Raw genomic sequence first — 72,089 nt, 5'->3', positions numbered from 1 at the left:
TGGATTTTCACGACATTTGGCGTATCTGAATTCAGTATAGAATGATGTGTGTAAAATTGCCTGAAAATCGGTTCAGATTTACACAAAATTTTGCACAACGTACCTAAGATAGTTTAGCCAAACGTGTGTCAAGTTTTGTTGGAATCCGTGCAGATTTAGATATATCCCCCATATGGTGTCGTCCGATTTTAAGTAGGACCCAAAATATGTCTATTAGGAAGAAAAACTGCATAAATTCGTCTAACCTAAACTGTGACAAGTATCATTGAAGTCCGTTCATATTTGGATATAGCTTTCATATCTATTTTCATCCGATGTTATGTAAATGTTGCACACATTTACATATGGACGGCATGTTTATATATTGACGTATGTCTATTCACATTTAGATAAAAGTTACATATTTTACTTCACCCACTTTCATGTTAATGGCCCTTCTGTTAGGTGTATCTTTTAAATATACCCATAGTGGTGAAGGGTATCATATAGTCGGCCCCGTTCCTTACTGGTTTTGATTCTGGGTTGGTAGCAAATCTTCCTCAGTTATGCACACCTGTACTTAATCTTACTTTAGTTATGCCCACATCTGTTTTATAAATATTGGTTCTATCAAATGTTATAATAAATTTCGTTACAGTCTTGTTTTTCAAAAACATTTTTTAACGAATGAGTTCCAATTTAACACGTTATTCTGCCCTAGATAGCTTTTGTATGAACTAGGACAAATGCAATCGGTGGAGATCTTTCTGGTTTGTGGTAAAAAATAGATTTTCAAAAAAAAAAAAAATTATTCTATTTAATCTGGTTTTATTGAAAAAAACAGGATTGGCCGGTGTCATGTTTATGGTATGTTGATTTTGTTTACAATTTTATTCTTGATTATTATTTATATTAATATCAGATATTTATTTTTTTAAGGAAAATATTTCTCAGTTACCAATTGTTGATTTTGATTAAGATTCGACAATTGTTTACATCAAGATCTGCTGAAATTCTGTCGTCAGAATTAATTATAAACAGTAGGGCCACATACATACCATGAGAAAAATGCGAATTTTATTTTAGGGTGAAAATTGCAATAGAGTTTCTCCACTAGATCTAGTTAAACATATCACCATATGGTACCCACATTTAACCATATAGTACTCAAGTGGTGGAAACAATTTTCTATTTGTAATAATAATACAAATAACAATTCACTCCACCCTATTATACACCCCCACACACATACACTGCGTTAAGTTACTATGCTAAATATTTAAGCATGACCGCATTTTGGTGACATACCAATAAATCACATTTATAGTTTTGGTTATTCTTTTTCAATTCTTCTTAACCATATCTCGCTGTGTGTGTCTGTCTTTTTTTTCGTTCTAACCACAGCGTGTAGTCGCCGCTTTTATACTTCTTCTTACTAAAAGACTATGAATTTGAAATTTTCATCGATGTTTTTGCATTAGTTTGTAGCTTTTAGATGACATATCATATTGGGGGTTGGTTATAGGTTAAATAAGTTCAATTTGTTTTAATATCGATAAAACGGAAAGGCTAAATATCTCTTAGACATGGGGTGACAGCCCTCTAACACAATGTGTGTGTAGACAAACTTCGATTTTTTTCTTTTGTGGGAGATTCCTAGTGCCCCTGAGTCTCAGGAAGATGAAATAAAAAAAATAAATAAATGAATTGTAAATATTTCATCATTCACCATTTGATATCTGTATTATCATCAGCCATGTTACAATGTGTGAGTTAAACAAATTATGGATTTATAAATATTGTTTTTCGTGTTGTGTGTGCCTATAGTAGAGGGTGTTATAAGATGTTGGAAAATGGACTGAATGATGCCATACTTAAAGAATTGCATACGAACGAAAAATAATAAAAGAAAATTTTAATTGTCTCCAACTAATACAAAGTAACAGAAAAATAGTTCGGTGAATTATAATTCAAATATAATTCCGAATGCGGGTAGGTGCTAGGAAAATTGCTTAGGTTTTGTACCACTCTTCTTTGAATTTTTATACTTGAGTGAAAACTAGACTTTCAGTATAAAAATATCCATTTGTTAACAATAATCTAACTTTATTATGTCACTGTGATTAACCCTAGTTATTTCGCTACCCCTCGTTAATGAATTATGAATATATTTGATGGCATCAAATTTCGTATTTGGGTGTTTTGTGGGAGTCTGTCTAACAATATGTAGTCACACATATCTATCTGTATTGTTCATAAATAATCTGATTAGAGTAATAATTTATTTTCGCAGCAGTTGGTTTAATTTCATGGGGTCGGGGAGCAAGTCAGCCGTGACGCAGCTAAAAGCATTGTGTGAGTTTGACAACTGATAGTTATTCGGTCATGGCAAATTAGTTCACCTCCTATATGAACCGCATTTATATAAATTACATTTACGAAATTATGTATTTTAAGAAGTTTTATTCTATCTATTTAATAAAAATTTAACCTATCAGCATTTTAGTTGAGATATTAATTGACGATATATATACGAGTGACACTCATTAATGATTTTCTACTGGGTCTTAACTTAAGACTTAAATTGTAATATTTTAATTAAGGGGACTCCCCCATTCTCGGGGTCAAAATTTTTGTTGATATAATTCGAATCAACACTGATTAAAGAATGTCTCTACAAAATTTCAAGTGAAAATCTCAAGAACTCTTGAAGATATAGCCGATTTATTGTGTCAGCATCAAGTGACGGCTGAAGGGCTTCTCAAAATTTAAACGCGGTTTTCTCTAAACATTTTTTGCGAATGGCGGGCACGATAACTCAAAAACTAATAATCCAATCGGTCCCAAATTTTGCAACGTTTCTCTGGGAGTGTATAGCTCTCGTATGAACTAGGATAAAGCCAATCGGTGAAGATCTTCCTTATTTTTTAAATTGGTTTTTGGTAAAAAATCGGCGATTTTCCAAAAATATTTTGTCGAAGATCCACCATTTTGTTAATATTACAGCGTTGGAATTTTCGGATTCCGATGTTCCAGTGAGGAGTTATCATGCCCGCCATCAAAAATAAGGACTTTTCTTTAATTGCAAAAAACAACAACAAAACAATAACAAAAATTGTTATTTTTATTCTCTTTTAAATCTTCAATTATATATGTGCAAAGTTACAAACCTTAACAAGCATTGGTATTGATTTGCCAGCCCATTGAAAATCTTGAAAAATTAAAATCGAGAATGGGTGGGGTTCCCTTAAACAAATTCAATGTTGTTATATGTCATAGAATATGGGTAAACATTTAAAAATGTTACTCTTCGCCATAGTTATACTGACAGTTACTTCCAATAGAAGTTCCAATCTCAAATGGAGCTATACGACATATCATATAAAAAATAGTGGGCCATAAAAAACTTAAAATATGGAGGCTATATGTAAATTATTACCTATCTTCGGACATAGTATATTGTTTTGAGAAGGTCCCTGTCTAGAGTCGAGTTGGAATATTTTTTTATTAAATTTATGATTTTCCAAAATTGAGAGAATTTGTGGGTGAGGGACCAGTGATGATGGACCCATATAGCCATTGATTGAACTTAATATAAAATAAAGTAAAAGAAGATAGTTTATTCATGAATTTACCATATATGTAGACGTATCAAAGGAAATTGTCGTATAGACCCCATTACTGGATTTAATATAGATTTGGCAAACATATTCCGGATTGTGTGGAGGCAACAGGTGAAATTTTTACATAGATCCAATCTTCTGATTTCATGTAGGTTTGGTAAACATAATTTCACAAAAATGTGTCCATTTTGGGAGGGGGAGGTACCTGAAGGTGTGGACGGATTTTTTTTTCAACACTCAACTGATTTAAGATTGGAAGAAATATACAATGTGCACAAAACTCGGTTACCTCTTTCGAGAGTTATCGCGAATACTATCCAGCAAGACATAAATAAACTTCAAACTATCTATGTTCCAATGTGTATACATTATCATTACATTACATATAACCATTAAGGAATGTTCAAAAGTCGGACTGGGCCGAATATATGATACCCCTCACCACTTTGGATACATAGAAGAGATGCTAACATATACAATATACTGTAGATAGAACAGACATATCATTTTTAGAGGACCATTAAAATGGAATGGGGCGAAACTAAATTTGTGATTTACATAGATATTTGAACCAAGTAGAAAAAGTCAAAACACATACTGAAATCTATGAAAAAATCTATGTCAATCGGATTCTTTTGAGTACCATTTGTATGAAATCGAGCAAAATAATGTATGTGGAGCTATATGTAAATCTGGGCCTAATTGAGCAACCGTGGCATATACCGTTTGGTATGCTGCACCACAGAACGCTGTTCACAATATTATCTCGTGTATATGGAACAGACGCAGGCTCTTCGGTGCACCATTCACCAAAAATCGGAAGAAAATATATATGGGAGCCCAAGCTAAATCTCGACCGATTTTCCCAAAACGTCGTATACATTAATAAGGACCTATCTCAATACGTTGTGCAAGCTTTTGTATCAATCGGACAAAACTTGGGAATTTGGTGGACCAATTCTGAATCGATTTTCACAAAACTCCGTATACATCAATGTGGACCTATTTTAATACGTTCTGCAAAATTTTGTCTCAATCGAAAAAAAATATGGAAAATTTGGTGCACCATTTACCACGAGACTATATATGAGAGCTACACTGCGTATCATAACTATAGACGCACCCTTAATTCAATTGGTATGTTAGTTGACAAATAAAATGGACCCATTAAGTTATTGTTCACAATAAAACGATCAAAAACACATATTATTCAACAAAAATAATTAATTTATTCTTTATGGTTTCGCCGAATTCTGCACTTTCAAAATAGCTGGTGTTGCATAACTATAGACGCACTTTTACAAAATTAGAAAAATTTATTTTTTAAAACTTAAATAAAATAAAATAACTTTTATAAATAACTAGCGGGCCCGGCAAACGTTGTCTTTGATGTATAATTTTCGGCATTTTAGGTTGTTTTTATACCCTCCATCATAAGGTGATTTGTATATATTTTTGTAACATCGTGGTATTTATCAGAGCACACATAGGGTAACATTACAAAACCGAATTTGATGTTTATGAGTGAGTTTTGTTGCTCCCTCCACGATTTAAAATATAAATTTTATATTTGCACATACATTTGTATTACTCATAAGATGGCTTAGCGTTGTCCTGGTGAAACACGACACCTCCCCTGTTGGCCAATTCTGGTCAATTGCTATCTTCAAACGGTACAGTTGTTGGCAGTAGAGATCAGAATTTAGCGTTTGGCCATATGAAAGCAACTCATAATAAACAATCCCCTTCCAGTCCCACCAAATGCATAGCCGAACCTTCCTGGTCGTTAGTCCTGGTTTGGTCACCGTTTGAGGTGCTTCACCGTTCTTTGACCACAATCGTTTTTGCATAGGGTTATCGTACGTGATCCATTTCTCATTTCCAGTCACCATCCGTTTATAAAAATTAGAGTATCTCATTCCGTTTGGTCAAGGCTTCGCAGATGGAAATTCGATCCATTCCATTTTTTCTGTTAATTGGTGAGGCACCCAAACATTGAGCTTCTTTTTGAATCCAGCTTTGTGTGAATGGTTTAATTTTTAGCTCCTGGACAATGTTACGACATACCTGTAAAATTCGATCGTTCCACCGGTCTAATGGATTTCTTTTTCCCAAACCTAATATTAGGGATACTTATTGGGCAGAAATTCTCCCTAATTAGAATTTTCCATATTGACTCAAGTATTCGGATATCCCCATTTAACGGCGGGATATCCCCATTTAGGGAGTGTTTCAGCCGAAGTGCTGTAATGTTTTATTTTGGATGAAGAAAACCTGTTTACAAAAAATTATCAACATTGGTGCAAATTGGTCCGGGTAGCCCCATATATTGATATACATATAATGATATACTCTTATTGTTCGGTATTTTCTCATGTGGTATTAGTATATATCCATACCCATTGTAGTATCGTATGTCATTCATATCATATATCATTCCGTGATATTGAAAGGGTAAAACACATTTGCGGAAACATTTCTATTCAGGACCAAATTTTGTATAGCTCCTACATACGGGTCCCGCGCCAATTTCGGTTTTGTAAAGAATTTGACGGAATGGATGGATCATGGATTTGGCTTAATGTAATAAAAAGGCGCCATACATATTTCTCGTTTAATTTTCAGTATGTTGAAGTTCTTACCCCCCGTTTTCCAATCTACTACACGTACTGTGTAACATAGTCCCCATATAAATGTCCCGGCCGATTTAAAGAATCTACATATTAGAAAGTACAAAAGTTCGATCTTAACAACGATTTTTCATGGTATTAAATATATCGGTAGTTGATATATTGATGTAACATCATGAGACTCTTTGTTATAACAAATGCTTTTTATAGTTGTTCTCTTTCAATATGAACTTAATTTTCTCTGTGATACACATATGCGATTAAAGACATTGACCAACGATTAGGCATATAACCACCATATAATGGTACATTTTAGGTACTTCAATAACAACATGTTCCTATGTTCCTATTATTATTATTTTCAAGAAGAATAATCTAGGGCATGTGTCTTAGAATCGGAACTCTTTTCTGAATCTTCAGATTTTCATCCTTGCATTTGTCCCAAAATGTACGTGAATTTCATGGAGGACGTGTACATACAATGATCGCGTATACTTCTCTATTATTGTTTTGCATTCTCAGAAAAAAAGTTTCATTACAATGTCAATTGAATAAAATAAAATATTTTGAAAATTTTCAATATTTGACAAATGAATATTTGTTTTCAAAATATTTTTTTTTCATAATATTTTTTTTTTTTTTTTTGCAAATTTTTCGCGGTTTTCGAATTTTTCTCACCTTTTAAACCTTCCCTGAAGCTCCACGAACATTTCAAGACTAAGATCAGAAAAATCCGTTCAGCTTCTCGAGTTTTAGTGAGACTAACTATATATCTATCTATATATATAAAAATGAATTGCTGTTCGTTAGTCTCGCTAAAACTCGAGAACCGCTTAACGAATTTTTCTTGTCTTAGTCTTGAAATGTTCGTGGAGCTTCAGGGAAGGTTTAAAAGGTGAGAAAAATTCGAAAACCGCGAAAAATTTGCAAAAAAAAAAAAAATATTATGAAAAAAAAATATTTTGAAAACAAATATTCATTTGTCAAATATTGAAAATTTTCAAAATATTTTATTTTATTCAATTGACATTGTAATGAAACTTTTTTTCTGAGAATGCAAAACAATAATTGAGAAGAATACGCGATCATTGTATATACACGTTTACCATAAAATTCACGTACATTTTGGGACAAATGCAAGGATGAAAATCTGAAGATTCAGAAAAGAGTTCTGATTCTAAGACACATGCCCTAGATTATTCTTCTTGAAAATAATAATAATAGGAACATAGGAACATGTTGTTATTGAAGTACCTAAAATGTACCATTATATGGTGGTTATATGCCTAATCGTTGGTCAATGTCTTTAATCGCATATGTGTATCACAGAGAAAATTAAGTTCATATTGAAAGAGAACAACTATAAAAAGCATTTGTTATAACAAAGAGTCTCATGATGTTACCTCAATATGTCAACTACCGATATATTTAATACCATGAAAAATCGTTGTTAAGATCGAACTTTTGTACTTTCTAATATGTAGATTTTAAATCGTAGATTTATATGGAAAACGGTTACACAGTATGTGTAGTAGATTGGAAAACGGGGGTTTCAACATACTGAAAATTAAACGGGAAATATGTATGGCGCCTTTTTATTACATTAAGCCAAATCCATGATCCATCAATTTTGTCAAATTCTTTACAAAACCGATAATGGTGCGGGATCCGTATGTAGGAGCTATACAAAATTTGGTCCTGAATAGAAATGTTTCCGCAAATGTGTTTTACCCTTTCAATATCACGGAATGATATATGATATGAATGACATACGATACTACAATGGGTAGATATATACTAATACCACATGAGAAAATACCGAACAATAAGATATCATTATATGTATATCATTATATGGGGCTACCCGGACCAATTTGCACCAATATTGATAATTTTTTGTAAACAGGTTTTCTTCATCCAAAATAAAACATTACAGCATTTCGGCTGAAACACTCCCTAAAATACCGAATTCCTCAAAGTACCGAATACTGTGGGTGCCTCAAAGATTTAACCAATATTGACAATTTCAGTACGATTCATTCTACCAAATATACAACCAAACGTGCCCAAATCCCCACAGTATCGAAAAAGGTGGATTACTATTACATGGGGGATATTTGAAAGCTTGGGCGAACATAACATTGCAGCCAAATACCGAATATTAAGGGATGCCGTTAGATGGGGATATCCGAATACTTGAGTCAATATGGAAAATTCTAATTAGGGAGAATTTCTGCCCAATAAGTATCCCTAATATTAGGTTTGGGGAAAAGAAATCCATTAGACCGGTGGAACGATCGAATTTTACAGGCATGTCGTAACATCGTCCAGGAGCTAAAAATTAAACCATTCACACAAAGCTGGATTCAAAAAGAAGCTCAATGTTTGGGTGCCTCACCAATTAACAGAAAAAATGGAATGGATCGAATTTCCATCTGCGAAGCCTTGACCAAACGGAATGAGATACTCTATTTTTTATAAACGGATGGTGACTGGAAATGAGAAATGGATCACATACGATAACCCTATGCAAAAACGATCGTGGTCAAAGAGCGGTGAAGCAACTCAAACGGTGACCAAACCAGGACTAACGACCAGGAAGGTTCGGCTATGCATTTGGTGGGACTGGAAGGGGATTATTTATTATGAGTTGCTTTCATATGGCCAAACGCTAAATTCTGATCTCTACTACCAACAACTGTACCGTTTGAAGATAGCAATTGACCAGAATTGGCCAACAGGGGAAGTGTCGTGTTTCAACAGGACAACGCTAGGCCATCTTATGAGTAGTACAAATGTATGTGCAAATATAAAATTTATATCTTAAATCGTGGAGGGAGCAACAAAACTCACTCATAAACATCAAATTCAGTTTTGTAATGTTACCCTATGTGTGCTCTGATAAATACCAAGATATTACAAAAATATATACAAATCACCTTATTATGGAGGGTATAAAAACAACCTAAAATGCCGAAAATTATACATCAACAATATTGTTAGGCAAGACAACGTTTGCCGGGCCCGCTAGTATATATATATATTTGACCCGATTTTCACGAATCTTAACACTCATCGTTCTGTACGCTAGGCCAAATTTCGTGCAAATAGAAAAATGGATAGGGACTTTGATGCACCATTTACATAAAATCGGGCGAAAATATATATGGAGCTATATCTAAATTTGAACCGATTTTCACGAAATTTAACACACATCGTTCTAGACATAATTCAGTACGCTATACCATATTTCGTGTAAATCGAAAGATATATAGGGATTTAGGTGTCCTATTTACCTAAAAATTGGATGAAAATACATATGGGAGCTATATCTAAATCTGTACCGATTCTTCTCAATTTCAATAGGGTTCGTCCTTGGGCCAAATAAATGAGCTGTGCCAAATTTCATCCAATTCGGATCATAAATGCGACCTGTACTTTGTTTACAATTTAACATGGACAGAGGGACGGATATGCATAAATCGACTTAAAAAGTGATTCTTTACATATTCTCAAAAGGAACCATGTATCTATCGCGTTTCCTTTTGCCTTTTGCAACATATATACCCTCAGACTATGCCATATGTTGAATACAATTGTTCGGACTTTGTGTGCTATTTTGGCTTGCGAAGGTCTATGGAATTACTGTCTGGTGTCGTTGTGGAACTATTTTTTAATAAATTTCAAATTCCCATCTTTGAATCCGATTTAATTTTGATAACAATATTACGATGTACAATCAATCAATGTATCTTTAAAATTATAACCCTTTAGGGAATGGTGGACCGACGGATCCATTACCTAACTGGATCTAGGTTTTGTAAAAATATTACGATATGCAAACCATGGATCAGACCCAATATCAAGAAAATCTTAAATTTTTCGAAAATTTCACTCTTTATACCAGAAGGTGTGTGCCTCCGATTATAAAAACATTACGTGGTATGCAAGAAATCGAATTCTTTTTGATCAAAATGTTCCCCTTTTTGTGTGGGAGTTACCAAAAGGAGTGGACCGGTATAAGAAATATTACTATGTACAAAGTTTGAATAAAATCGTTCATTATATTCTTCAGTTATGAGTCGCTTCAGACAGTCATATAAATTGAAAATTATTATATACAATGGAGCGGGGCTTTCGGGACGGTGCCGACTATAACCTACACTATGGGTAAATTAAATATGTACTCCTGGATGATATGTCTAAATCTGAAACGATTTGAACTAAACTTGTCGCAATTAGTTCGCTATGCAAAAAATGGGTTTCTTCCGAACAAACGTTTTATATCGTAAACCTTACCGAACGTACCATTTTTGCATCACAATACCTTCTTTCATGCTAAATTTAAAAAAAAATACTAAGTATTAAAAAATGGGCGGTTTTCATTATATGGGGGCCCAAATGCGGGACGACATATTTCATTTTCACACCTGATTTTCTAGTTTCTTACCTCGATATGCTCCATAGGAAGGAAGATAATTACAACAGATGGCTAAATCGCCTAAATCTTCTTAGAATTCTATACTTTCCTATTTTAATACAAAATAGTATTAAACTTTGGTATATTTTACATAAGTATCCTAGCAGACTTCGCCTCTTGGAACAAACATTGGCATGAAATTGAACGAACTTAAATATGTTATCTTTATCTTTCGTTACTGTTCAAAATTTAATCTCAATTAGACCCGTTCAAAATATATAGGGAAGCTATGTCTGCATCTACACCAATTTCAAATAAGCGCAAAACGTCATTATAGTGTCAACTTGATGCGTTGTGCGAAATTTCGTGTCAATCGGACAAACATTAGTGGGGCGGAAATATATATGGGAGATATATATAAATCTGAACCCATTTTCACTTAACTTAGCACACATCATTCTAGACTTAATTCAGTACGCTATGCCAAATTTCGTGCAAATCGAAAGATATATAGGGGCTTTGATGCACTATTTACCTAAAATCGGACGAAACTATATATGGGAGCTATAAGTAAATCTGAACCGATTTTCACGAAACTAAACACACATTATTATAGACATAATTCAGTCCTCTCTATTAAATTTCGTGCAAATCGGAAGGTATATAGGAACTTCGGTACACCATTTACATTAAATCGGACGAAAATATATATCGGAGCTGTATCTAAATCTGGACCGATTTTCAGGAAACCTAACACACATCATTCTAGACATAATTCAGAAGGCTGAGCCAAATTTCGTCGAAATCGAAAGATACATAGGGACATTGGTGCACTATTTACAATAAATCGGACACAAATATATATGGGAGCTATAACAAAATCTGGACCGATATTTAGGAAAATTAAGATATATTCTCAAAAGGAACCATGTGTCTATGTTGTTTCCTTTTGCCTGGTTCAAACATATGCACAAAGGCATAAGGAGGAGGAGGTTATATGGGGATTACCCAAAAAAGGCGGCGAATATCAATAATTGTTGGGAGGGAGATATGTTAACATATACGACTACAAAAAACCAAATTATAAGGAATTTGGTTGAAAAACACGTTCAATAACCCCAAAATACCGAAAATTGGGGGGTACCCTCATATGGGGGCTAACCGAAAAAATGGGTCTATATTTATAATTTTAAGTGGGGAGATTTGCTACTCAATAATAACTCAAAGTATCAAATTTCAGCGAATTCGGTTGAAAAGCGTTCTCAAGAACCTCAAAATACCGAAAATTGGGATGTATCCTTATATGGCAGCTATGCCTAAACGTAAACCGATATATCCCATCTTCGAATTTGATCTGTCTGCAGAGAAAAGATTCTAAGCTAAATTTGGGCGATTTATCTCCATTCGTTTAGACGGTAGAGTGATTACAACAGACAGACGGGGAGTCGGGCTTAAATCGCCATAGAATTTTACGCTGGTCAAGAATATATACGTTATAGGGTCGGAAATGATTTTTTCGATTAGAAACTAAATTTATATATGTATGGTGGAGGGTATAAAAAGGGGTTTATATGGGGACTACCCTAAAAGAAGGCGAATATTAATAATTTTTGGGAGGTATACGACTACAAAATACCAAATTACAGCGAATTACTTTGAAAAACGCGCTCAATAACCTCAAAAAACCCAAAAGTTCGGGGTATCCTTATATGGGTGCTACCCGAAAAATTGAACCTATATTTAAAATTTTAAATGAAGAGCTCTGCTACCCAATAAGAACTGAAAGTACAAAATTACAGCAAGTTCGGTCTAAAAATACGCCCCCAAATTCTTAAAAATGTGAGAGTATCCTTATATCGGGGCTACCCGAAAAGATGTACCTATATGTAATAAGAACTAAATTTACTTAATTTCAGCAAATTCGGTTGAGACATGAGCTCAGGAATCCAAAATACTGAAAATGAGTGGACCTGACTGCAACTTGACTTCTTCTATATCCAATATTTACATCCCAAATAATGCTTGTTACAGTCAACATTTTTTTTCCAATTTCCTTTCTATTCTCTCCTATTCTCCAAAACTAAATGACCTCTTATCGGTAAATTAAACGAAATGAATTAGTGGCAAACACATGTAATTGATTAAATCAAAACTTTTCGAAACTTGAACAAGTTTAAATTTCCGTTTTCGAGGGAACACAACTTCCTCAAAGGAGTAGAAATAACAAACAGTTACCATGCCGAAAATCTGACCGAAACGTAACCACACTCAAAAAAAGAAAGAAACAAATAAAATCCTCGCATAGTTTGTTAACTACCTACCACACATTGACTGTGGCAGCAGGATGGCAGGAGGAAAAGAAACCAATGCCACAAAAATAAGTAACAAACCAACCAAACGATTGGGCGGCAGTCGGGCAGTCAACAATTGTAGTATTACGAAAATAAAGAAACATTTTCAATTTCCGAGATAGAAGAACATAGATTTAACTCTGCAGCAGCAGTTGCAGCGGTACTACTTCTAAATAGCAATGGCAATAACAACCAAACTCCGGAAAGCCAAGTTAAGTTACGTTAAGTAAGCAGCCAACCAATGAACGAACTAACCAGCCAGCCGGCCAAACTACCAACTAAACAACCAGCAAAGAGGAAGCTTCATAGAAAACTTGGTTAAACAAAACTCATCGAAAACAACTTAAAAGCCAAAGAAATGCTGCCGGAAATAAAATCAAGCCAAAATGAAATTTTCTTCGAATGACCACCACCAGCAGCAGCACCGACTAAAGCGAGCGAAGCCAACTTTGGAATACAAACACCATGAAAGAAAGTCTCAACCAACAGAAAAGATAAAACAACAACAGCAACAACAACATTTTTCGGATAATAAACGACGAAGAAGAAGAAATCTCAAGTCTATGATTTTGTTTGGCAAATAAACGAAAATTGAATTGCAATCTAATTGAATGTTACGATAATTAAATAAATACTATTACCTCTTCTTCATTGTTGTTGTTGGCAGTTGTTTATTGTTGTATCGTTGTCCAAATCGAATATTAGATAAGTAGATTTGACAAAAAAATATGTCAAAACAATTTTGTGGAAATGGAATAAAAATTGTATTAAAATTCAATGTGAGGTTTATTTAAGGCAGGATACCTTAGCATGGGAATCGAAAATGTCATTCCGATGGATATTCCATCAATTGCAGTGTGTCTGAATTGGCTTTGCGCAAACACAAGAGAGTCTTGTACTCTTGGTATATAGACAAGTACAGAAGGAGTTAAATTCAGCTGAGCTAAACTTTGAATATTAGACGGATACTGCAATGACGTTCCAAACACACCTGAAACTATACTACATGACTTGTATGTCCACCATTTGAGCTTCACATTTAGAGTATATTTCTGTATTATTATACCCTCCACCATAGTGTGGAGGGCATATTAGAATTTTATGACGATTTAATCATGTCCGTCTGCCTGCTGTACTCACTCTAGCGTTGATATTGATCGCCAACATTTTGTCTGCAGGCAGGTCAAGTTCGAAGATGGGCTATATTGGTCCACGTTTAGGTATAGCTATCGATCCACGTTTAGGTATAGCTCACGTAAAGCTCCCATATACCGGTTATATATGGTTAACAGGAGAATAAAAGACATCGTCTCCAGATTCACTCCAGTAGATGAGCGAATTGCTATAATCCGTATAAAAGCGAAGTTCTTCTACATCAGTCTAATTTGCGCCCATGCCCCGACCGAAGACAAAGATGAAGATGAAAGAGCGTCTAGAAACAGCACATGACAGCTGCCTTGGATATGACATTCAAATTCTGCTAGGAGATTTTAATGCAAAAATCGGAAGGAAAAATATCTGTGGCCCCACCGTCGGAAAATTCAGCCTCCATGAAGAAACATCAGACAACGGCATGAGGTTGATTGACTTCGCGGCAGCAAAAAAAAATGGTAGTTAGCAGCTCCAGATTCAAGTATCTCGATATACATAAGGCCACCTGGATTTCTCCCGATCGAATAACGAAAAATCAAATTAATCATGTTGTGATAGACGGAAAGCATTTATCCAGTGTATTAGGCGTTCGATCGATCCGAGGAGAGAATATCGATTCGAATGATCGCTTTGTAGCAGCCAAGGTTCGCACTCGTTTTAATGTTGCAGCAAAGGTGCGATCTAACACAACGCGGAAACTCGAGGAGCGAATATCGATTCTAATCATTACCTTGTAGCAGCCAAGGTTCGCACTCGTCTTAATGTTGCAGCAAAGGTGCGATCTAACACAACGCGGAAACTCGACGTCGAAAAGCTGCAAACACATCTGTTTGACGAAATCACTCCTTGTCCCGATAATAATATAGAAGCACAATGACAAATAATTACCCACTCTCTACAAATTGCAGCAAAAGCAACCACTTGGGTACCAAAGACCACCATCAAGAAACCCCTGGTACGATCAGGTGTGTCGTAATGCTACTGATGTGGAAACGCCGCGTATAGGCTAACCCTGTAGACAGTAGCAACACGTAATGTGATGGAGAATTACCGAAAAAAAAGAGAAGAGACGTAGAAAAATGAAGAAAGAACAAAAAAGCGTGAGCGGAAGAAAATCGAGATGTACATGAGTCAGAAAGAAGTCCGGAAATTTTACTAGCGGGTAAAACACCAAATCGAAGGCTTTGGTGCAGGCACATCCTCCAGAACCCAGACAGCGTGTTGAGGATCTAGAATGAACCTTGTGAAAAGCTTCTGGTATAAAAAGTAGGGGTGAAGAGTATACCCCAGAACCAATAATAGATGACGGTATAGAGTGTATACCACCTAGCCAGGATGAGATCAGAATAGCAATCAATCGGCTAAAGAATAATAAAGCAGCAGGTACCGATGGGCCGAACTATTCAAGACTGCTGGTCAGCATACACCAGCTGTTTAGTACAATTTGGCTAGAGAAATGTATGCCTAATGATTGGAACCTCAACATCCTGTGTTCCGTGCACAAAAAAGGAGACAAAATGATATGTGCCAACTATAGAGGTATAAGTCTCTTTCCCATCGCATATAAAGTACTGTATGAACGACTGAAGCCAATGACATAATTGGACCATACCAATGCGGCTTCAGACCTGTCAAATCCACCATTGACCAGATTTTCACTCTGCACCAAATCCTGAAAAACCCCACGAAAAACACATCGACACATTCCACCTATTCGTCGACTATAAAGCCGCATTCGACAGCCCTATCCGTTCAGAGGTGTTTAAAGTCATGTCCGCGTTTGGAATTTCTGCAAAATTAATTCGGCTATGCAGGATAACTTTAACTGGCACAAGATCAGCAGATAAAGTCGGAAAGGACCTATCGGAGTCCATCAATACTGAACGAGGATTCATACAAGGGGACAGTTTGTAGTGTGATCTGTTTAACATCCTGCTAGAAAGGGTCATATGAGATGCAAATGTGAACAGAAATGGCACTCTGTACTCGCCTACGCCGATGACATCGGCATAAGGAGTCGAACATTGGGAGTGGTAACATCCACCTTGAGAAGAAGTCTGCCAATGTGGGTCTGGCGCAACGTGCAGCGCGCAAGACGTCCAGTAGACTCGGACCAACTGTGAGAACTACAGCTTCGAGGTAGTTAAAGATTTTATATTGAAAACCAGTAAAGAAAATATTAAAGTCGGACGGGCCGACTATATGATACCCTTCACAACTTTGTGTATATTCAACAGATGAATCCTAACATTGGAAATTAATTTAAAGCAAATATCAATCGGACACCTGCTTATTATTTGGATAAATATATGATAAACATGCGAAGTTTGGTGCACCATTTACTTAAAATCGGACAAAAATATATATAAAAGCTATATCGAAATATAAATCGATTTAATCAAAACTTGTCACAGGTTAGGTTATACAAATTTCAGTATGTTTTGTGCATATGACAATATTTCGAGTTCATGGTGCATCATTTACTTAAAATCGGGAGAAAATATCCAAATTTGAACCGATTTCAAAAAAAAAAATTAAAACATGCTGAGTTATATTAACTTAAGTATATTGTGCAAGATGTTATGTCAATCGGCCTAACGTTGGGTCTTTGGTGCACCATTTACTTTAAATTGCTTCGCTTGGCCGAAAATGGTGAACTGCCGAATTTGGTTTTGTCCGATTAGAGAGCATTCGTTGTCCAGCCGTTTTTAAACAAACAAAATGGTCGTGGTTACTTGCCAATAAGGTCAGCAGAAAATGTGCACCTCCGGTTGGCCACCAGAACTCAAGCGCCGGCCATGGTGATGGTGTGGGTCACCATAACAGTCGGTGGTCGTTCTCTGCTCGTATTAATGGCATCAGAATAAATGCCGAATATTATCGCGAAAATATACTGGAGGGTGTATTAAAGCCTTGGGCACGCAAACATTTTGGCTGCAGACCTTGGACATTCCAACAGGACTCAGCACCATCGCACTCAGCAAGCGCCACCCAAGAATGGTTACAAATTGAGGTTCCTCGCTTCATTTCCAGCTCACAATGTCTACCAAAATCTCCGGATACCAATCCGTTGAACTATTGTGTCTGGAGTATTTTGGAAAGCAAGGTTGGCACTAAAAAATACCAAAGAGTAGATCACGTCAAGCAAGCGCTTCGTCGGGATTGGGCCAAAATACGCAGAGCAACATTCGGGCAGCGTGTGGCGTGCCATAATTCGTGCCAAAGGTTACCAATTCGAACAAATCTAAACATATTCTAAAATTTGATGCTATTTCCAACATTTTTTGCTTTCATTTAATAAAATTTAAAAAAAATTTCAGTAGTGTTGGCGGTTTATTTGGGATACCATTTGCATTTTGTTTTTGCAAAATAGTCAGGCTGAATCCCAGTTTGTTGTTTTATAAAAAAAACAACTATTTATTAGTGGGGAATGTATGGCATTGTTTGCCGAGGGGTAAGGCAGGGAAGACTATAGTTTCGGATCACGCCACTGATCCTCATCAGTTCCCTTAGTTTTTTGTTAGGATATTCTCCCCAGAAGCTATTGCTTCTATACAAAAAACCTTTCATACCCAAATGTCTCTTGTAACAAAGCGAAGTACTTAGCTGAACTCTACATAAACTAAAGATATTCCACTATACCATGCGTCGTCAATATCGGTCCACTTTTTGGGGTTTATGAAAATTTTCCATTAAAAATTGCTGAAATTTGTATTTGGTGTACATTAATCGGTTGCATAAATCGGTTTGTAAAATTGTCAGTACAGGTCCACTTTTTGATGCGATCCATATCCAAAGTTCGGCCCGGTCGAACTTAACGTTTTTTAGGCTAACGCTTTAGGCTAAAATTGTTAATGGTGTTTATGGTTCCGATACTGTAACAGCCAATTATGTGCAATTTTGGTTTCGTAAATTCCGTTAAGGAATTTATATACCCTTCACCACACTGTGGTACAGGGTATTATGTCTTTGTGCATATGTTTGTAACAGGCAAAAGGAATCGAGATAGACTTATGGTTCCTTTTGAGAATATGCATAGAATCACTTTCTGAGTCGATTTATGCATGTCCGTCCGTCTGTTGATGTTAAATTGTAAACAAAGTACAGGTCGCATTTATGATCCGATTTGGATGAAATTTAACACAGCTCACTTATTTGGCCCAAGGACGAATCCTGTTGAAGTTGGGAAAAATCGGTTCAGATTTAGATATAGCTCCCATATATATTTTCGTCCGATTTATGGTAAATGGTGTACCAAAGTCCCTATATATCTTTCGATTTGCACGAAATTTGGTATAGCCTACTGAATTAGGTCTAGAATGATGTATGCCAAGTTTCGTGAAAATCGGTTCAGATTTAGATATAGCTCCCATATATAGTTGCGGCCGATCTTAGGTAAATGGTGTAACAAAGTACATATATATCTTTAGATTTGCACGAAATTTGGTATAGCCTACTGAATTAGATCTAGAATGACGTGTGCTAAGTTTCGTGAAAATCGGTTCATATTTAGATATAGCTTCCATATATAGTTTCGGCCGATTTTAGGTAAATGGTGCACCAAAATCCCTGAAAATGATTTGATTTCCACGAATTTTGGCATAGCGTATTGAATTAAGTCTAGAATGAATTTTGCCAAGTTTCGTGAAAATCGGTTCAGATTTAGATATAGCTCCTATATATAGTACCGCCCGATTTTAGGTAAATGGTGTAACAAAGTCCATATATATCTTTCGATTTGCACGAAATTTGGTATAGCCTACTGAATTAGGCCTAGATTGATGTGTGCTAAGTTTCGTGCAAATCGGTTCTGATTTTGATATAGCGCCCATATGTAGGCTCGTCCGTTTTAAGGTAAATGGTGTACCAAAGACCCTATATATCTTTCGATTTGCACGAAATTTGGTATTGCCTACTGAATTAGATCTAGAATGACGTGTGCTAAGTTTCGTGAAATTCGGTTCATATTTAGATATAGCTTCCATATATAGTTTCGCCCGATTTTAGGTAAATGGTGCACCAACGTCCCTGCAAATCTTTTGATTAGCAAGAATATTGGCATAGCGTACTAAATTAAGTCTAGAATGATGTGATGGTTTTAAGCAAATTGTACACTAAAGATCCATACCATAGTTCGATTGACTATGGTATGGATCTCTGGCAGGTTTGCTTGAAATCGGTTCAGATATAGATATAACTTAGCTTCCATATATAATTTCGACTTATTTATGTTAATTGTACTTCAAATATTCAATGGGTGTCTGATTGAGATTACATTTTAAACAGTACAGCGACGTCTTTTCGGATACATATGTAAAATATACCCAAAGTGGTGAAGGGTATCATATAGTCGGCCCAGTCCGACTTTACTACTTTCCTTACTGGTTGATGTTAAAGATGCAGCTCGCACAGGTAGGCTGGTCGTCGAAAATTTCGGAGACTCGCCAGAAACTTTGGAGCTTGGTTGGGATGTTTTAATGCATTCGCCACACAGTCTGGACTTGTTATCAAATTTTTCTTGCATTGAAAAATTTCTTTAATGATAAGAAAATGGTACTTAGGGAGGATTGTGAAAATCGACTACTAGAGTTTTTTTGCGAATAGAGATACAGGACTTTCAAGAAAGAGACATTATGAAGTTACCTTTAAAATGACAATAAATCATAAATACGGTGCATATTTGGCTCAAATAGGGCATGTTAAATAAAGTACTATAGTTCATATAAATTTCTTTTCCCCAAACTATCTTGCGACATTTTCGGTATGTTTAAAGATCCAACTCAATTTTCCAAACTGAGTATTTGCAGTTTGGTATTTAGTTTAACATTTCATTGCCCCCATATACAAGTCACGATCAATTAAATATATTGCAAATATTTTGTTACTTATTTATAAAACAGTTTAATATTATTTAAACATTTGATTTATTTACCCAGGTTTCCACTTAATTAATGCACATCCATATGTAAGTAGATATAAACATTTTTACATAATAATATCGAATAGTAATTCAGCGCCTTTAATTTACCAAACAGAATTGTTTTTTGTTTGTGTGTGGTAATTTTTTTTCACATATTGAAGTAATTATTCTGATATTTATTTAACAAATGCATTGTTGTTGTTATTTTGTTTTTTTTTTTTTGTATATATGTTTTGTTTAATCAGCGTTTTGTTTGACATAACAATGGATCGATGTGTTACATAGACACAAACATATGTTGTTTTTTATGCCACATGCTTGTCAATGAGATGGACACATACGAACGACACATATTTTGAAACATACATACCTAAGTATATATATACATTTGCATGTATTACAACAATCAGTCAAATAACTAATCAGCTGTGTCGAATGGATGTATGTATATATAAATATACAGTGGCTCAGGGCAAACAAAATATTTCAAAATATGAATTTTATTTATATGTGTCACGCTTTGTAAGAGTCCACCCATAAATGACATTCTCGCATATTTTTTTTATAAAATGTTATGTGGTCCCATATTACGGTCCCATTTTAGGCATTTCAAAGTTCTTATCTATATTTTGTTGTTTGTGTTTAGTCTCCTTTCACAATATTTATACCCTACATCACATATATAACCAGTAAGGAAAGTAGTAAAGTCGGACTGGGCCGACTATATGATACCCTTCACCAATTTGGGTATATTTTACATATGTATCCGAAAAGACGTCGCTGTACTGTTTAAAATGTAATCTCAATCAGACACCCATTGAATATTTGGCGTACAATTGACATAAATAAGTCGAAATTATATATGGAAGCTAAGTTATATCTATATCTGAACCGATTTCAAGCAAACCTGCCAGAGATCCATACCACTGTCAATCGAACTATGGTATGGATCTTTAGTGTACAATTTGCTTAAAACTATCACATCATTCTAGACGTAATTTAGTACGCAATGCCAATATTCTTGCTAATCAAAGGATTTGGTACACCATTTACCTTAAAACGGACGAACCTACACATGGGCGCTATATCAAAATCTGAACCGATTTTCACGAAACTTAGCACACATCAATCTAGGCCTAATTCAGTAGGCTATACCAAATTTCGTGCAAATCGAAAGATATATATGGACTTTGTTACACCATTTACCTAAAATCGGGCGATACTATATATAGGAGCTATATCTAAATCTGAACCGATTTTCACGAAACTTGGCACAATTCATTCTAGACTTAATTCAATACGCTATGCCAAAATTCGTGCAAATCAAATCATTTTCATGGACTTTGGTGCACCATTTACCTAAAATCGGCCGAAACTATATATGGAAGCTATATCTAAATATGAACCGATTTTCACGAAACTTAGCACATGTCATTCTAGATCTAATTCAGTAGGCTATACCAAATTTCGTGCAAATCGAAAGATATATATGGACTTTGTTACACCATTTACCTAAAATCGGCCGCAACTATATATGGGAGCTATATCTAAATCTGAACCGATTTTCACGAAACTTAACACACATCATTCTAGACCTAATTCAGTAGGCTATACCAAATTTCGTGCAAATCGAAAGATATATATGGACTTTGTTACACCATTTACATAAAATCGGGCGATACTATATATGGGAGCTATATCTAAATCTGAACCGATTTTCCCAATTTCAATAGGGTTCTTCCTTGGGCCAAATAAGTGAGCTGTGCCAAATTTCATCCAAATCGGATCATAAATGCGACCCGTACTTTGTTTACAATTTAACATCAACAGACGGAATGGCAGACAAACGGACGGACATGCATAAATCGACTCAGAAAGTGATTCTATGCATATTCTCAAAAGGAACCATGGGTCTATCTCGATTCCTTTTGCCTGTTACAAACATATGCACAAAGACATAATACCCTGTACCTCAGTGTGGTGAAGGGTATAAAAATACATGATAGACCGGTAGTCATTTAATTTGTTCGAAAGAGGGACTTTCTTAAAATTAGTGCAAATCGATTTAAATATAGTTCTCATATATATTTTTTGTCCGATTTCACGATGGTGCATCAGGTGTTTAACACTAGAAAGCCGAAGGCAGTCATTTTGACCGCTTTCCAATTTCAAGTAAAAAAGCAACTGTGCATTTAATGACACTTTTTTTTAAAATTTGGTGACTTTTTGTATCTCATAGAATTACGTTTATTATAAACAAATCACCAAATTTAAAATAAAAGTGTCATTAAATGTACAGTTGCTTTTGTACTTGAAATTGGAAAGCGGTCAAAATGACCGCCTTCGGCTTTCTAGTGTTAAAGCAATGTCTGCGTTCGGCATTCCTGCAAAATTAATACGGCTATGCAGTAAAACCGTAACTGACACAAGATCAGCAGTTAAAGTCGGAAAGGACCTCTCGGATCCCTTTAAAACCGAACGAGGATTCATGTATGTCGTGTGATCTTTTTAACATCTTGCTGGAGAGGGTCATAGGAGAGGCAAAGGTGAATAGAAGTGACACTCTGTACACCAAACAGCATATGTTACTCGCCTACGCAGATGACATCGAGATAATGGGTCGAACATTGTGAGCGGTAAGAGCTACCTTTGAAAAATTTGAGAAGGAGTCTGCCAAAGTGGCCCTGCAGTAAATGGCGAGAAGACCAAGCTGATGGTATCAACGCGGAAGACGTCCCGTAGACCAATTGTGGAGCTTGAGTACTACAGCTTCGAGGTAGTGAACGATTTTATATACCTCGGTACCGAAATAAATAAAACTAATAACAACAGCGTTGAACTCCGGAGGAGAATAGTGTTGGCCAACAAATGCTACTATAGTCTGAGTATGTAATTTAAGAACAAGGTCACATCTCGCAAGACCAAACTCATACTCTGCAAGACGCTGATATTACCCGTACTCTTATATGGATCTGAAACATGGGTAATTACGCAAGCAGATGAGGCAGCTCTTAGAGTGTTTGAGAGAAAAATTCTCCGAAAGATTTATGGACCGATCTGCGACGACGGTGAATATCACCGTCGAATGAACCATGCGTTGTATCATTATCTATTCTCAGACACCCACATAGTACGACTTATCGAGTTGCAGCGACTACGTTGGGTAGGTCATGTTATGAGAATGGATGAGGATGCCCCATCTCAAAAGGTACATAAAAGGGAACCAACTGATGGTTCACGTAGAAGCGGAAGGCCACGAATTTGGAAAGATCAAGTGGAAGACAACATTGCCGAAAATAGTCTTTCAAATTGGAAGATTTAGTGGGTCTTTTCCTGAAATCGAATTTTTATGGTCCAATAATGTCATTGAACATTGAATTCAGTCAGACAGCGACCGGGAGGAGACTTATTTCTCTATAGTAGGAAAATATCTTCCTATTCTCTCCTTTTTTGTGCAGGGGACACAGGATGCTGAGGTTCCAATCATCGCACATGCATTCCTCTAGCCAAATTTTACTAATCAGCTGATGAATGCTCCTGATCACCAAAGCCTTCGGTTTGGTGTTTTACTCGTTGGCAGATTTTGCAGACCTCGTTCTGACTCCTGTACATCTCGATTTGCTCCCGCTCACGTTTTTCTTGTTCTTTATTCTTTTTTCTGAAAATACGTTTCCCCACTCACATTTTCTCCCGATAATTCTCCATCACATCACGTGTTGCTACTGTCTGAAGTTTGCCGTATATGCTGCTTTTTTCACATCAGTAGCATTACAACACTGCTGATCGTACCATGGGTTTCTTGATGGTGGTCTACGGTACCCAAGTGTTGCATTTGCTGCAGTTGTTAGGGACTAGGCACTTCTCTGCCATTATGCTTCTATATTATTATCGGGACAAGGAGTGCTGTCGTCAAGTAGGTGGATATGTTGGGCGTAGACGGCTTCTACTACCTGTTGTGTTTGCAGCTTTTCGACGTGGAGTTTCCTTGTTGTGTTAGATCGCACCTTTGATGTTACATTAAGACGAGTGCGAACCTTGGCTGCTACAAGATAGTGGTCCGAATCGCTACTGGGATCGATCGAACGTCTAAAACACTGGACATCGATCGAACCTCTAAAACACTGGATGAATGCCTTCTGTCTATCACAAAATGAACGATTTCGTTTCTCGTTGTTTAATGGGGAGAAATCAAGATGGCCTTGTGTATATCGAGGTGCTTGAATCTGGAATCAGCTAACTACCATGATTTTGCCGTCGCGAAGTCAATCAACCTCATCCCGTTGTCTGATGTTTCTTCAAGGAGGCTGAATTTTCCAACGGTGGGCCAATAATATTTTCCCTTCGATTTTCGTATCAAAATCTCCTGGCAGGATTTTAATGTCATAGCCAGGGCAGTGGTCATATGATATATATTCTAGGCGCTTGTAAAATATATCTTTGATCTTTTCATCTTTGTCTTCTGTTGGCCCATGGGCGCATATGAGGCAGATGTGGAAGAACTTCCACTTTGTAGGGATAATAACAATTTGCTAATCTACTGGAGTGAATCTGGAGACGAGGTCTTTTATTCTGCTATTAACCCTAAATCCGCAGACAAATGCATGTCTCGTTTCATGGAAGCTATAATACAGGACGTAATCGCCTGATTTACTTACGCCTGCCGCTTTTCCATCGCAGTTCCTGTAAGGCAATAATATTGGCTTTGTACTTCTTGAGTACATTCGCCCAAGTGAAAACTGCGCCTGTTCTGTACAACGTGCGCACAATCCAAATGCAGATTCACAGATCGTGGCCCTGTATACGTATGAGGAGATCATCAACAATAGGGGGTTTGGATTTATTTTTTATTACTTTTTCATAGTAACGCCTCAACCCATTTTTTATAGTTCTCATGGGTGAATTTGCGGCACATATCCGCTCACGTTTTCAACGGGTGATGAAAGTAGCTACCCCAGATGACAACGTGGGGATGTCAGTGCCGACAATTGAGGTGAAATATAGACCAAGATAAGCCTGGGCTTTGTCTACAGGCCACTTCAGGAATTTTTAAAGTTTTTTGTCTTTTGCATTTTTGTGCTTTGGACCACTGTAAACGCCCTTGACGTGCTATGGTATATTGCATACATGTTTTTTGTCCTTGAAATAATTAATTGACAACACGAGCCGCAGCAAATATATATCGTGATATGCATCTTTTATGGCGATAATAACCTAAATAGCAGCTTGGCCACAAGCGAACTATTTTCATTATAACCGTCGCATGTCATTACACTAATAGTTTACAAATTCTTTACATACCATAATAATAATATGAACACAATATACACACAAGTGTATGTATACACACATATTTATGTACATATGTATATATAACATACTTGTGTCATACAATATAACATGAGCGTGCCATAAATATACGTCATTGTTTATTTCAAAGTTCAAAATTACCCTTGGTCCAATAATTTTTAACTCAAGGTCAGAAGAGGTATCAAAGTAGGCATAATACCGACCGACAATATTTTCATAATCTTGTATTTGCAAATTAAAAAAAATTAGTAACATGTGTCTACAATTAATAACGTAATTTCAGGTTCTACGATTTTGATCTCAAAAAATTGTCACGTTAGGACCATATCTCCATTATTATTAGGACCATATCCACATTATTATTACCCGATTTTTTCAACCGAAGTGATTATAATTTGACTTATGGGTGTAAGGAGAACGAAAAAAAATGGGAGTGTTATTCGGAGATCTTGGGCGGTGGCAAACGTGTTTGTCCCCAATCCAAGGTCTCGATAAATTTTCGGTTTTTACATACATACATACTTATGAAAAATAACCTTTCAAACTACTGACCAAAAATACATTCTATGGAATCTCCATATATATTTACTATAATCTGTTTGATTCCATTCTACATTTATGTTATCCTATTCGATTTGGAATCATCGATTCGACAGGCTATTTCCTCTACACTCGCCACCCCTCTACCACAACCAATTTGATTTCATTTTCTTGCAAATTCAATTCATGGAATGTTATTTGATTTTTACCTGCTGTGAAACTTTGATTATTTATTATGAAATATGAAAATCTGTTTATTTGTTGGCTGTGAGTTTGTGTGTGTGTCTGTCTGTCAAGAAAACGTGAGAAGAATGCATCCCGCTTCGAACTGAACTGAGTTAATTACTTGAAGCAAGAATGCCTGGTACAGCATAATTCGTTATCTTGAACAACATGTGGTAGAGAAAATAAAATATAAACCAGCAATGAGCTTTAAGGATTAACACCAACAAAAAATTAAAATGATATTTTCCTTAAAAATGGATTTTTTTTCAAGGACTAGCACAGCCTTAGGCGTGGATTTTTTTAAACAATATTTTTTCAAGTTCTAGCACAGCCTAGAGCCTGTTCCCTAGGCGTTGATTTATAAAAGAATATTTTCAAGGACTATCACAGGCACTTGGCGTGGATTTTTTAAAGAAGATTTTCAAGGACTATCAAAGGCTCTAGGCGTGGATTTTTTAAAGAATATTTTCATGGACTATCAAAGACTCTAGGCGTGGATTTTTTTGGATTCAAAGGCTCTAGGCGTGGATTTTTTAAAGAATATTTTCAAGGACTATCAAAGGCTCTAGGCTTGGATTTTTTAAAGAATATTTTCAAGGACTATCAAAGGCTCTAGGCTTAGATTTTTTAAAGAATATTTTCAAGGACTATCAAAGGCTCTAGGCGTGGATTTTTTAAAGAATATTTTCAAGGACTATCAAAGGCTCTAGGCGTGGATTTTTTAAAGAATATTTTCAAGGACTATCAAAGGCTCTAGGCGTGGATTTTTTAAAGAATATTTTCAAGGACTATCAAAGGCTCTAGGCGTGGATTTTTTAAAGAATATTTTCAAGGACTATCAAAGGCTCTAGGAGTGGATTTTTTAAAGAATATTTTCAAGGACTATCAAAGGCTCTAGGCGTGGATTTTTTAAAGAATATTTTCAAGGACTATCAAAGGCTCTAGGCGTGGATTTTTTAAAGAATATTTTCAAAGACTATCAAAGGCTCTAGGCGTGGATTTTTTAAAGAATATTTTCAAGGACTATCAAAGGCTCTAGGTGTGGATTTTTTAAAGAATATTTTCAAAGAATATCAAAGGCTCTAGGCTTGGAGTTTTTAAAGAATATTTTCAAGGACTATCAAAGGCTCTAGGCGTGGATTTTTTAAAGAATATTTTCAAGAACTATCAAAGGCTCTAGGCGTGGATTTTTAAAAGAATATTTTCAAGGACTATCAAAGGCTCTAGGCGCGCATTTTTTAAAGAATATTTTCAAGGACTATCACAGGCACTAGGCGTGGATTTTTTAAAGAATATTTTCAAGGACTATCAAAGGCTCTAGGCGTGGATTTTTTAAAGAATATTTTCAAGGACTATCAAAGGCTCTAGGCGTGGATTTTTTAAAGAATATTTTCAAGGACTATCAAAGGCTCTAGGCGTGGATTTTTTAAAGAATATTTTAAAGGACTATCAAAGGCTCTAGGCGTGGATTTTTTAAAGAATATTTTAAAGGACTATCAAAGGCTCTAGGCGTGCATTTTTTAAAGAATATTTTCAAGGACTATCAAGGACTATCACAGACACTAGGCGTGGATTTTTTAAAGAATATTTTCAATGACTATCAAAGGCTCTAGGTGTGGATTCTTTAAGGAATATTTTCAATGACTATCAAAGGCTCTAGGCGTGGATTTTTTAAAGAATATTTTCAAGGACTATCAAAGGCTCTAGGCGTGGATTTTTTAAAGAATATTTTCAAGGACTATCAAAGGCTCTAGGCGTGGATTTTTTAAAGAATATTTTCAAGGACTATCAAAGGCTCTAGGCGTGGATTTTTTAAAGAATATTTTAAAGGACTATCAAAGGCTCTAGGCGTGGATTTTTTAACGAATATTTTAAAGGACTATCAAAGGCTCTAGGCGTGGATTTTTTAACGAATATTTTAAAGGACTATCAAAGGCTCTAGGCGTGGAGTTTTTAAAGAATATTTTCAAGGACTATCAAAGGCTCTAGGCGTGGATTTTTTAAAGAATATTTTCAAGGACTATCAAAGGCTCTAAGCGTGGATTTTTTAAAGAATATTTTCAAGGGTCCTCAGAGGCACAAGCGTGGGTTTTTTAAAGAATATTTTCAAGGGTCCTCAGAGGCACAAGCGTGGGTTTTTTAAAGAATATTTTCAAGGACTATCAAGGCTCTAATTTTCATAAAAAATTGTCAAGGACTATCAAAGGCGTGGATTTTTTAAAGAATATTTTCAAGGACTATCAAAGGCTCTAGGCGTGGATTTTTTAAAGAATATTTTCAAGGACTATCAAAGGCTCTAGGCGTGCATTTTTTAAAGAATATTTTCAAGGACTATCAATGGCTCTAGGCGTGGATTTTTTAAAGAATATTTTCAAGGACTATCAAAGGCTCTATGCGTGGATTTTTTAAAGAATATTTTCAAGGACTATCAAAGGCTCTAGGCGTGGATTTTTTAAAGAATATTTTCAAGGACTATCAAAGGCTCTAGGCGTGGATTTTTTAAAGAATATTTTCAAGGCCAAAACAAGGCGTTGATTTTTTAAAGAATATTTTCAAGGCCTAAAACAAGGCGTGGATTTTTTAAAGAATATTTTCAAGGACTATTTACCAACTAGGCGTGGATTTTTTAAAGAATATTTTTCAAGGACCATATCACAACGAGGCGTGGATTTTTTAAAGAATATTTTCAAGGACTATCAAAGGCTCTAGGCGTGGATTTTTTAAAGAATAATTTTCAAGGACTATCAAAGGCTCTAGGCGTGGATTTTTTAAAGAATATTTCAAGGACTATCAAAGGCTCTAGGCGTGGATTTTTTAAATAATATTTTCAAGGACTTTTTACCACGGCTCTAGGCGTGGATTTTTTAAAGAATATTTTCAAGGACTATCAAAGGCTCTAGGCGTGGATTTTTTAAAGAATATTTTCAAGGACTATCAAAGGCTCTAGGCGTGGATTTTTTAAAGAATATTTTCAAGGACTATCAAAGGCTCTAGGCGTGCATTTTTTAAAGAATATTTTCAAGGACTATCACAGACACTAGGCGTGGATTTTTTAAAGAATATTTTCAATGACTATCAAAGGCTCTAGGCGTGGATTTTTTAAAGAATATTTTCAAGGACTATCAATGGCTCTAGGCGTGGATTTTTTAAAGAATATTTTCAAGGACTATCAAAGGCTCTAGGCGTGCATTTTTTAAAGAATATTTTCAAGGACTATCACAGACACTAGGCGTGGATTTTTTAAAGAATATTTTCAAGGACTATCAAAGGCTCTAGGCGTGGATTTTTTAAAGAATATTTTCAAGGACTATCAAAGGCTCTAGGCGTGGATTTTTTAAAGAATATTTTCAAGGACTATCAAAGGCTCTAGGCGTGGATTTTTTAACGAATATTTTCAAGGACTATCAAAGGCTCTAGGCGTGGATTTTTTAAAGAATATTTTCAAGGACTATCAACGGCTCTAGGCGTGGATTTTTTAAAGAATATTTTCAAGGACTATCAAAGGCTCTAGGCGTGGATTTTTTAAAGAATATTTTCAAGGACTATCAAAGGCTCTAGGCGTGCATTTTTTAAAGAATATTTTCAAGGACTATCACAGACACTAGGCGTGGATTTTTTAAAGAATATTTTCAATGACTATCAAAGGCTCTAGGCGTGGAGTTTTTAAAGAATATTTTCAAGGACTATCAAAGGCTCTAGGCGTGGATTTTTTAAAGAATGTTTTCAAGGACTATCAACGGCTCTAGGCGTGGATTTTTTAAAGAATATTTTCAAGAACTATCAAAGGCTCTAGGCGTGGATTTTTAAAAGAATATTTTCAAGGACTATCAAAGGCTCTAGGCGTGCATTTTTTAAAGAATATTTTCAAGGACTATCACAGACACTAGGCGTGGATTTTTTAAAGAATATTTTCAATGACTATCAAAGGCTCTAGGTGTGGATTCTTTAAGGAAAATTTTCAAGGACTATCAAAGGCTCTAGGCGTGGATTTTTTTAAGAATATTTTCAAGGACTATCAAAGGCTCTAGGCGTGGATTTTTTAAAGAATATTTTCAAGGACTATCAAAGGCTCTAGGCGTGGATTTTTTAAAGAATATTTTCAAGGACTATCAAAGGCTCTAGGCGTGGATTTTTTAAAGAATATTTTAAAGGACTATGGATTTTTTAAAGAATATTTTAAAGGACTATCAAAGGCTCTAGGCGTGCATTTTTTAAAGAATATTTTCAAGGACTATCACAGACACTAGGCGTGGATTTTTTAAAGAATATTTTCAAGGACTATCACAGACACTAGGCGTGGATTTTTTAAAGAATATTTTCAATGACTATCAAAGGCTCTAGATGTGGATTCTTTAAGGAATATTTTCAAGGACTATCAAAGGCTCTAGGCGTGGATTTTTTAAAGAATATTTTCAAGGACTATCAAAGGCTCTAGGCGTGGATTTTTTAAAGAATATTTTCAAGGACTATCAAAGGCTCTAGGCGTGGATTTTTTAAAGAATATTTTCAAGGACTATCAAAGGCTCTAGGCGTGGATTTTTTAAGAATATTTTCAAGGACTATCAAAGGCTCTAGGCGTGGATTTTTTAAAGAATATTTTCAAGGACTATCAAAGGCTCTAGGCGTGGATTTTTTAAAGAATATTTTCAAGGACTATCAAAGGCTCTAGGCGTGCATTTTTTAAAGAATATTTTCAAGGACTATCACAGACACTAGGCGTGGATTTTTTAAAGAATATTTTCAATGACTATCAAAGGCTCTAGGCGTGGATTTTTTAAAGAATATTTTCAAGGACTATCAAAGGCTCTAGGCGTGGATTTTTTAAAGAATATTTTCAAGGACTATCGCAGGATCTAGGTCTGGATTCTTTAAGGAATATTTTCAAGGACTATCAAAGGCTCTAGGCGTGGATTTTTTAAAGAATATTTTCAAGGACTATCAAAGGCTCTAGGCGTGGATTTTTTAAAGAATATTTTCAAGGACTATCAAAGGCTCTAGGCGTGGATTTTTTAAAGAATATTATCAAGGACTATCGCAGGATCTAGGTGTGGATTTTTTAAAGAATATTTTCAAGGACTATCAAAGGCTCTAGGCGTGGATTTTTTAAAGAATATTTTCAAGGACTATCGCAGGATCTAGGTGTGGATTCTTTAAGGAATATTTTCAAGGACTATCAAAGGCTCTAGGCGTGGATTTTTTAAAGAATATTTTCAAGGACTATCAAAGGCTCTAGGCGTGGATTTTTTAAAGAATATTTTAAAGGACTATCAAAGGCTCTAGGCGTGGATTTTTTAAAAAATATTTTAAAGGACTATCAAAGGCTCTAGGCGTGGATTTTTTAAAGAATATTTTAAAGAACTATCAAAGGCTCTAGGCGTGGATTTTTTAAAGAATATTTTAAAGAACTATCAAAGGCTCTAGGCCTTTGATCTGAATTACAAAAAGGTATTCTTATTTAGATTCTCTTTATTATTTCGATTTTTTGGCACTTAATTAAGACTTTATGGAAAATGTTGTTGGCACATTTTCGTCCTAACAAAAAACTGCGACAGACAAAATTCATTCATTCGAATTATTTAATTTGTTCCGAATGTTGGGTATTTAATTGAACCCAAAAAAAATCTGCCAAATAAATCAGTTAGGATAGTCAGAGAAGAATGTTGTATTTTGTATTGTAGTTGTTGTTGTATTTTTTTAGGATTTCAAGTTTGCTGAATTGATTTTGTTGACTGATGACACTTTTCAGTCTACCAAAGTGTTGATGTGTTGGAATACATATTTTTTGTAGCTATAATATTAAGTCGGTTAAGACGACTTATATAGCACCTAATTGGTTAGTTTTACAAAGGAGGAATTGGTGGGGTATTTATATGGCACACTTTAAAAAATTTCAGAGGGATATATATGAGAACTATGTCTAAGTCTCAACAGACCTCAATAAAACATTACTAATGTAATTTTAGACTCACTTCGATCCGTAATATATGTATAATATTTTTTAAGTTCCAAGAGGATAGAACCTGCTACAATATTTTCAATATAGGTTCGACATTGAAACCATATAACGGTTCCGTGCATTTTGAGATTTTTGAAAGGACCTAGGGACCCAATGGATTATTCTTTAAATTATATGTTAGGTTCATCAAAATTCGTTATGACATCGACTGACATCTACATCATCAACATTGAATTATTTGATTTTCTTTAATTTATTGGCCAGGTTTTCAATTTGCTTTTGTAAATTGAAATGTTAACAATGCAATGCCATGTCTGTGGGGCGATCCATAGGAGTCGTAATCTATCAAAAGGAGCTTCAAAATGAATTGAATGCGAAATACAAAAATAAAAAAAAAAAAAACAAAAACCGCCAATTTGTAGTGCGCGGTTTACTGAGTAACACACATACACACACAAATAAACATACAAATATATGTATATGTATTTGTTTACATAAAAGAAAATATACACATGTGTAGGAAATACATGTTTGGTGTGAAGTGGCCGGGTCAAAATTGTAATGAATATATCAGATAGACATATAACAGGATAAGTAATCAATTAAAGGATCGTTTTGGAAAACCACAATAATCGGACGAAAATCAATGTTGGAGCTATATCGAAATCTGAACCGATTTTCACGAAACTTGTCAGATATTAAATTAAATAAATTTACTTTAAATCGGAAGAAAATATGTATGGGAGCTATATCGAAATCTGCACTGATTTTCCACAAACTTATCACACATCATTCCTAGTCTTAATTTCGTACGCTATGCCAAATTTCGGCCAAATTTAAAGATATATAGGGTCTTTGGTGCACCATTTAAATTAAATCGGACGTAAACATATATGGGAGCTATATCTAAATCTGAACTGATTTTCACGAAACTTAACACACATCATTCTAGTCTTAATTCAGTACGCTATGCCGAACTTCGGGCAAATCGAAAGATATATAGGGACTTTGATGCACCATACTTACTTAAATCGGACGAATATATGGTAGCTATATCTAAATCTGAACCGATTTTTCCCAATTTCAATAGGGTTCGTCCTTGGTCCAAATAAATGAGCTGTGCCAAATTTCATCTCATTCGAATCATAAATGCGACCTGTACTTTGTTTAAAATGGACAGACAGACAGATGGGCATGCATAAATCGGCTTAAAAAGCAATACTATGCATATTCTCTTAGGGACCTATCTGGGTCTATCTCGATTCCTTTTTCCTGTTACAAACATATGCACAAAAACATAATACCCTGTACAACCGGGTATTATGTGAACATATAGGCAGGCGTCAAAATCTGAACCAACAATGAACGATTTTTGGCATAGATGTATGTCAGCCTTCGTGATCAAAAATGCCAAGTGAAATCTACTTCAGGTTGGAAATGCTGTTAAAAATCTTCAATATAGTTGTTATGTCAAAGCATGCCCTATTTCGAAATTTTTATGTTTTCAATCCTCCAAGAGCTCAAAATTTCCCACTTGAAGCCTTGATCTTCTAAATATCGTGTAAATGTAACAAATTCTTTATGTGTAGGCTGTACAATAACGCGGTCCTATATAGAAGAATTTCCTATCCACAATCCGAAATTCAAAACCAGTGAGCGGAGCAGTATAGACGGACGGGGCCGACCATACAATACCCTACAGTACTACCAAGGAACTCAAATTTTCTGCGGATGTTTATTCCGAGCCTGGGCAATATTTCGTGATATTTGCACCCTCTTGCCCGATTAGAGGTAAACAGCACCTCTTCCTAACACTGACATATTTTCCGAATATTACGAGTATTCAGTACAGCTATTGTCCAGATTCCCTTCACCGTGGGTTGTGGTATGATCGGCTTTCAATTGTGGCCTATAGATCGACTCAGAAAAAAAATTAGATTTTCGGTCCAATTCATTCCAAAATTGTTATCTGATCATCACCGAAAATTATATGCGTTGTTCTTGTCCTTCCTCATGGAAAATTACAAAGCGATCAGCGCTATATTTTCGCCATCTAATGTGGTAATGGCTTACAAAATTTTATATGAATTAGTAAGCACCTATAAATATTTAGGTGTTACTCCTTGTTACTCCTTGTTGTTATGTCAAAGCATGCCCTATTTCGAAATTTTTATGTTTTCAATCCTCCAAGAGCTCAAAATTTCCCACTTGAAGCCTTGATCTTCTAAATATCGTGTAAATGTAACAAATTCTTTATGTGTAGGCTGTACAATAACGCGGTCCTATATAGAAGAATTTCCTATCCACAATCCGAAATTCAAAACCAGTGAGCGGAGCAGTATAGACGGACGGGGCCGACCATACAATACCCTACAGTACTACCAAGGAACTCAAATTTTCTGCGGATGTTTATTCCGAGCCTGGGCAATATTTCGTGATATTTGCACCCTCTTGCCCGATTAGAGGTAAACAGCACCTCTTCCTAACACTGACATATTTTCCGAATATTACGAGTATTCAGTACAGCTATTGTCCAGATTCCCTTCACCGTGGGTTGTGGTATGATCGGCTTTCAATTGTGGCCTATAGATCGACTCAGAAAAAAAATTAGATTTTCGGTCCAATTCATTCCAAAATTGTTATCTGATCATCACCGAAAATTATATGCGTTGTTCTTGTCCTTCCTCATGGAAAATTACAAAGCGATCAGCGCTATATTTTCGCCATCTAATGTGGTAATGGCTTACAAAATTTTATATGAATTAGTAAGCACCTATAAATATTTAGGTGTTACTCCTACATCCGAGTACATACGACAATATAATTGGTATCAATTTAAAGGTCAAACAATCTTCTTGGATATATCATCAACTTCTCGGATCTATGTCCTTCAGGGGTAAATATATACGCATTTGAATACTAATTTGGTAATTTTTCACACAAAAGTCATGGTCCATTTGACCCGCTAAATATTGACTGATCTTTATCAATACAGGCATGCTTATTCTTTGGCCTGATCCCCTTCTCCATGCGCCCAGAAAATCAGACAAAAATTAAGTTTTTTGTCCATTTCATCCCCTAAATATTAACCGATTTTTACCAAAAACAATAGGGGTCTTCATTGGGCCGAACCCATCCTACATGCAAAATTTCATGAAGATTGGTCCATAACTGTGGCCTGTATCGTGTTTACAAATTATAATAGACAGACGGATGGACGGACGGACACACATGTCTAGATCGACTCAGCTAGTCGAGATATTTGTGTAGGGTATAATTATACCGAACTAAGTTATCTAAGGTAGGTCTTAATAGAAATGTCTCTATAAAATTCCAAAGTTCGGCATTCAATATTGTGATCTCTATGGTGGTTATGGGGTCTCCGACGAATATTTCCAGTCTACAGAAACGATTTTTCTTTATAATATTTTTAAAAATATATTTCTGTTATATTCCCTGATCCTTTGACGAGTCTCATCTTTGAGAAAAGAATCCCCTGATTCCGAACTTTCGATTTGGACACTTCACAATAATGGTCCGTTCCACTAATATGTATAGGCTGTTCCTATGCAATACCAAAAAACATATGTATTACAGAGTTGTGTTTTTGTTAGTTGTTCGCATGTGTGTGTGTTTGTATAATAGTAGTAGTGGAAATGGGATTTGTTGCAGTAGATTAAACTGACAAACCTAAAAATCGGTCGCTGTTACGGTTTGTTGACATACATAATTGATGATTGCTCGGACATCAAAACGACACAAAACAACAACAAAATCGAAAAATAAAGAAATACGGGTGCAGTTTGTATTAAACGATGTCAATAGAGTACAATTTAACATATGTTTGTGTGTATGTAATTCCTGTGATGATTTGCAATGCATTCAAAAAATATGCATCGTTGAATAGATTTAATTTCAGGATTAGGTTGATGGTGTATCGTTAAAGTTATCGGTGATTAGTACGGGATGAAGGATTTGCAAAATATTACAAAATCGATAGATTAGATTTAATTGGGAAAAAATCCACGCCCATATATGTGGTCCTTTCAAAATATTTGTTAAAAAATCCACGCCTATATATGTGGTCCTTTCAAAATATTTGTTAAAAAATCCACGCCTATATATGTGGTCCTTTCAAAATATTTGTTAAAAAATCCACGCCTATATATGTGGTCCTTTCAAAATATTTGTTAAAAAATCCACGCCTATATATGTGGTCCTTTCAAAATATGTTTTAAAAAATCCACGCCTATATATGTGGTCCTTTAAAAATATGTTTTAAAAAATCCACGCCTATATATGTGGTCCTTTAAAAATATGTTTTAAAAAATCCACGCCTATATATGTGGTCCTTTAAAAATATTTTTTAAAAAATCCACGCCTATATATGTGGTCCTTTAAAAAATGTCATTTATTGATCGGAAAGTCTCTGAATAGTATTTAAAAAAAAATCTACTCGTATTGTTCTGAAAAATATTCTTAGAAAATACCTATTTATTTTTTATGAAAAATACCTGAAAATTTGGTTACAGATAATATGGGCTACCCTAAATTTTCAAAATCAATTATAAATGTTAATAAAAAATTTTCAACAAGTCCCTCCCAAAATGTCTAACAAAAATCGTAATGTTAGCATTGCATCGAAATTCTTACGATTCGATGAGGATAATCTGCGTGTAACAAATCATCCGATGGCAAAGGATTATGGTCTGATGAGTATTCCCGAATCGAAGACACCATTTCCACGGCATGCAGACCCCGTTGAGGCAGAAGAATTACAACGACGCCTACAAGAAATTTTAGAACGGGCAAATAATGAACTTTTACGGGACAATCGTGAACGTCCATCAATGGACGAGATGGAAGAAGAAGAACTACGTCAAAAACATCGTATTGAATTTCTACGTAAACGTAAACAATTTTATCAATCAGAATATTTGATAGCCAAACAAAAACTTATGAGCGGGGAGATACATCCTCCAGGTCCTTCGGTGGGCAATAATTGGCGAATTGATAATCATCATGAACGTGAGTATGTTCCTTCGAGGCATACAACGTGCACCATGAGTGATGGCAGTGGTCATTTTGCTTCCGATTCACATTTAAATCAAGATACTATACGTGAACTTGGCACAAATATAAATCGATGTAGTCAACGTGGAAATGAAATAAATGAAGGTGGTTGGCGGGAGAATGGTACCAGAACGCATGAATAGTTTTAATAATTCATTGTAATCTTTGCTATTTTTGTATTCCTAGCACGTTTTATCTACTGTGAAATTATTTTCATTTACGATGCCGTATATGTCGACTTCTCGTTATTCTTATTAATTAAATTCTTTAATCCTATCTGCTACTTAATAGACAGAACTTTGTTGGCGATGTTATTAATTATGTTTTGTTTGAATTTAAGTAAGAGAAGATTTTGGAACTATAATATTCTAGAAGTTTATAAATATTCGGAATAAAATTCTTTTCTTGATCTAATTAAAAATCCACACCTATGGATGGTTTCTTTAGAAAATCCACGCCTATGGATGGTCCGTTTAAAAAAAATATTCTTTAAAAAATCCACGCCTATGGATGGTCCGTTTAAAAAAAAATATTCTTTAAAAAATCCACGCCTATGGATGGTCCGTTTAAAAAAAATATTCTTTAAAAAATCCACGCCTATGGATGGTCCGTTAAAAAAATATTCTTAAAAAAATCCACGCCTAAGGATGGTCCGTTAAAAAAAATATTCTTTAAAAAATCCACGCCTATGGATGGTCCGTTTAAAAAATATTCTTTAAAAAATCCACGCCTATGGATGGTCCGTTTAAAAAAATATACTTTAAAAAATCCACGCCTATGGATGGTCCGTTTAAAAAATATTCTTTAAAAAATCCACGCCTATGGATGGTCCGTTTAAAAAAATATACTTTAAAAAATCCACGCCTATGGATGGTCCGTTTAAAAAAAATATTCTTTAAAAAATCCACGCCTATGGATGGTCCGTTTAAAAAAAATATTCTTTAAAAAATCCACGCCTATGGATGGTCCGTTTAAAAAAAATATTCTTTAAAAAATCCACGCCTATGGATGGTCCGTTTAAAAAAAATATTCTTTAAAAAATCCACGCCTATGGATGGTCCGTTTAAAAAAAATATTCTTTAAAAAATCCACGCCTATGGATGGTCCGTTAAAAAAAATATTCTTAAAAAAATCCACGCCTAAGGATGGTCCGTTAAAAAAAATATTCTTTAAAAAATCCACGCCTATGGATGGTCCGTTTAAAAAATATTCTTTAAAAAATCCACGCCTATGGATGGTCCGTTTAAAAAAATATTCTTTAAAAAATCCACGCCTATGGATGGTCCGTTTAAAAAAATATTCTTTAAAAAATCCACGCCTATGGATGGTCCGTTTAAAAAATATTCTTTAAAAAATCCACGCCTATGGATGGTCCGTTTAAAAAAATATTCTTTAAAAAATCCACGCCTATGGATGGTCCGTTTAAAAAAAATAATCTTTAAAAAATCCACGCCTATGGATGGTCCGTTTAAAAAAAAAATAATCTTTAAAAAATCCACGCCTATGGATGGTCCGTTTAAAAAATATTCTTTAAAAAATCCACGCCTATGGATGGTCCGTTTAAAAAAATATTCTTTAAAAAATCCACGCCTATGGATGGTCCGTTTAAAAAAATCCACGCCTATGGATGGTCCGTTTAAAAAATATTCTTTAAAAAATCCACGCCTATGGATGGTCCGTTTAAAAAATATTCTTTAAAAAATCCACGCCTATGGATGGTCCGTTTAAAATATATTCTTTAAAAAATCCACGCCTATGGATGGTCCGTTTAAAAAATATTCTTTAAAAAATCCACGCCTATGGATGGTCCGTTTAAAAAATATATTGTTTAAAAAATCCACGCCTATGGATAGTCCGTTTAAAAAATATATTGTTTAAAAAATCCACGCCTATGGATAGTCCGTTTAAAAAATATATTGTTTAAAAAATCCACGCCTATGGATAGTCCGTTTAAAAAATCCACGCCTATGGATAGTCCGTTTAAAAAATATATTGTTTAAAAAATCCACGCCTATGGATAGTCCGTTTAAAAAATATATTGTTTAAAAAAAATGGATAGTCCGTTTACGCCTATGGATAGTCCGTTTAAAAAATCCACGCCTATGGATAGTCCGTTTAAAAAATCCACGCCTATGGATAGTCCGTTTAAAAAATCCACGCCTATGGATAGTCCGTTTAAAAAATATATTGTTTAAAAAATCCACGCCTATGGATAGTCCGTTTAAAAAATATATTGTTTAAAAAATCCACGCCTATGGATAGTCCGTTTAAATATGTTTAAATAAAAAATACACGCCTATGGATAGTCCGTTTAAAAAATATATTGTTTAAAAAATCCACGCCTATGGATAGTCCGTTTAAAAAATATATTGTTTAAAAAATCCACGCCTATGGATAGTCCGTTTAAAAAATATATTGTTTAAAAAATCCACGCCTATGGATAGTCCGTTTAAAAAATATATTGTTTAAAAAATCCACGCCTATGGATAGTCCGTTTAAAAAATATTCCAATCGCCTATGGATAGTCCGTTTAAAAAAATATTCTTTAGAAAATCCACGCCTATGGATGGTCCGTTTAAAACATATATTGTTTAAAAAATCCACGCCTATGGATAGTCCGTTTAAAAAATATATTGTTTAAAAAATCTACGCCTATGGTCCGTTTAAAAAAATATTCTTTAAAAAATCCACGCCTATGGATGGTCCGTTTAAAAAAATATTCTTTAAAAAATCCACGCCTATGGATGGATTTATATATTATATATATATTATATATATTCTTTAAAAAAATCCACGCCTATGGATGGTCCGTTTAAAAAAATATTCTTTAAAAAATCCACGCCTATGGATGGTCCGTTTAAAAAAATATTCTTTAATCCCTGTGTTCCTTTATCATACCCAATCGTTGTTTATTTTTATACCCTTCACCACACTCTGGTACAGGGTATTATGTCTTTGTGCATATGTTTGTAACAGGCAAAAGGAAACGAGATAGACACATGGTTCCTTTTGAGAATATGCATAGAATCACTTTCTAAGTCGATTTATGCATGTCCGTCCGTCTGTCCGTTTAAAAAAAATGTCTGTCTGTGCATGTTTAAAAATATTCTTTAAAAAATCCACGCCTAAATTGTAAACAAAGTACAGGTCGCATTTATGATCCGAATTGGATGAAATTTGGCATAGGTCACTTATTCGGCCCAAGGACGAACCCTATTGAAATTGGGAAAAATCGGTTCAGATTTAGATATAGCTCCCATATATATATTTTACCGATTTAATGTAAACGGTCCCTATATATCTTTCGATTTGCACGAAATTTGGTACAGCCTAATCATTTAGGTCTATAATGATGTATGCCAAGTTTCGAGAAAATCGGTCCAGATTTAGATATAGCTCCCATATATATCTTCGTCCGATTTAAGGTAAATTGTGTAAACAAAGTCCCTATATATCTTTCGATTTGTACGAAATTTGGCATAACGTACTGAATTGAGCCTAGAGTGATGTCTGCCAAGTTTCGAGAAAATCGGTCCAGATTTAGATATAGCTCCCATATATAGATATAGCTCCCATATAAACGGTCCCTATATATCTTTCGATTTGCACGAAATTTGGTACAGCCTAATCATTTAGGTCTATAATGATGTATGCCAAGTTTCGAGAAAATCGGTTCAGATTTAGATATAGCTCCCATATATAGTTTCGTCCGATTTAAGGTAAATGGTGCACCAAAGTCCCTATATATCTTTCGATTTGTACGAAATTTGGCATAACGTACTGAATTGAGCCTAGAGTGATGTCTGCCAAGTTTCGAGAAAATCGGTCCAGATTTAGATATAGCTCCCATATATAGTTTCGTCCGATTTCATGTAAATGGTGCCCCAAAGTCCCTATATATCTTTCGATTTGCACGAAATTTGGCATAACGTACTGTATTGAGCCTAGAATGATGTCTGCCAAGTTTCGTGAAAATCGGTCCTGATTTAGATATAGTTCCCATATATAGTTTCGCCCGATTTCATATAAATGGTGCACCAAAGTCCCTATATATCCTTCGATTTGGACGAAATTTGGCATAACGTACTGAATTAAGCCTAGAGTGATGTCTGTCAAGTTTCGAGAAAATCGGTCCAGATTTAGATATAGCTCCTATATATAGTTTCGTCCGATTTCATGTAAATGGTGCCCCAAAGTCCCTATATATCTTTCGATTTGCACGAAATTTGGCGTAACGTACTGAATTGAGCCTAGAATGATGTCTGCCAAGTTTCGTGAAAATCGGTTCTGATTTAGATATAGCTCCCATATATAGTTTCGTCCGATTTCATATAATTGGTGCACTAAAGTCCCTATATATCCTTCGATTTGCACGAAATTTGGCATAACGTACTGAATTGAGCCTAGAGTGATGTCTGCCAAGTTTCGAGAAAATCGGTCCAGATTTCTATATAGCTCCCATATATAGTTTCGTCCGATTTCATGTAAATGGTACACCAAAGTCGCTATATATCTTTCGATTTGCACGAAATTTGGCATAACGTACTGAATTGAGCCTAGAGTTATGTCTGCCTTGTTTCGTGAAAATCGGTCCAGATTTAGATATAGCTCCCTTTTAATATAGATTTACTTTAAGTAATTGACGCACCAAGGAACCAATAGGCTGATAGGAACAAAACGTTCTGAAATTAGTATAACCTAACCTGTGACAAGTTTTTTTGAAATCGCTTAATATTTGGATAGAGCTTCCATATATATTTTCGCCCGATTTCAAGTAAATTGTTAGTCAGTTTGACATCAATTTTTGCACAACTTACAAAATTGAGCATAGAATTACGCAGTTGCGTTTTCTAGAATTACAGACATAGCCCAACGGATGACCTATTTATATTTGTTTGAACTCGATTTACATACTTTATGGATAGACCTAGGTAGATGCACATTTACATAAATATCACATATTTTATTTCATTCAATTTCATGTTAATAATCCTGTTTAATATACCCAAAGTGGTGAAGGGTATCATATAGTCGGCACCGTCCGACTTTACTACTCTCCTTACTGGTTTTTTTTAAATATCAACCTTGACGTCCAGAAAAATAATTGTAAGTCAATACATTAGAAATCGTCAATATGCCAGATAAATATGAATCGATTTTTATTTCAGCAAATATACGTTGACGACAGCTGTTCATTTCAATGACAACTGTCGTCTGGCTTAGATTAACATATCCAATTTGGTCCTTAAAGAAATCCAATTTATATGCTAACATCATGCCAATACACTAACACACACACGGAAATGCCAATTGTGGCAATGAATTTCATTAAAAGTATAACCTGTATGAAGTGTGGATTATTTGTTTCTTAGTATCATTTCAAATCTCAGGAATTTTAATCGATAAATACAAATTTCTATGATTTGATTCAATGAAATTTAGAGTTTAAACTCGGACCAATACCGATTGTAAATTCTCCAAGAAAAAAATATCAATATATATATATATATATATATATTTTAATTATTACTTTCGATTTCAATGTCCGCCGGTAATTATTTTAATTTTCAAAGGCATTCAAATATTTGTCCTTTGAATTTAAATCTGACAACAATCCACTTTAACTTGTCAGTTTTCCTCTTTAACCTGTCCATATTGGAACAGAATAATCTTATAATTGACAATGACACTATAATGTCAATCAAAAACTCTCTCTCTCTCTCTCTTCACCCCGCTTCGAACACAATTCCTTGGACATTTTTTGTGGGATATTGAGCATATGATTGAACTCAATAAAATCTTAATAAGTTTTTGACAATAATAATAACAGTCACACATGTATTGTATGTACAATAATGTGCGTAAATCACCAAACATACACACACACCCACATTTACATCCAATCATTCGAATACCACAAACTTCATAGTGAGTGAGGACGACGATGATGATGATAATGGTAATGACTGTGTCTCATCAGAAAAATAATAACAAATGACAATATTTTTTCGAAATACAGGACATGCATATTAAACCAAGAACAGGGCATCCTCCCCCCACCGCTTCAGAAATCTGACTGGCCAAACGCAGACTCTCTGCCACACAACAGCTGACATTGATGACTTAATATTACCACCACAATATGTCCACAAACATTGCAACAATATTCTGCTTTGAAGGCTATCACTGGAAAAATAGCTTTGTATACCCTCGCCACCCGGCTAATATGACATCAAATTCAAATCATGGCTTGTCAATGAAATATTAAGTACAGCGTGTCAATGAAAGTGTTTGTAGATATAGTTTAGAAACGAAGGACGGTTTAGTAGGACATCTTGAGGTTGATTTTTTAAAAACTAATTCTTCAAGGACCATCAGATGCGTAGATTTTTACGAATATTTTTTAAACGGACCATCCATAGGCGTGGATTTTTTAAACATATTTTTTAAACGGACCATTAACAGGCTAAAATTATTTAAAGAATATTTTTAAACGGACCATCCATAGACGTGGATTTTTTAAAGAATATTTTTTAAACGGACCATCCATAGGCGTGGATTTTTTAAACATATTTTTTAAACGGACCATCCATAGGCGTGGATTTTTTAAAGAATATTTTTTAAACGGGCCATCCATAGGCGTGGATTTTTTAAAGAATATTTTTTAAACGGACCATCCATAGGCGTGGATTTTTTAAAGAATATTTTTTAAACGGACCATCCATAGGCGTGGATTTTTTAAACATATTTTTTAAACGGACCATCCATGGGCGTGGATTTTTTAAAGAATATTTTTTAAACGGACCATCCATAGGCGTGAATTTTTAAAGAATATTTTTTAAACGGACCATCCATAGGTGTGGATTTTTTAAAGAATATTTTTAAACGGACCATCCATAGGCGTGGATTTTTTAAAGAAAATTTTTTAAACGGACCATCCATAGGCGTGGATTTTTTAAAGAATATTTTTTAAACGAACCATCCATAGGCGTGGATTTTTTAAAGAATATTTTTTAAACGGACCATCCATAGGCGTGGATTTTTTAAAGAATATTTTTTAAACGGACCATCCATAGGCGTGGATTTTTTAAACATATTTTTTAAACGGACCATCCATGGGCGTGGATTTTTTAAAGAATATTTTTTAAACGGACCATCCATAGGCGTGAATTTTTAAAGAATATTTTTTAAACGGACCATCCATAGGCGTGGATTTTTTAAAGAATATTTTTTAAACGGACCATCCATAGGCGTGGATTTTTTAAAGAATATTTTTTAAACGGACTATCCAAAGGCGTGGATTTTTTAAAGAATATTTTTTAAACGGACCATCCATAGGCGTGGATTTTTTAAAGAATATTTTTTAAACGGACCATCCATAGGCGTGGATTTTTTAAAGAATATTTTTTAAACGGACCATCCATAGGCGTGGATTTTTTAAAGAATATTTTTTAAACGGACCATCCATAGGCGTGGATTTTTTAAAGAATATTTTTTAAACGGACCATCCATAGGTGTGGATTTTTTAAAGATCATTTTTTAAATGGACCATCCATAGGCGTGGATTTTTTAAAGATCATTTTTTAAACGGACCATCCATAGGCGTGGATTTTTTAAAGATTATTTTTTAAACGGACCATCCATAGGTGTGGATTTTTTAAAGATTATTTTTTAAACGGACCATCCATAGGCGTGGATTTTTTAAAGAAAATTTTTTAAACGGACCATTCATAGGCATGGATTTTTTAAAGAATATTTTTTAAACGGACCATCCATAGGCGTGGATTTTTTAAAGAAAATTTTTTAAACGGACCATCCATAGGCGTGGATTTTTTAAAGAATATTTTTTAAACGGACCATCCATAGGCGTGGATTTTTTAAAGAATATTTTTTAAACGGACCATCCATAGGCGTGGATTTTTTAAAGAATATTTTTTAAACGGACCATCCATAGGCGTGGATTTTTTAAAGAATATTTTTTAAACGGACCATCCATAGGCGTGGATTTTTTAAAGAATAGTTTTGAAATGGATTTTTTTAAATACTTATTCGGAACCCCTCACACTTCTAGTCTTCAAAATCTTAAAAATATTTTTTAAGGATAGGCGTGGATTTTTTAAAGAATATTTTTTAAACGGACCATCCATAGGCGTGGATTTTTTAAAGAATATTTTTTAAACAAACCATCCATAGGCGTGGATTTTTTAAAGAATATTTTTTAAACAAACCATCCATAGGCGTGGATTTTTTAAAGAATAGTTTTGAAATGGATTTTTTTAAATACTTATTCGGAACCCCTCACACTTCTAGTCTTCAAAATCTTAAAAATATTTTTTAAGGATTAACCGCCTTATTTTCTTGTTTGCCTCTAGATTAGGATATTTTTAGATAGCATATTTGTATCCCTTTATTAACATCCCCTCGCTCAAATCACATGGTAAATAACACTGTTCTTTGGTATGTTACATTTTCCTTTACATACATTCAAACTAGGGATATCCCAAAGAAGGAAAATTATTTTCAAATGATGAAAAAAAGGACACTTGAACATGATAAAAATTGTGATATATTGCACCACAAGATTGGCAAGGCAATGACACTCTCATAAAAATCATTTAATAAACCCCCTCAAAGAACAAATAAATGATTGGTCCAAATTACTTTGGCATCCCATCCCAAATCCATTCATTTTTGATGTTTTATAACGCCATGGAACCCATGCAGGCAGCCAGGCATGCATGCCGAGAACATATGCTGCCAAGACAACGAAGAGGAAGAAACAATCAAAATCCCATATGGAAAAATGTTGTTGCTAGGAGGTCACAAGGAAGTCATGTGCGATGTGGGGGATAACTCTCACACATACCCATACATTCACATTTATAATCCTTAAACTGTTCAAAAAAGAAAATAAATAAATATTTTTCTCAAACGGTGCTGTAAAATATTCATAAAGATTTGTTTCTCAACACTTTGGCACAGTTCGATTTTGAGGGGTCGATTTTGGTATTCAAGTGTTGAAAAAAAATGAACAACCAACCCCCCCTTGTGCAAGTCGTAATGTATAATTTACTATTGAAGATTTGGTGGAAGTCCTTTTTTATTGATGTAATTTTTATAAACGATAAATGATTTCCTTAAAAAAGGCTTATTTCCATTATTTGTGATACTCGCCACCGTCTGCCAAACAAACCGGCAAGGGTTCCATAATGGCCTAATAGCTGCCATGAATGTGGCAAATTGCTTACTGACACAAATAAAAACCTATGAATTTATTGCCATTAAAAGGAATAGTTTAGGCAAATCGTTATTTCAAATAATCGTGATGTGAATAAATCTGAATAAAAAATAATAGAATATGTCTTTAAGGAATATTTCTTCAAAGGACCAACAGACTTCAAGGCGTGGATTTTTAAAGAATATTTCTTCAATGGACCAACAGACTTCAAGGCGTGGATTTTTAAAGAATATTTCTTCAAAGGACCAACAGACTTCAAGGCGTGGATTTTTAAAGAATATTTCTTCAAAGGACCAGCAGACTTCTAGGCGTGGATTTTTAAAGAATATTTCTTCAAAGGACCAACAGACTTCAAGGCTTGGATTTTTAAAGAATATTTCTTCAAAGGACCAACAGACTTCAAGGCGTGGATTTTTAAAGAATATTTCTTCAAAGGACCAACAGACTTCAAGGCGTGGATTTTTAAAGAATATTTCTTCAAAGGACCAACAGACTTCAAGGCGTGGATTTTTAAAGAATATTTCTTCAAAGGACCAACAGACTTCAAGGCGTGGATTTTTAAAGAATATTTCTTCAAAGGACCAACAGACTTCAAGGCGTGGATTTTTAAAGAATATTTCTTCAAAGGACCAACAGACTTCAAGGCGTGGATTTTTAAAGAATATTTCTTCAAAGGACCAACAGACTTCAAGGCGTGGATTTTTAAAGAATATTTCTTCAAAGGACCAACAGACTTCAAGGCGTGGATTTTTAAAGAATATTTCTTCAAAGGACCAGCAGACTTCTAGGCGTGGATTTTTAAAGAATATTTCTTCAAAGGACCAACAGACTTCAAGGCGTGGATTTTTAAAGAATATTTCTTCAAAGGACCAACAGACTTCAAGGCGTGGATTTTTAAAGAATATTTCTTCAAAGGACCAACAGACTTCAAGGCGTGGATTTTTAAAGAATATTTCTTCAAAGGACCAACAGACTTCAAGGCGTGGATTTTTAAAGAATATTTCTTCAAAGGACCAACAGACTTCAAGGCGTGGATTTTTAAAGAATATTTCTTCAAAGGACCAACAGACTTCAAGGCGTGGATTTTTAAAGAATATTTCTTCAAAGGACCAACAGACTTCAAGGCGTGGATTTTTAAAGAATATTTCTTCAAAGGACCAACAGACTTCAAGGCGTGGATTTTTAAAGAATATTTCTTCAAAGGACCAACAGACTTCAAGGCGTGGATTTTTAAAGAATATTTCTTCAAAGGACCAACAGACTTCAAGGCGTGGATTTTTAAAGAATATTTCTTCAAAGGACCAACAGACTTCAAGGCGTGGATTTTTAAAGAATATTTCTTCAAAGGAATTTTTAAAGAATATTTCAAAGGGCCAACAGACTTCAAGGGGTGGATTTTTAAAGAATATTTCTTCAAAGGACCAACAGACTTCAAGGGGTGGATTTTTAAAGAATATTTCTTCAAAGGACCAACAGACTTCAAGGCGTGGATTTTTAAAGAATATTTCTTCAAAGGGCCAACAGACTTCAAGGCGTGGATTTTTAAAGAATATTTCTTCAAAGGACCAACAGACTTCAAGGGGTGGATTTTTAAAGAATATTTCTTCAAAGGACCAACAGACTTCAAGGCGTGGATTTTTAAAGAATATTTCTTCAAAGGACCAACAGACTTCAAGGCGTGGATTTTTAAAGAATATTTCTTCAAAGGACCAACAGACTTCAAGGCGTGGATTTTTAAAGAAGGGTCACACAAGGCCTAGATTTTTAAATCAGGGTCATGTACAAGGCCTACATTTTTAAAGAATATTTCTTCAAAGGACCAACAGACTTCAAGGCGTGGATTTTTAAAGAATATTTCTTCAAAGGACCAACAGACTTCAAGGCGTGGATTTTTAAAGAATATTTCTTCAAAGGACCAACAGACTTCAAGGCGTGGATTTTTAAAGAATATTTCTTCAAAGGACCAACAGACTTCAAGGCGTGGATTTTTAAAGAATATTTATTCAAAGGACCAACAGACTTCAAGGCGTGGATTTTTAAAGAATATTTATTCAAAGGACCAACAGACTTCAAGGCGTGGATTTTTAAAGAATATTTATTCAAAGGACCAACAGACTTCAAGGCGTGGATTTTTAAAGAATATTTATTCAAAGGACCAACAGACTTCAAGGCGTGGATTTTTAAAGAATATTTCTTCAAAGGACCAACAGACTTCAAGGCGTGGATTTTTAAAGAATATTTCTTCAAAGGACCAACAGACTTCAAGGCGTGGATTTTTAAAGAATATTTCTTCAAAGGACCAACAGACTTCAAGGCGTGGATTTTTAAAGAATATTTCTTCAAAGGACCAACAGACTTCAAGGCGTGGATTTTTAAAGAATATTTCTTCAAAGGACCAACAAACTTCAAGGGGTGGATTTTTAAAGAATATTTCTTCAAAGGACCAACAGACTTTAAGGCGTGGATTTTTAAAGAATATTTCTTCAAAGGGCCAACAGACTTCAAGGCGTGGATTTTTAAAGAATATTTCTTCAAAGGACCAACAGACTTCAAGGGGTGGATTTTTAAATAATATTTTTTTCAAAGGACCAACAGACTTCAAGGCGTGGATTTTTAAAGAATATTTCTTCAAAGGACCAACAAACTTCAAGGGGTGGATTTTTAAAGAATATTTCTTCAAAGGACCAACAGACTTCAAGGCGTGGATTTTTAAAGAATATTTCTTCAAAAGGCCAACAGACTTCAAGGCGTGGATTTTTAAAGAATATTTCTTCAAAGGACCAACAGACTTCAAGGGGTGGATTTTTAAATAATATTTCTTCAAAGGACCAACAGACTTCAAGGCGTGGATTTTTAAAGAATATTTCTTCAAAGGACCAACAAACTTCAAGGGGTGGATTTTTAAAGAATATTTCTTCAAAGGACCAACAGACTTCAAGGCGTGGATTTTTAAAGAATATTTCTTCAAAGGGCCAACAGACTTCAAGGCGTGGATTTTTAAAGAATATTTCTTCAAAGGACCAACAGACTTCAAGGGGTGGATTTTTAAATAATATTTCTTCAAAGGACCAACAGACTTCAAGGCGTGGATTTTTAAAGAATATTTCTTCAAAGGACCAACAGACTTCAAGGGGTGGATTTTTAAATAATATTTCTTCAAAGGACCAACAGACTTCAAGGCGTGGATTTTTAAATAATATTTCTTCAAAGGACCAACAGACTTCAAGGCGTGGATTTTTAAAGAATATTTCTTCAAAGGACCAACAGACTTCAAGGGGTGGATTTTTAAAGAATATTTCTTCAAAGGACCAACAGACTTCAAGGGGTGGATTTTTAAAGAATATTTCTTCAAAGGACCAACAGACTTCAAGGCGTGGATTTTTAAAGAATATTTCTTCAAAGGACCAACAGACTTCAAGGGGTGGATTTTTAAATAATATTTCTTCAAAGGACCAACAGACTTCAAGGCGTGGATTTTTAAAGAATATTTCTTCAAAGGACCAACAGACTTCAAGGCGTGGATTTTTAAAGAATATTTCTTCAAAGGACCAACATTTTTAAAGAATATTTCTTCAAAGTACTATCAGACTCCTAGGCGTGGATTTTTAAAAGAATATTTCTTCAAAGGACCAACATTTTTAAAGAATATTTCTTCAAAGGACTATCAGACTCCTAGGCGTGGATTTTTAAAGAATATTTCTTCAAAGGACCACCAGACTTCTAGGCGTGGATTTTTAAAGAATATTTCTTCAAAGGACCAACAGACTTCTATGCGTGGATTTTTAAACAATATTTCTTCAAAGGACCAACAGACTTCAATGCGTGGATTTTTAAACAATATTTCTTCAAAGGACCAACAAACTTCAGGGCGTGGATTTTTAAAGAATATTTCTTCAAAGGACCAACAGACTTCAAGGCGTGGATTTTTAAAGAATATTTCTTCAAAGGACCAACAAACTTCAGGGCGTGGATTTTTAAAGAATATTTCTTCAAAGGACCAACAGACTTCAAGGCGTGGATTTTTAAAGAATATTTCTTCAAAGGACCAACAGACTTCAAGGCGTGGATTTTTAAAGAATATTTCTTCAAAGGACCAACAGACTTCAAGGCTTGGATTTTTAAAGAATATTTCTTCAAAGGACCAACAGACTTCTAGGCGTGGATTTTTAAAGAATATTTCTTCAAAGGACCAACAGACTTCAAGGCGTGGATTTTTAAAGAATATTTCTTCAAAGGACCAACAGACTTCAAGGCGTGAATTTTTAAAGAATATTTCTTCAAAGGACCAGCAGACTTCTAGGCGTGGATTTTTAAAGAATATTTCTTCAAAGGGCCAGCAGACTTCTAGGCGTGGATTTTTAAAGAATATTTCTTCAAAGGACCAGCAGACTTCTAGGCGTGGATTTTTAAAGAATATTTCTTCAAAGGGCCAGCAGACTTCTAGGCGTGGATTTTTAAAGAATATTTCTTCAAAGGACCACCAGACTTCTAGGCGTGGATTTTTAAGGAATATTTCTTCAATGGACCAACAGACTTCAATGCGTGGATTTTTAAAGAATATTTCTTCAAAGGACCAACAGACTTCAAGGCGTGGATTTTTAAAGAATATTTCTTCAAAGGACCAACAGACTTCAAGGCGTGGATTTTTAAAGAATATTTCTTCAAAGGACCAACAGACTTCAAGGCGTGGATTTTTAAAGTATATTTCTTCAAAGGACCACCAGACTTCTAGGCGTGGATTTTTAAGGAATATTTCTTCAATGGACCAACAGACTTCAATGCGTGGATTTTTAAAGAATATTTCTTCAAAGGACCAGCAGACTTCTAGGCGTGGATTTGTAAAGAATATTTCTTCAAAGGGCCAGCAGACTTCTAGGCGTGGATTTTTAAAGAATATTTCTTCGAAAGGACCAGCAGACTTCTAGGCGTGGATTTTTAAAGAATATTTCTTCAAAGGACCAGCAGACTTCTAGGCGTGGATTTTTAAAGAATATTTCTTCAAAGGTCCAGCAGACTTCTAGGCGTGGATTTTTAAAGAATATTTCTTCAAAGAACCAGCAGACTTCTAGGCGTGGATTTTTAAGGAATATTTCTTCATGGACTATCGTAGCTACAGGCTTGAAATTTTAAAAATTTTTTTTCAAGGTCTTTCAGACCAATATTTATTATGCAATAAAATCTATTAGCCTTCATTCAACAACGCCCACCTCTGAACCCCACCAACATTCATATCCCTGCGAAATTGTCTTCCGACCAAAGGAAATAAAAGGGCAAAACATTCAACCGGAAACAGGAAATATTTGCCATTTGAGATGTTAATTGAGCTGCAGATAAAAACAAATTAATCCCATTTTAATCATCATCCTGTACTTCAATTTGCGGCAGACTTTACACAATTACACACACACATACAAATGTAGAGGTCCATACGAGCGAAGAGATACCCGGCCATACGTACTGGCCACACTGCATTTGAGTGCATTCAATTTACGTACAACTTGGACTCATTCACCGCATCGAACAATATCGAGTGGTCTTGGTTGCGGTTGTAATTGAAGAAGTTGTTGATGTGTCCCTTGTCCCACACTATCCTTGTCCGTAGCACCTATCACTGCCAGAATCCCTGAGTAATGTCTGTGTGGCTGTGTGTACGGATGGGTGATTATTTTGTGGTAGCTGAAAGTAATAGTCCTGTGAAAATTGTCATCTATATAGTCTTCAGTTGATGACAGAGGCAATGACTGTTGAACCTGATGCTGCTGTATAGCCTGCTGTTGACAGAGATCATACCGTACATATGTGTGTGGGTGTGTGTTTTCATTTTTCCAAAATAAAAAGAGTTTACGATGTTTTTTTGTTGTTGGTCAAAGTAATGGACTTTTTTTTTTGGTTAGATATGGGATGAGTTGCGCTGTTGTGGTCAAGAACTTGATATTACCCAGAAATATATTTTAGAATATTGTTGTATATAGAGGATTTATTGAAACCGAATAGGCAACCGGATATTCATTATTTTGTAGCTAAACCTTGAAGAAATATTCTCTTAAAAATCCACGCCTAGAAGTCTGCTAGTCCTTGAAGATTTTTTTTAAATCCACGCCTAGAAGTCTGCTAGTCCTTGAAGATTTTTTTTAAATCCACGCCTAGAAGTCTGCTAGTGCTTGAAGAAATATTCTTTTAAAAATCCACGCCTAGAAGTCTGATAGTCCTTGATGAAATATTCTTTAAAAATCCACGCCTAGAAGTCTGCTAGTCCTTGAAGAAATATTCTTTTAAAAATCCACGCCTAGAAGTCTGCTAGTCCTTGAAGAAATATTCTTTTAAAAATCCACGCCTAGAAGTCTGCTAGTCCTTGAAGAAATATTCTTTTAAAAATCCACGCCTAGAAGTCTGCTAGTCCTTGAAGAAATATTCTTTTAAAAATCCACGCCTAGAAGTCTGCTAGTCCTTGAAGAAATATTCTTTTAAAAATCCACGCCTAAAAGTCTGCTAGTCCTTGAAGAAATATTCTTTTAAAAATCCACGCCTAGAATTCTGCTAGTCCTTGAAGAAATATTCTTTTAAAAATCCACGCCTAGAAGTCTGCTAGTCCTTGAAGAAATATTCTTTTAAAAATCCACGCCTAGAAGTCTGCTAGTCCTTGAAGAAATATTCTTTTAAAAATCCACGCCTAGAAGTCTGCTAGTCCTTGAAGAAATATTCTTTTAAAAATCCACGCCTAAAAGTCTGCTAGTCCTTGAAGAAATATTCTTTTAAAAATCCACGCCTAGAAGTCTGCTAGTCCTTGAAGAAATATTCTTTTAAAAATCCACGCCTAGAAGTCTGCTAGTCCTTGAAGAAACATTCTTTTAAAAATCCACGCCTAGAAGTCTGCTAGTCCTTATAGAAATATTCTTTTAAAAATCCACGCCTAGAAGTCTGCTAGTCCTTGAAGAAATATTCTTTTAAAAATCCACGCCTAGAAGTCTGCTAGTCCTTGAAGAAGTATTCTTTTAAAAATCCACGCCTAGAAGTCTGCTAGTCCTTGAAGAAATATTCTTTTAAAAATCCACGCCTAGAAGTCTGCTAGTCCTTGAAGAAATATTCTTTTAAAAATCCACGCCTAGAAGTCTGCTAGTCCTTGAAGAAATATTCTTTTAAAAATCCACGCCTAGAAGTCTGCTAGTCCTTGAAGAAATATTCTTTTAAAAATCCACGCCTAGAAGTCTGCTAGTCCTTGAAGAAATATTCTTTTAAAAATCCACGCCTAGAAGTCTGCTAGTCCTTGAAGAAATATTCTTTTAAAAATCCACGCCTAGAAGTCTGCTAGTCCTTGAAGAAATATTCTTTTAAAAATCCACGCCTAGAAGTCTGCTAGTCCTTGAAGAAATATTCTTTTAAAAATCCACGCCTAGAAGTCTGCTAGTCCTTGAAGAAATATTCTTTTAAAAATCCACGCCTAGAAGTCTGCTAGTCCTTGAAGAAATATTCTTTTAAAAATCCACGCCTAGAAGTCTGCTAGTCCTTGAAGAAATATTCTTTTAAAAATCCACGCCTAGAAGTCTGCTAGTCCTTGAAGAAATATTCTTTTAAAAATCCACCCCTAGAAGTCTGCTAGTCCTTGAAGAAATATTCTTTTAAAAATCCACGCCTAGAAGTCTGCTAGTCCTTGAAGAAATATTCTTTTAAAAATCCACGCCTAGAAGTCTGCTAGTCCTTGAAGAAATATTCTTTTAAAAATCCACGCCTAGAAGTCTGCTAGTCCTTGAAGAAATATTCTTTTAAAAATCCACGCCTAGAAGTCTGCTAGTCCTTGTAGAAATATTCTTTTAAAAATCCAGGTCTCATGTGTGCCCTTAAAGGACCCTGTGTGACCCTCAGAAATATTCTTTTAAAAATCCACGCCTAGAAGTCTGCTAGTCCTTGAAGAAGTATTCTTTTAAAAATCCACGCCTAGAAGTCTGGTAGTCCTTGAAGAAACATTCTTTTAAAAATCCACGCCTAGAAGTCTGCTAGTCCTTGAAGAAATATTATTTTAAAAATCCACCCCTAGAAGTCTGCTAGTCCTTGAAGAAATATTCTTTTAAAAATCCACGTCTAGAAGTCTGCTAAGCCTTGAAGAAATATTCTTTTAAAATCCACGCCTAAAAGTCTGTTAAGTCTCGAAGAAATATTATTTCAAAATCCACGCCTAAAAGTCTGTAAAGTCTCGGAGAAATATTCTTTTAAAATCCACGCCTAAAAGTCTGTTAGGTCTCGAAGAAATATTCTTTTAAAATCCACGCCTAAACGTCTGTTAAGTCTCGAAGAAATATTCTTTTAAAATCCACGCCTAAAAGTCTGTTAAGTCTCGATGAAATATTCTTTTAAAATTCACGCCTAAAAGTCTGTTAAGTCTCGAAGAAATATTCTTTTAAAATCCACGCCTTAAAGTCTGTTAAGTCTCGAAGAAATATTCTTTTAAAATTCACGCCTAGAAGTCTGCTAGTCCTTGAAAAAAATATTCTTTTAAAAATCCACGCCTAGAAGTCTGCTAGTCATTGAAAAAATATTCTTTTAAAAATCCACGCCTAGAAGTCTGCTAGTCCTTGAAAAAATATTCTTTTAAAAATCCACGCCTAGAAGTCTGCTAGTCCTTGAAAAAATATTCTTTTAAAAATCCACGCCTAGAAGTGTGTTAGTCCTTGAAGAAATATTCTTTAAAAACCACGCCTAGAAGTCAGCTAGTTCTTGAAGAAATATTCTTTAAAAATCCACGCCTAGAAGTCTGAAAGTCCTTGGAGAAATATTCTTTAAAAATCCACTCCTAGAAGTCTGCTAGTCCTTGAAGAAATATTCTTTACAAATCCACGCCTAGAAGTCTGCTAGCCCTTGAAGAAATATTCTTTACAAGTCCACGCCTAGAAGTCTGCTAGTCCTTGAAGAAATATTCTTTTAAAAGTCCACGCCTAGAAGTCTGCTAGTCCTTGAAGAAATATTCTTTACAAATCCACGCCTAGAAGTCCGCTAAGCCTTGAAGAAATATTCTTTTAAAAGTCCATGCCTAGAAATCTGCTAAGCCTTGAAGAAATATTCTTTGAAAATTCCACCCCTAGAAGTCTGCTAGGCCTTGAAAAAATATTATTTAAAAATCCACGCCTAGAAGTTTGCTAGGCCTTGAAGACATTTTCTTTAAAAATCCACGCCTATAGCTACGATAGCTATTGAAGAAATATTCGTGCTTGAAGAAATATTGTTTAAAAATCAACGAAATTGTTTCAACTGTTTTTTCCACCTGCTGTAACTTTTATATAATCCGGTTACAAAACTACCCGTTTTCTTTATTGCACTGAAAACAATTTTGCGGTTAAAGTAACTCAACTGTTTGTTACTGCTACTACTTTTGTGGTATGTTGTCGAATAGTTGAGCTAATTAATCCTTTCCATGTGGTATGTTTTCATACGGATGTCCCTGTAAAGGATTGCATCCTGTAATTTAAAACAGACAGGATGACAAATGTTTGCCATGGTTTGAGGTGCTCAACTGCCGGGGTATGTGGAGATTTGATTGTAGCTTGTTTTTACTGACTTGGCCAAAAAACCGCAGAGTAAAAGTAATTTCCAAAAAAGTGAATTGTAATTTGATTGAAATGGGGATATAGCGGAATATTGAAAAAAAACACATCTTATTGTTAATAAAATATAGTTTTTTGCAGGGATTGATAAAAAATAGGTATATTTCTCGATTGACTGCCTATAAAACCGTGTTTGGTCTGGAGGATTGCTAACAAATATATAAAACAGTTTTGTAGTTACTGAAATATACTTTAATTGAAATCGTCATTACAATAATTATTATATTTTTTTACTACATTATACATATAAATTCATTGAATTTTAAACATACATATGTATATATTTTTCGATAAAAATACAATTCTGTATTATATTAGTCTATTTTAGCTAAAAATGACGGAGGAAAGGCTACAACGGTAGTAGGGGTTTTAAGCTTAAAATCTGAAGAAATGATAGAAATTTTGAATATTGCACTAAATACGGTTTTATACAGCCTCCTTCTCTTTTGCCTTAGAGTCGTCTGATGGTCCTTCTGTTTCGTCAGCATCCTTTTCATCAACATCCGATTTTGTATTTTCCTTAGTTGTCGTCTTCATCTTTTCCTTACTCTCTGCATTCTCCTTGTCCAAACGCTCATGCTCGCTCTTTATTAGTTTATCCAGTTCTTCCTTCCAACCCAAAGCCTCAGCCAATGCCAAACAACCATCATCACAGTCACCAATGTAGGCAATATCTCGTGTATTTTTGGGATTGTCAAACATAAGACCAGGACCCATCATAAACCACGAGCCAATACCACCAAAATCATTACCAACTTTGGTGCGATTAATCAACAAACGCACACACTTGGGACCGGCCCTATCGATAAGCGATGCAAACGGTTGTACCTCCAATGAGGTACCCATAATAATTAACAAATCACATTTATTGAAATCCTTTGCCGGCAGGGTGTAAAACTTTTCCGGTAAATTTTCACCAAAGAAGACGATATCGGGCTTTACGACCGAATTACACTCCTCACATGTTGGTACACTATCGCTGAAAATTTGTTCCTTCATCCATTCCATGGAATAGAGTTTGCGACAACCCAAACAATGATTGGTAAAAAATGTGCCGTGTGCCTCTACCAGTTTATCATCTGGTATGCCGGCAATTCGTTCCAAAGTATCAATATTTTGGGTATAGTGTCTCAGCAGTAGGCCTTTTTCATGCAAAAGTCTTACGAAATAATGTGATGGTGTTGGATTAAATGAACCGGGATATAACTCTTTGGCCAAAGCGAAAAATGGCTGAGGATTTTCTTCAAAATAATCCATTTCAAATATTGCCGATGGATGGGGTAAATTGTATTTTTGCAAATTATCATATAGCCCCGAGCCAGGTGAACGAAAATCTGGAATACCGGCAGCTAAATAGAAAGAATGTGAAATATTAAATTCCTATTTTTAGAGGAATAAAACTGAAATATGTACTTACATGTTGAAATACCAGCTCCAACCATTGTAATAATATTTTTAAATCCTTTGGATTTCCAGTGATCGCATAGTCCTTCAAATGTTAAGTTGTCAAAAGCCTATAAGAAATTAATATATTGAGGATATTATGTATATTATAAATAAATAATATAGTATATATGTATATAATTTTAATCCGAAGTTTGTAATATGTTTGTAAAATACCACCTCGCAAACCATTTTATGGCTATACATTTTTCAGTCGAATTTAAAATTGTTTAAATATTCCTAAAAATCCACGCCTAGAATTCGGATAGCCCTTGAAAAAATATTCTTTATAAATCCACACATAGATTTCGGATAGTATTTGAAGAAATATTCTTTAAAGATCCTCGCATAGAATTGGGATAGTCCTTGTAGAAATATTTTTAAAAACCACGCATAGAACTTGGATAGTCCTTGGCGAAATATTCCTTAAAATTCCACGCTTAAAATTCGGATAGTTCTTGAAGAAATATTCCTTAAAATTCCACGCCTAGAACTCGGATAGTCCTTGGCGAAATATTCCTTAAAATTCCACGCTTAAAATTCGGATAGTTCTTGAAGAAATATTCTTTAAAAATCCACGTCTAGAAATCGAATAGTCCTTGAAGAAATATTAATTAAAATTCCAAGCCTAGTGGTCTGATAGCCCTTGAAGAAATATTCTTTAAAAATTTGATATCCCTTAAGTCGATAGCTTTTAAGCCGTATATTGAAATATCCCCACATCATGTCACTGAAAACATTGATATGTTGTTGCAATTGATAATAAAAGGGCTACATATGGTGAAAATTTTGAAATTTTCTGAGCCGTACCGCTATTGTAAATGTATTCCCATCACAGCATTAAATTGACAAATTTCATGGATTTGGTGTTATTCTAATAGCACCTAATAATAGCCTGGACTACCTTTCTAGATAACTACTTACTACCATTGGAGAAATAAGTTTTTTGCATTTTATCTTTACTTACTTTCTTATCAGCACCATCCTGTTCGTCGAGAGCTGTAACCAAATTCAGTTTCTGGGAGAAGAATTTTCGGATGGCATCCATAGTGGAATCCTCCTCTGAAAGGAAAAAGAAACACAAAATTTAATTGAAAAATCAAATAAAAATTAAAAAAGCAGCAATGATTTAAGCAGACAAATATATTTTCAAAGTTAAGCAACGTTACTTCAGAATAAATCCCCCTATTTAGCAAAGACACAAGCCAAATAATAAAACAAATGGTGTTTATCGCAGCTAAATTTAATTCCCTTTCCATTTTATATTCTATGGCACACCCTGTTACTCTGCATTATTATACTCTTCTCACCTGTTCCTTCAGCAACTGCTTCATTCTCATCTTTGGTTTTGTTTTTGTTTTGGGAAGTTGTAGGGTTTTCACTCATTTCAGCCGCTGTTATACCACTTATAATACTTCTTTTTGTATATATTTCAGTTAACAGACGTTTGTTGTTCAACAACAATGATCTCAGATGTGATGCCGTTTTGGAAATTTTTATTTTAATTAACGAAATTTAACAAAAACGAACTATCGCGACCACAGGGCACAAAAGAAAACACACAATAATTTGTCAATAGGAAGGGCATGTTACGGCGCCGAATTGCCTTCACACAACGCCGGTAGTCATATGTCATCACTTTAACGGCGTCAGAACTTTGATAGCAATCTTTATGGTAAACCTTTTCGATGGACGTATGTAATTGTGGCGTTGATTATATTTGAAATAAAAAAAAAATTTTGTAATTATTATTAATTCTATTACAAATAAGCGAAATAAAATAAAAGTTAAAGTGTAAACTAGTATACCTAATAATGACAATAAAAAACTCGTAAAAAAATTAAATAAAATTAAAGAATTAATTAAAATTATAGAATAAATCAAATTATAGCACATTTATATTGTACTGAATTTAGTTACTTAATTGGGTTTAAATTATATATGAATATATGTGAAATAAATCCTCATAAAGAAATTGAATTTTAGCTTGACGGTTTAACGTACGGTCATATGCTATGTTTTTTATGGCGATTTGAAAAATCAAAGCAAACTGCAATCGACCTGAAATCTTTGGAGAAATTTTTAAAACTAAAGAAGATGGCGAGCACAACCTGCTGCGCATAATTATATTTTATCTGACGGAAGAATTCACTAAATACAGAGTTGCTTTTTGTTGTTCAAATCAATATATCGTACCTTATATTAGTGTACCCTCGTACCTCCCCAACAAGTCAAAATCAAATTTGTAATAGTACGTTTACATTTAATCGGATTTCGTGAACCCAGTGGTTTTTATTTGTCAATTCCTTTGCATATATGTCAAATAAATCCTCATAAAGTAGGTTCATCCGGTAAAAAGTTGGATTTTATGTTGGTCTAATATATAATATTGACCCTTTTTGTAGGGTGTACCAGAGGAGAGGGTAGACGGGTGTCACCTTCCGACTTGATCTAGGCTTGGTAAAGATAATAGGTTGTGCAAAATTTGTTTCAAATCGGGCATTTCATTTGCCTAATATTGGATTTATAAATATTGAAAATGTTGAGCATTTGTGTGGGAGGTACCAGATGGAGTGGACCAATGGATTCCATCTTCGGACTTGATCTAGGCTTGGTAATTATAATAGGTTGTAAATACAAAGTTTGGTTCAAATCGGACATTCCCACCGCCGGATATTGGATTTAAAAATATTGAAAATTTTGGTAATTTATGAGGGAGGTACAAGATGAAGTGAACCAATGGGTCCCATCTTCTATTTTAATCTGGGCTTGGTAAAGATAATAGGTTGTACAAACTTTCGATAAAATGTGATATTCCGTTATAATTTTAATTTTTAGCACAATTTTGACCATTTTGTGGGGGAGGTACCAGAAGGAGTGAACCAATGGGTCCCATCTTCAAACTTGATCTAGGCTTGATAAAGGACATTTTCATTAGCTTGATAATGGATTTATAAATATTGAAAAATTTGATCCTCTTCGAACTTAAACTACAGTGGTGGTCACAGAATTAAAACATTTACTGTGGTAAACATTTTTTGATCCGCCTTCGATTCGTTTGAAGTATTTTTGAAAATTTTTTAATTCAGAACACTTCGATATACTGCACTTAAGAGATTTAGTGTGAAAAAAGAAACTTTTTGCGTGCAATTTTTCCATAAATAACGGTTTTTATGAAAATACATCGACTTTGATGTGGCCATATAATTAAAACATTGTGTGGGATTTTTTACTTTACTGCATTTTTTGAAAATATTTTTAGAAAATCTTTTTAATTTAGTTAAATTATGTAAACTAAGCACCGATAAAATCATTTCCAGATAAAATTTTTTGAAAAAATCTGTAAAATCTATCAAAATTGCCAACAATTTGTACAGTACACCTTACATTCAGAAAATCACTCTTATTATAGAAAATAAATATCCGAATGCACCAGAAATTGCTAGAATTAGTTGAAAACTATAAATAATTCTCAAAATAAATAAATATTTGAAATAAAAACTCAAAAAATGGGAATTAACCTAAAGTAACGATGCAATTGCAATAGCCTTTACTGAAGAAGGCCGGAATATTTTTGCAGTATGTGAAAGAAAATCGATTGATATTGGTATTTATTATACCAAATCGACTGTTCGAGTAGTACAGAATATATTTTATCATAAAATATATCTGTCAGAACAGAACGAAAAGAGATCAACGCCTAGGTTGAGTAAAAGTTTCAAGCACACAGCAGTATGTTTGATGGTCAACTCTTGACCCTTAAAATCTATTGAACATGACAATATTTTTCCAAAATAATATTTTTTGAATCGAATAACTTCCACTTAATCTATTTTAGTATCACGGAAGTAAAAATTTTACAGTTTGACAAATATTTGAAGTCTTGTGTTGAACATCAAAAATGCTGCTGTGTGCTTGAATCTTTTACTCGTCAACCTAGGCGTTGATCTCTTTTCGTTCTGTTCTGACAGATATATTTTATGATAAAATATATTCTGTACTACTCGAACAGTCGATTTGGTATAATAAATACCAATATCAATCGATTTTTTCTCACATACTGCAAAAATATTCCGGCCTTCTTCAGTAAAGGCTATTGCAATTGCATCGTTACTTTAGGTTAATTCCCATTTTTTGAGTTTTTATTACAAATATTTATTGATTTTGAGAATTATTTATTGTTTTCAACTAATTCTAGCAATTTCTGGTGCATTCGGATATTTATTTTCTATAATAAGAGTGATTTTCTGAATGTAAGGTGTACTGTACAAATTGTTGGCAATTTTGATAGATTTTACAGATTTTTTCAAAAATTTTTATCTGGAAATGATTTTATCGGTGCTTAGTTTACATAATTTAACTAAATTAAAAAGATTTTCTAAAAATATTTTCAAAAAATGCAGTAAAGTAAAAAATCCCACACAATGTTTTAATTATATGGCCACTTCAAAGTCGATGTATTTTCATAAAAACCGTTATTTATGGAAAAATTGCACGCAAAAAGTTTCTTTTTTCACACTAAATCTCTTAAGTGCAGTATATCGAAGTGTTCTGAATTAAAAAAATTTCAAAAATACTTCAAACGAATCGAAGGCGGATCAAAAAATGTTTTCCACAGTAAATGTTTTAATTCTGTGACCACCACTGTATGTTTGGAAGAAATATTAAGATGTGCAAAGTTTGAATGAAATCGGTTGCTGCGTTCGAGAGTTTTCGTGCGCACCAGACGGACGGACATATGTAAATCGACTCCAAATTTTCTTGTCCAAAGAAACCTGGGGTCTAAACCAATATTTCGATGAGGCATATTTTCACCGTATCAAAGTGTATATACCCTCATTAGCCATAAGGCTGAGTGTATTGAATTAAATTTTTCATTCACATTTTAGTTTTCCAATTTTTACAGTTCAATAAATGTTTTTATTTGTTTTCAACTACAACATACTAGCAACAACAACATGTGATCCCTACTTTTAACGTTTTCCACATCAATTTGAATGGAATTTCTATCGGAATGTCTATCCATACAACAAATACCAAATACCGAAAAAATACAACTCTACACTGTTGCTACTCGTCAGTGCAGCACTGTGAAACCACGCTTTTTCCCTTCAACTCAACGCTGTGGCATGTTGTTTTGAATAACTTGACAAATTGACCAACCCAGCTGTTTGTTTTCTTTTCCTGCAAAAGTTTTTTCTTTTACCAACTAAAATCCTTGAAAAAATGAAAATTATTTAGAGAAAAACTATCGAATTCGTTTGGCCGTTTTGTGTGTAAGCCGAAATTAGTTCCCTTCTCTTGTGTTTGCTGTGTGTGCGCTAAGTGAAACGGTGGCCGAAAGTTGTGTGTGATGTGAAATGTAAGCCCACGAAAAACGTGAAATTTTACAGACAGCAGCAAGCAGCACAACTCTATTGGAAAGAAGAAAAACAAGCACACACGTTGCCACAGTGGCAATAATAACGACCGACCGACCGAACGAAAACACAGATTCTGGCTGTGTTGAGTGAAAAAGTGAAACGGGGTAAGCGCAACGTGAATTTTGTAAAAGAAATTCATATTGAATTTCTAAATGGAATTGATAACTAATGTAGTGATGTTGATTTTCATTTATAGTTCAGTTGAGAAAATAATAGCGCGAGATTTTAGGCGAATACAAATAACTCGAATAAAGTTGTCGGATTGTTGGTTGATTGGCGGTTTGGAAAATACCTCATGCAAGCAAGATGCACCTCAATCATGCAACAGCAGTAAGCACGGCCGCCATGATCAATTATCAGCATTATGCACCGGCACAAATTGCCACTTCCCATGGGGTCACCACCTCGACAAATCAACATCAGACAATTTCTGCAGCCGGACTGCAGCAGACCCCCTTTACACTACACCAGCTAACAGCAGTACAAGCCATACAGCATCCTACTCATCAGGCCATGTTGCATCCGCAACATCCGCTTGTCCATCTGTTGGACATATCGACAACGGCCGCCAATACATCGAATATCAATCACCCGGCGCCAATAACACCAATGACGGTAACTAAGGTGGAAATGCCGGAGGAGATGCCCGAGCCACAGATTGATGATCCGCGCAAAAAGAAGCAGTGCCACATTTGTAAGAACAAGTTTCGTCAATTGACCACGCTGAGGAACCACATGAAAATACACACCGACGAAAGACCCTACAAGTGTAAACACTGTGAAAAGGCCTTCCGTCAGATATCCACTCTAACGAATCATGTTAAAATTCATACCGGCGAGAAACCGTTTAAATGCAATATTTGCTCCAAGGATTTTCGTCAACAATCGACTTTAATCAATCACATCAAAACGCATAAGGGTAAGTAGAGATCATACCATGCCTGTTGTTGTTTGATTGTTTCTCTGTGTGTCTCTCTGTTCGCCTTACATGGATTGTATGGAAAGCATATATATTCTCAATTACATATTATAGTTATATATATAGTATGCCTATATGCATATAGTATTTGTAAATATTTTTGCTTTTTTAATTGATATTTTTATTGTATTTTTTCATATAAGCATTATTGTTAACATTCCACATTTATTCAAATCATACAAAATTCGTATAAAATTTATGTTAAGTTAAGGCGCTAAAATTTTACTATATATAGTTATATTACAAATGATTTTTTTTTTTTCATTACATTTAATTATAGATATGCTATTAGCCTGAAAAAAAAACTAATTCGATATACATTTTTTTATTTTTCTAAATTTCATTTTTTTTCCAATAATTTTTAATACATAAGAAAATGTGTGATAATAAAAGCTATTCTATGTATATGAATAAGTCTTCCAATTATTCTTCCTCACGGAAAATGAAAGTGGTTCAAGATTAGATAGAATTGATGATGTTAAACATGATCGTCAGCAATCCTTATATCCGAAGCTCCTAGAAGCACTTTAGAATGAGGGATATCGGGACATGGCGAACTTCACACTATGAGCAAGCAAATGTCCCTGACAGGAGATTACGAACTCTGTTACAATAGAAATTCATTATGTGTCCATACCTTAATTTTGAGGAATTCAAAATAACCATACCATAGACGGGTGAGCTTCCTCCTCTTGAAGGTCTGTCAATATATACAGACGTTCTTTAAATATATACAGGCTCAAAGATGGAAGAAGGTTCAGGTTAGGGGGTATTCTGCAAAGAAATTTCTGTTAAAAAAATACTTTTAGGGGTTTTCAAGAAGAGATTTTATACATCTTGAAATTAGCGGAGTTAGTCAAGGGAACTGTGACTCGTTAAGGGTGACTACATTTATCGATAGTCTAGCGGCATTTAAAGCAATCAGAGATAAAGACAACCATAGGGATTATTACAATTCACTGCAGAATAAAATCTCTTTATTTAAAATGGGAGATTAAAGAAATGGATTATTGTCGTCCATGTGAGGATAAATAGGAAACTGAAACTATGGACCATATGCTTTGTCGATGCCCCATGCTTCGATGCAGAAGGCAGAAACATTTTGGTAGATTCGATATAGAAACGCTAACTATGTTCTCCAAAATATACTCAAAACATCATTTAGAGCCTTGTTCGGAAATTGAAAAGAATTTCGACGGAAATTTTTAATGGACAGTTAGTGGATCCGAATTCGAATGACTAATCATAAACCCAATTTTTTACGGACTAACTTGTATTCGAAAAGAATTTTAAATAAACAGGATGAATCGCTCATATTCATAATAAAAAATAATAATACTAATAATTTCGGGCTTGCCTTAAAAATCTATTTAATGAAAATAGCGATTAAGTTAGCCCATTGCCATATAGTCCATTGACGTCATCATAAAGGACGTTGTAGATTGGAGGAAAATAGAAAGTGTAGCGTTTCTCAAGCAGAAATCCTTGCAATAACGAAAGCGGCCGAGATAATAAAATCACTTACTGCCGACATTACGGGACCGGTGACTATATATGTCGATAGTCAGGCGGCCCTTAAGGCGGTGATAGTCGGTAACAGATGGTCGAGACAACCTGGTTGCAGAATCTCAAAAGCTATCTGGCCTGAATTCTCTTACCGAAGAACTTCTTCGCTGCTGGCACATAACAAGAGAGAGGTCAAAATCATTGTGGGGATCATAACAGGTCACTGCAAGATTAGACCTCTCACTTCGAAATTTGACTCCGGCGGAGAGGATTACTGTCTTCTATGTGAGGACGAAGAATAGCGAGAAACAACTGATCATATCTTCTGTAAATGTCCATTGCTGATTGGCAGAGGACATAAACAGATTGGTAGATATGCAATTGATAATCTAGCCTTCTTCTCTAAAATAGACCCTAACCAGATCCTAGGCTTTGTCAAAAATTTGACATGGCTAAAATAACCATCTCTCCTTCTCCCACTATCGTTTTCTTGCTTTCTACTCCCTCTTCTCTTTCTCTTTGTAGGTAAAAAGGATGATCACAATGAACATTAGACTTCGAGTGGACGTTTGTTACTAACAACCGTACATCCCTAACCTAACCTATGTGAAAAGTAGAGATTAGGATTGTTAAATGATTTTATTGCCTATCTCGGAGAAAAAGGTTAAAATGACTATTTAAAAACTACCACGCATAAAGCATAGGATATCGACAGAGTGGACGTTCGAGTCTAACTGTCTCCTGTTGATCCTTGCGTAGACGACAGTATTTCACAACATTAATTTGAATTTTAAAAAGTTTTACATTAAAAAAACCGGCAGTCATCATTAACTCTTTTCTAACCATAGACAACAATGCTTTAGATCTAAATTTTGAGATTGCCGGCTACATAGATCTAGTATTCGCCTAATCGCTATAAATGTAGCATATATTGCTATATTGATTGACTGCATCCACATCGGCTACGTCGCTATGATCTGAAACCCAAAAAAAGACAGCGATTATATTAGACTGTACATGGGGTATGCACACTTTGATAAAGCAAAAATGTGCCTCATCGAAGAATTAATTTTAAATACCATGTTTCTTTGGACCAAATCTGTTTCAGACAATTTGGAGTCGACTTACGCATGTCCGTCCGTCTGCCTGTCTGATCCATGTCTGATCTGATGCGTACGATAACTCTCGAAGGAAATAACCGATTTCAACCATACTTTAGACATCGTAATATTTCTTTCAAACTTAGTTCAAGTTCGAAATGGGGAATATCGGTCCAATCCTTCTGGTACCTGGCCCAAAAATTGTCAAATTATGGTAAACATTAATTTTAAAATATCATGCAAACGGACTATCCTATTTGAATCAAACTTTGTACAATATATTATTTTTACCAAGCCTAGATCAAGTCCGAAGATGAGACTCCTTTTGGTATCTCCACCACAAATTGTCAAAAACCATATCAGGCGGATGGAATGTCTGATTTAAACCTATTAAAGATAATATATTGTGCAAAGTTTTGTTCAAATCGGACCTTCCTTTCGCCTGATATTTGTTCATTAAATTTGATAAACAAACCATATTGCTTATATTAAAGGAACATATGTGTAAATCCGAAGACCTGCTCAAACCATAGCCTAAGGGTATATATTTGTCGGCAACACTGACTGACACTTTTTTGCTCCGTATGGAGTATATCAGGATATACAGAAATATTTATGTTAAAAATTTTTGATTTCTTGAGAAGTGTCCTTGAGACAAAGATAATCCAATGAAACACCTATTTATGATTGCATATGTTGTAGCGACTATATTTTGTCACACATTGCTCTGATCGGACTGTAGAGATTAGATTAGTCTGGTTCGGATGTTAGATATTTTGAAATTCTAACTTAGAGATAAATTACCTCTTCTGGTGTGATAGCTCAGCCACGATATATTTTTGGAAATGCTGTTTATAATGATGGATCTATTTCTGAGAAAAAGGTCTGCATGATTTTGCAATGAGTTGACATCCAACTTTCCAATTCTTACGAATTGACTAATTTCATGCCAAAGTCATGATCTGCTATATAGTCCGAATATTGCAATGTGCATTAAACACTAATGTGACCCTGTAGAAAATTTGCGATTGTATAGGTACTTCTGGCTCCATTTTCCCAATTGTACTTTGTACACGATGTAGGAGTTCTTTCAATCAACAAGTCTTTGGTTCTTTGTGAACTTCCAAATTAACATGATATTCTTCTTGATTCGAAAAAATTTATTGTCTGTTTTAGTTTTTTGTCTGGGTCGATAAACAGTTTGAAGAATTTATAGCTTTCCGGTAGATATTTTTGTCGGATGCTTCCTTGGCCTTGACATATTTGGTGGCTGTTGGTGCTGATGGACCATTCATTGCTTCACTTTTCTTGACTACTTACTTATCATTAGTCTGTGGACGCGCTCAACATTATTGAGCTTTGCTCCCCGAAGTGGGAAGTATTTGTTACTTCGCTCACATCTCTTTCAACATCCTCAACCGTTTGCAGGCCGTACTTACTAAAAGGGTTCTAAATCTGGTAATGCAGCAATTCTTTAAGGGGCTCTTTTAGAATTCTGTGTTTCGAATATGAACTTTCGAAGGTATCTTAGGTTCTTAATATTATAGTTGTCGAGATTTTTGTACTGCCATTGTTAAAAATTCTAAGATCATATTTAGTTGAATATGGTCTCATCAAAGATATGCTCTTCATTTCCCATAAATAATTTTATAGATACCGTTACGTTGGACAATGAGGGGACAGGAAAGATCACAAAAATGTTATGGGGTGACCCTAAATGAAAACAAAACTAAGCAAATCCTAATGCTAAACAAAAAAGAAATAACCTGACTGACGGCACATATACAAAATTGGATGCGAGGGTAGGAGCAAGTGCAGAGCGTATGGGGAAGACAGCGAAACGTTGGAATATTTCCTGTGCCACTGCCAAGCATTTATAGGCCTTCGAAGACACACAATATTTTTAAAACCTTAAGGGGATCAAACCCAAAATGCTTATTCTAATATTCCCTAAATCTAATTTTCTTTTCATTTCTAAAGCTCACAATAGGCCTAAACTGGCTTAAAGTATGACGTTATTTTTGTTGAACATGTGGTGGAATTGGATCCATAAACATGTCATTTTACAACCTATACTAAATTTTTCATTTGGTCAGATATAGAGCTGCTTCTTACAATGAAACAAAATTGTGTAAATCAATTTAAGACAAATATGAATCGGCAAAATTTTGTGCCAATTTTGTGTAAAATCGGACGAAAATATATATGTGGAAGCTATATCTAAATCGGAACCGATTTCAACGAGACTTGGCAGAGAGTATTTTTATATTAACTACAGTTCAATGTACACAATTGTGTGACAGTCCGACAAATTTTGGGTCTTTAGTGCACAATTTACATAAAATCGGAAGAAAATATATAGGAGCTATATTTAAATCTGAACAGATTTTTACGAAATTTAGCACACATCATTCTAGACTTAATTATGTACGCTATGCCAAATTTCGTTCAGATCGAAAGATATATGTGGACTTTGGTGCACCATTTAAATTAAATCGGACGAAAATATATATTGGGAGCTATATCTAAACCGATTTTCACGAAACTTAACACACATCTCTTTAGAGTTAATTCAGTTCGCTGTGCAAAATTTCGTGCAAATCGAAAGATTTATAGGGACTTTGGTACACCTTTTACTTTAAACCGGATGAAAATATATATGGGAGCTATATCTAAATTAAACCGATTTTCAAGAATTTTTACACACACCATTCTAGACCTAATTCAGTATACTATGCCAAATTTCGTGCAAATCAAAAGATGTATAGATCTTTTGACATGTTCCTTTAAAATTTCAAGTTGAAATATCAACATGGTGCACCATTTACATTAAATCGGACGAAAATATATATGGGAGCTATATCTAGTCAACATATAAGATCCGAATACTAAAAAGTGGGTCTAGAAATTTTTTTTTCGCGGCGTTATAAACTCTTGGGGCCGCACTAACTCTAATCTGAATATTTATAATTGTCTTTTTCAAATATATCTATACGGAGAATTTAATATAATCCCCAAATTATCCCCTTTTCATTAAATATTGGGGGTTGAAAGTATATCTTCATTTTACGTTTACTTCGCGTCTGTTGTACAGAATATCTCAATTAACTGTCACTTTGGTTAGATATGCGGCAAAAATATACAAATCAACAGGGGCTGTGTCAAAGCGTGTTCCCACATTGACAATTTCTTACGAGGAGTTTCTCTACCCATAAACTAGTCTAAATATTAAATAACAGGACCTATTTCAAAACATAGATCTATATATCCCATTTTCAATACAAAATATGCTAGATGTAATATTGGACTACATTTATGTTCAGTATTGTAGTTACAATTATTTCTTTTTCTCTCAAATAGGGCATTCATGGTTTATGTTTCATCAAAAAAAAAAAAAAGATCCATTACATTCATCCGTAACGTACTATTTAAATTTATTTTATTATAACATTGTCTATCAAGTGGGGCCGCCATCCAACAAACTTAACCTTTTATATATTTTTCATACATTTCTTTGCTACAGTTTTTGCCTCACTAGCAGAACAACAACAAAATGGAACGGCTGGACCTTTATTAAATTTTCAACCGCCCCAAACAACGCAGGGTACTTCACGTAAAGGACAGTCAAAAGCCGCTGCTCATGCAGCAACGGCTCAATTAATACATCAACAACAGCAACAATTGCTACAGCAGCAGCAACAACAAGGGCAAAGTACAATAATATATACCCCACAACAAAGACAAAATATAACCAAGAGTCTTTATACAGGCAGTTATAATTCACCACAGGCCGATGAGCTGGTCAAGCCGTATCAGTGTCATATTTGTAAACGAAGGTTCCCACAGTTAAGTACCCTGCAGAATCACGAGCGCACCCACATTGATCCTAAACCCTATAAATGTGATGGTTGCGACAAGGCATTCAGTCAGCTGGCAACGCTTGCCAATCACAAGAAGATCCATTCGGGCGACAAACCGTACGCCTGCCAATACTGCTGTATGACGTTCCGGCAACAGAGTACGCTCAACAATCACATGAAGACCCATGCCAATCAGGTGGCCACCATAACGTCGCATAACACCGCTCTGGGAGGAACAACAGGCACAGGTGAGGCGCTTGTTCTGACGACGCCATACAACTGATGTTAAAAGAAAAAAATAGTAAAGAAAAAGAAAAAACTTAAAGATTATATTTCTATTTCGATTAAAATAAAAGTGAACACAATTTTTTATTAACTTTTTATTATGCTTAACAACAACTCTATATATTTTATTTTAAATTTTTACACGCTAACCTTCAACCACTACAACAGGAGGAGGCGGCGGAGCAGCTCAGAATCATCAAACACATGGTAATAGTAACATCCCTTTAGCAGCTGCTACCATCATGGTTACACCAACAGCTACAGGACATTTACAAATACAGCCCCAAGTAGAACACCACCCTTTGTTACATTTTCTCGATAGTAACACCACCGTCAGCACCCTAAGTAATAAGGAACAGTTCGCCTCGTCCAATAATAATAACAATAATAATGCCGGTGGCCCAACTCCGACCGGAGTCGTTGCTCATTGTATACGTAACAGTTGCCCAGATCGTCCATTTATGTGTAGTGTCTGTCGTCGGGCCTTTTCACAGCAGAGTACGCTGACCAATCACTTGAAGACCCATACCGGCGAGAAGCCATACAAATGCAAAATATGCGAAAGTCACTTCCGACAAGTCTCCACATTGAATAATCACATGAAAATTCATACTGGCGAAAAGCCATATGCATGTTCCTATTGTCCAAAACAATTTAGACAAAAAAGTACACTAACTAACCATGTGCGCATACATACCGGTTGAAATACAGCAGCCACGGTTGGCGACGCCGTTGCTGCTGATGCCGCTGCCATTTCCATAGATGATCATACTAATTATACACAATTGACATCTTTTTCCCATAATCCCACACCAACAACCACAACAACAGCCTCCACAACACTAGCATTATTATCAAATTCATATCCTTCATTACCGCCTCCACCACCTCCCCCATCATCATCATTGCCAACACAGGTTCCCCACCACTCCCTACAACACTACACATTTCTAAATCCATCGTCGTCCCATCATCAATCCCCCTATAGTCGTCATTCATCATTAGCTCTTTCATTATTTCGCCATGCCCAACAACAATAAACTCAAGTCTCATTCATATCGAAAACAAAATTAACATCCAGTGTATATGGGGTGTTCAAAAATCACAAAATTGAAATTTAAATATTTGATAATCGAGATTTAATAATCGTATTTCGAAGTTGATAATTTACAAAATTTGGTGTTTTTTATTCCCTTGGTATTTTTTTTAACAAAACGGTTTTAATTTTTTTATGATATGATTATTCATAGAAATATTGAAATTGAATTCAAAAAAGTGCAATATACATATTGAACAAAATTTTAAATTTATTATTTTGAAGCAAATTGTAAAGAAATTTTGAAATCTAATTTCAAAACATTTTATTATTTAAAAAAATCTATCTTCGTACTTTTTTAAGAAATATATCTTTTTTATATCATTTTTATTGTTATTTGCAATTTTTGAACTCAAAAAATTAAAAATTAAACAATGTTTTTTTTTTGTT

General features: G+C 34.8%; 2 protein-coding genes across 3 annotated transcripts; one reads left to right on the top strand and one right to left on the bottom strand.

The window, feature by feature from the left end:
• Nucleotides 1-56,433: 56,433 nt before the first annotated feature.
• LOC133322512 (NAD-dependent protein deacetylase Sirt2) lies at nucleotides 56,434-58,933 on the bottom strand. The gene is made up of 4 exons (XM_061531501.1): nucleotides 58,761-58,933; nucleotides 58,418-58,512; nucleotides 57,425-57,521; nucleotides 56,434-57,356 (listed from the first exon to the last, which is right to left on the bottom strand). The coding sequence occupies exons 1-4, from the start codon at nucleotides 58,834-58,836 to the stop codon at nucleotides 56,434-56,436; spliced, it is 1,191 nt and encodes a 396-aa protein (XP_061387485.1). The 5' UTR covers nucleotides 58,837-58,933.
• Nucleotides 58,934-63,163: 4,230 nt separating this feature from the next.
• Nucleotides 63,164-71,360, top strand: LOC133322510 (zinc finger protein 135). Of its 2 annotated transcripts, XM_061531499.1 has the most exons (4): nucleotides 63,164-63,792; nucleotides 69,982-70,170; nucleotides 70,228-70,566; nucleotides 70,775-71,360. In XM_061531499.1, exons 1-4 carry the CDS (start codon nucleotides 63,180-63,182, stop codon nucleotides 71,305-71,307), a joined length of 1,674 nt encoding a protein of 557 aa, XP_061387483.1. In that variant the 5' UTR covers nucleotides 63,164-63,179; the 3' UTR covers nucleotides 71,308-71,360. The 2 variants fall into 2 exon arrangements, with proteins under 2 accessions (XP_061387483.1, XP_061387482.1); XM_061531498.1 differs by having other exon boundaries at nucleotides 69,982-70,566.
• The last annotated feature ends 729 nt before the right edge of the window (nucleotides 71,361-72,089 follow it).

The sequence above is a fragment of the Musca vetustissima genome, unplaced genomic scaffold (genome assembly GCF_032173495.1).
Source record: "Musca vetustissima isolate MV318-11 ecotype Yass unplaced genomic scaffold, APGP_CSIRO_Mvet_v1 utg30834, whole genome shotgun sequence".
Taxonomy (NCBI): Eukaryota; Metazoa; Arthropoda; class Insecta; order Diptera; family Muscidae; genus Musca; species Musca vetustissima.
This window is presented reverse-complemented; position numbering and strand designations above follow the sequence as displayed.

Excerpts from the sequence above, each read along its gene's own strand:
- LOC133322512 (XM_061531501.1), bottom strand. The coding sequence starts at position 58,836 with ATGAGTGAAAACCCTACAACTTCCCAAAACAAAAACAAAACCAAAGAT. Across the intron at positions 58,513-58,760 it reads AGCAGTTGCTGAAGGAACAG|AGGAGGATTCCACTATGGAT; the intron begins GTGAGAAGAGTA and ends TTTTCCTTTCAG. Across the intron at positions 57,357-57,424 it reads TGGAGCTGGTATTTCAACAT|CTGCCGGTATTCCAGATTTT; the intron begins GTAAGTACATAT and ends CTTTCTATTTAG.
- LOC133322510 (XM_061531498.1), top strand. The coding sequence starts at position 63,180 with ATGCACCTCAATCATGCAACAGCAGTAAGCACGGCCGCCATGATCAAT. Across the intron at positions 63,793-69,981 it reads TCACATCAAAACGCATAAGG|TTTTTGCCTCACTAGCAGAA; the intron begins GTAAGTAGAGAT and ends TCTTTGCTACAG. Across the intron at positions 70,567-70,774 it reads GGGAGGAACAACAGGCACAG|GAGGCGGCGGAGCAGCTCAG; the intron begins GTGAGGCGCTTG and ends CTACAACAGGAG.